The 71568-nt window shown below is 44.4% G+C and overlaps 2 protein-coding genes across 2 annotated transcripts; both read right to left on the reverse strand.

Moving 5' to 3' along the window:
* Positions 1 to 11522: 11522 nt before the first annotated feature.
* bcam (basal cell adhesion molecule (Lutheran blood group)) lies at positions 11523 to 47043 on the reverse strand. Its single transcript, XM_023833226.2, has 16 exons — positions 46822 to 47043; positions 23507 to 23634; positions 22913 to 23132; positions 20285 to 20355; positions 19884 to 19980; positions 19355 to 19537; positions 18527 to 18654; positions 18174 to 18321; positions 17933 to 18048; positions 17285 to 17426; positions 15825 to 15949; positions 15578 to 15719; positions 15463 to 15495; positions 14520 to 14661; positions 14295 to 14394; positions 11523 to 13776 (listed from the first exon to the last, which is right to left on the reverse strand). Exons 1-16 carry the CDS (start codon positions 46886 to 46888, stop codon positions 13774 to 13776), a joined length of 1845 nt encoding a protein of 614 aa, XP_023688994.2. The 5' UTR covers positions 46889 to 47043; the 3' UTR covers positions 11523 to 13773.
* Positions 47044 to 62626: 15583 nt separating this feature from the next.
* Positions 62627 to 65488, reverse strand: rps19 (ribosomal protein S19). The gene is made up of 6 exons (XM_023833198.2): positions 65405 to 65488; positions 64394 to 64464; positions 64138 to 64238; positions 63323 to 63506; positions 62782 to 62836; positions 62627 to 62680 (listed from the first exon to the last, which is right to left on the reverse strand). The coding sequence occupies exons 2-6, from the start codon at positions 64462 to 64464 to the stop codon at positions 62654 to 62656; spliced, it is 438 nt and encodes a 145-aa protein (XP_023688966.1). The 5' UTR covers positions 65405 to 65488; the 3' UTR covers positions 62627 to 62653.
* Between the last annotated feature and the right edge of the window lie 6080 nt (positions 65489 to 71568).

Consider the following 71568-nt stretch of genomic DNA (forward strand, 5'->3'; position numbering starts at 1 on the left):
AGACTCCCAGTGATCGGAGCATATTCACCAATAAGCTTTCATCTATTCTCCACTTAGACAAAGCTCACATCCACATTCTTATCTGTAGCTATAACATAACTTCCACATACTTCCAGTAAATCACGGCATGAATGGGCATCTACTGTATAGGTTGTATTTATCCTCATTTCAAAGGGAAAATTAATGCATATGTTGTCAAAACTCCCGTAAAACGATTATCGCTGTGGTTCAGTTAGTATGATAGATTAAACTTTTAATTGCAAATAAAATTAATTTACATTGATATTTTGACATCGATTCTTTTGGCAATTTTATGTGGGAACCTGATTTTTCACACTGTAGATATTACAGTTTTTTGATTGCTTTGGAGCATTTCTCAAATGAAAATTAACCTTTGCAAAACAACAAGTGTATTCTCACACTATAATGTCACTTCGCACACCAGAATGTCATTTTTCATTGCTTCACACAACTTTCCAAAGATTTTAGTACATGTATGCAAATAGTTTGATACGATTATCATAGTTTGGCACAATTTTCAGTTGCTTTAGTTGTGTTGCTCAAAATAGGTTAGGTAGTTTACAACTGTAATAATTTAACACCCAAAACTATATATGTAAGTGATCATCATGTTAGTCACCACCTACAAAACAGTTAACCAAGTTTTCAAAATTATTTAAAAATAAATTCCATAAATTGCAGTGACATGGCATTGTTGTGTTTTTGGTTGCCACAGTACATGATTTTGTTGTCAATATGTTGTTCTTGAATTGCTGTTTTGCTGTTTTTGTGTTATATAGTGCTGTTACTTTTTTGTTTGCTATTGTATTGTGTCTTGAGATCTCAAGAAGTTACATATGCATGCAAGTGCTTTCTCTTGCCATTGAACTTTACATACTGTAATGTAGAGCCTTGAATGCTGAAACTGGTGACTTTGACATGAACAAGTATCTGTTTGTTTTGCTCAGTGACAAAGAGATGGTTACTGGCTGTTGCAGCTAAACCATAGTGTTATGCTATATGCATGAACTGTTTTGAGAAAAGCTCTTATGGTATTGAGAATGTTAAGTATGTTTCATGAAATACACCAAATCTATTAAGAAAAACTGTAACACCTTATCCAGTTCCTTGGAGAACCTTACCCAGCTTCTTTGAGGGCCTTACCCAGCATCTTTGAGGACCTTACCCAGCTTCTTTGAGGACCTTACCCAGCTCCTACGGGGACCTTACCCAGCCCCTACGAGGACCTTACCCAGCTTTTTTGAGGACCTTACCCAGCTCCTACGAGAACCTCACCCAGCTTCTTTGAGGACCTTACCCAGCTCCTATGGGGACCTTACCCAGCTCCTACGAGGACCTTACCCAGCTTTTTTGAGGACCTTACCCAGCTCCTACGAGAACCTCACCCAGCTTCTTTGAGGACCTTACCCAGCTCCTATGGGGACCTTATCCAGCTTCTTTGAGGACCTTACCCAGCTCCTACGAGGACCTTACCCAGCTCCTACAAGGACTTTACCCAGCTCCTACAAGGACTTTACCCAGCTTTTTTGAGGACCTTACCAAGCTCCTTTGGGGGTGTTTCCCAGGTCCTACGAGGACCTTACCCAGCTCCTTCGAGAATGTTACCCAGCTTCTTTGAGGACCTTTATCAGTTCCTTCAAGGACCTTATTCAGCTCCTTTGAGGACCTTACCTAGCTCCTTCAAGTTTCTTTTATTTTGTTTTTTGCACTTGGACCACTTCATATGTAACATAAAACAAAGTATAACACGTCTTCAAATCGCATTGCATTCTTCTGCCTTACCACATCTTGTTGCCTGTTGCTCCTCCCTCTCCTCCCTCTCCTCCCTCTCCTCCCTCTGATCTCTATTTTGACTTTGCCTCAACATCCACCTGAATAGTGGCCCACCCACAGACTGAGCATAGCACTCATTCTTTCCCATCTTCCTTGGCCATCCTCTCTGCCCAGTACACAAACCTCCCACCAGGCAATGAGTTGTATCCAGGGTGCCCAGCATTCCCTGACTCCCCAGCATGTCTGAGGCACACACATATTGCACCACCTGCCACATGACTCAATTCCTGCTCCTTCTCCCTGGGTCTCACTGCCAGTGCAGGACACCTCCTCCCATCTCCTCTGCTCCTCTGTCCACCCTTGAGATTGCAGACCCGTGCTCCTTACTCACTGCCAGTGTACATTCCCCGCATTCTCCCCGCTGGGCTTATCTGCTCACAGAGGAAGACATGGCAGCAGGTAAGAGAGAATTAACAGGATAAAAGGCAAAGGGGGAAAAATAACAACAATTCCAGGAAAAATGCATTAGCACGTTCCGTGAAACCAGGCCAGAAAGAGAGTGACAGATTCGGAAGCAGCTGATTGTCGCTGAGCTGTGCCTGTAGACTGAGAAGATAGGAGACAGACGGAGAGAGAGGGAAGGAGGAAGACAAAAGGCAGAACCACACACTGCACTACAGAGCCTTCAGCCCTCATCTTTGCTGACAGGAGCCAGGCCCGCACCCCTCCGCGCAGCCATTAATGGACGCTAACGATGAGGAAACAGTCGCTTTAAAACCCCACCCGGAACAGCCGCAGGGGTGACAGATCCCAGCTCATTAAGGCTAATCCAAACAAAGAGCTTTAACGATTCAATCTCACCAGTTAGAGGCGAAGATAAACAAAGTAGGGGATTAGGAGAATGACTATAAATCTAGCTAATTAAATAAACGTTTCTTTATGCTGTGGATGAGCACACTTTCCCCCTTGCACTCTGCACTGCTGTATTCACGGTACCCCATCTGTTGGGGGGGGGGGGGGGCACAAAAGTTGGTCTCTCATGAAGAGGCTTTTAACAAGGGCCATCAGATTGGTACCTGAGACTGAGAGCTTGCAGGCTGCAGACATAATTACTGTAAAACGCACAGCATAGCCCAGAACTCTACTCAGTTTTTCACGGGTTACCCTGTCATGTTGGCTTGTCCTTCGAAAGAACATGCTAGACAGCAATTATCCCAACTGACTCGGCCAGGACCAGAGGGATGAATGGGAACAAACCCGGAGTCTGTTGTCTTGTGGAAACAGAAAACCCACATAGCACCTAACAGCGACTTGAGGCGCTCAGGAACAGTTTGGCCAAAATGGGGCAGTCCACCAGTGACTTGATCTATTTTAATGGTTGGCTGACATATCTCCCCTGAACATGTGCAGCATCCTCACAACCCATGTAAGGTTAACACCAACCAGGTCTCAAAATCTTATCGGCTCCGCCTCAGGCTCATAGCTTTCATGGTGTATGTGTGCATGCATACAGTACATACGCCGTAGGCATCAAAATGCCAAAGCACTGAGAAAATTGAGATTATAGAAACGTGCCTTGATCACCTCTAGCTCCTGAAATCAGTATGACCTCAGTGTGAAAGACACGCCCATGGAACACCAAAAACAAAAGAAAGAAAGTGATGTAGTTTTCAGGTTAATTCTACGCACAGAAAGTGTGTCAAAGCTATATAAATATCTACCTACAAATTAAGCCAGCTGGTCAGTGCTGGCAGAAATTTTACTAGGGCTGCATTTCCAAATGTATATTAGCTGCAAGTCTAAAGATCTATTAATATTTCTGCACTCTGGAACATGTACATCTCCCCTTGAGCGGGCAACACTCATTACCTTCGATACAGACAAGCAGAGCTCTGATCTTGTTCCCAAAAGGCATACTAAGCCACATTTTTAAGTTTCACTAAAAAATCGAATATAAAATGATGTATAAATTATGTATATAGGCCAGATCAAGATGAGGAGGATATGCATGAAATATATGCAATTGTGTATTTTGTAATTTTTTTCTTGTGAAAAAAGCAATAACCACTGGAATTAATGACCAAAAACAACATGAATCAAAAGTGTCCCACAATGCACTGTCAAGATGAATTGTTAAATGCTCAAATAAACTTATTTTCTCAGAGACTTGTGGCTAGTGCTTTTTTCACATGGTAAATAATCTTCAGCTTTGTTTCTGTGACTGTAAAGAAACCCAGAACAAGATTCTGAATAACTAATAGATAAAATCTGGATGATTTACGAGCAATTTTGAACTTAATTCTACCAAAGGCCTGAAACCTGTGCAGAAGTTTAAATCCTTAACGCAGAAGCTCCTGCTGGATGCTTGGGGGTCAGAACATCACAGAGAGTGACTTACAAGTATCTGTTAACTTTAAGAAACTGAAGGAATGTTAAGGTAGGGGATCCATTCAGATAGCTCCCCAGTGTGACAGAGTTGCACTTTCTGTAGGCGTCCTACCCAGCTTCTGGGCTGAGCTAAATGATGTCAATAAATCTGAGGTGGTCATCGGATCATGGCAAGCCACAGTGATTTATCACTTGAGGCCTGGCTTTTCGCCCATGGACATGCAAGCTCACATCACAGAGTTGCATCGACCACGTCAGTGAAAGCTCCTTGGTCCGCATTGTCGAAAAGGGGTCCAAGGATACACGTAGAAATTATATCAGTGTCAGTCACCCAGGAGTTTTCCTGCCGTTGTTAGCTAATGATACAGGCATGTGACCTCATTAGTGAAGTGGCTAGCTTACAGTATAGTAATTAGCTAGCAAAACCATTCCTGATCTATTAACCAGAATGCACATGTGTGTTTTCATCATAGATAATAAATGATTTGCCATTCATTTGCCATTCTATCTGCTCTTCAGCTAGCTAGTTTTTCTTTTTAGAATATACTTTATTCATTTAGAAACAGTATACAGTATATGATTTTTTAGATTTTCACATACACCACTTTATTTTCCGTGAGAGACATAGACTTGAGGTCAGAGCACAGCATCACCTAGCATGGAGCAGTTTGCAGCAAGTTATGGTTTAAGGACCTTGCTCAATGGCCCAGTGGTGTTACAGTTACTCTCATGACCTTCTGTACTTAGCCATACATCATCCCAGCCAGTGGAGAAAAACTTTTAAAACTTCAGAAGATGCACAATTTCTTATTCTCCCATCAGAGGACTGGGAAGGCATTTGACTGTTATCTGGAGAATGTAGGAGTGAGGTACTGGGGGCCAAAGACCCATATAAACCATGCAAGTAGCAACACGCCTCTTGAAAAGTTGAACATTCTTTAAAATTCACTCAACAAATAAATACTTGCTTGGGACAATAAAGACAGGGCAAAATGGTAGAGTGTACCTCCATAAATAACCAGTGAACTGCCGACACTGTGACGTATGTAGCTATTGAGCACAGTGCTGAAAATCTGAGAGTTAATGTATTGGAGAATTGTACTTCTAACACTGTCATAACGCTGCATTAAATTACTGTTGCTAGTTTGACTTATCTCTGAATTCCACGGTCCACCAAAAACCATAAACATCCCCAGTGTCTCACCAAAGGACACACTAGCTCAAAGTGTGTGGGTCATTAAGGAGCAAGAGTCAGTAATGATAAAAGGGTTTGGTGCAATGTCCCATTAATATTCAGTTATCAAGGATCAGATATGTTATCAATTTATATTTGCCCTGAGAACAAAGAGCGAAGACAACAAAATATATACATGAACACCACATAAAAAGGAAAAGAAACACATTACAATTCCAAATGCAAGTACTGAGGTGAGCCTGATAAGACTGGATTCCAACAGTATGTGTGTCAGCTGTAAAAGAGGACTAACACTCAACACTTCAATATATGAGGCTTCTGAACAACGCGAGGCAGCTAACAGAACCCTAGACGGTCGGTGCCTGAATCACAGCTGCTTCAGTCACAAGTGGGCTAGATGGCAACCTGACAGGGAGGCTGCTGTAAAACCACAAAAGCAGAGCCTGAAAAATGAACATCCACTCAGTGCCTTTGTGACCCAGTCTCGAAGAACTGTACATTCAGAACATCAAAAAACTGAAATTTATGACATGGCTGCGGTTCAAAAACCATTTGTATCTAAGATACTGTACATAACCTTGTATAAGAGGACCTCAAGCAACAGAAATGGTAGCATGGTCTGATGAGCTGATGGGTCCTTCCTCATTCTGGACAGAAGTACGTGTAGAAAAGACAAAAAAATGCCTTGAAAATATTGATAGGGCAAACCATCTCTTTGGAGTCACTAGGTCCGTTGACTGCTCTGCATGGGCATTTACAGAACATTTGATTCAGTGAACCTAAGTTGTGCAACATTAATATTAGTTTTTGCACATATACTCATCACCCTGATCTATCCACAATCCGTGGACCGTCACCTGTTTCCCCTGACTTGTCCCTCCTGCTGGCAGACAGGAAATGACTATATTACTGTGCTCCATCCACAAGACATTTGTTGTTGGCAGGTAATTAAAATAAAAACATTATGAGATAATGTTAGACATTTTCAACACCATCTGTGGGAGACTCACCCGCGACTGAGGTTTCAGCCTTGATGCAACTTGCCGTAACGCAAAAGGTTCTTCTGGCTTTGGTGGCTTTTAAAAGACGCTTCACTATATCCACATCATGAATGAGGTAGCCAGGAAGGCTTGGAGTTACACTGGTTTGTAAAATGGGCCCTTGGCATCTACAGGAAACCTACCTCACAGTGCGAAGGAGAGACCCAGCCCATAAACATCCAGCAAGAATAAAAGATGAAGCATTATATTTTTGTGATTTTGTGCGACCAGCAGAATAATTATATCACTGTTGGGGCCTTGAATAAGACTATTGATCCTCCACCTCACCCCTACGTCACTAATGTGAATGCCTCTGCTAAGTTAAGTGAAATAACTCAAGACTGAGCTGAATTGTTTTTTCATGTATAAACAGAACTTTCATTTAAACCACATTTTCCCAGGTCAGTCCATTCACAGGCAATCCCTACTGTCTTCTCAGGATGCCCATGGACTTGGAAGGTCTCGGCTTAGGATGAAGAGCAGGGGGCATTAAGCTTGACACCAGCAGAAAAGACCCACATCTGCTCTTTGTCTCTGCTCTGAGTCAGAATATAAACAGTTATCAAGATCTTTCCTATAGCTGTTTTCTGTGGGGACCAGCATTTCTACTATACATACAAGGGATGGACAAAGAAACTGAAACACCTGGTCAACAGTGTGACCAGGACAGCAAGTGGTGTATTGAGAGCCATGGTATCCAGGGTAGTGTTGGCATCACCACGAAGGACGGACCACATCCAACAGGAGTAACTGTGGAGGCAAAAGAAGTTATCTGAAAGGGACATCCAGGTATGAACCTGGATTGTGTCCAAAATGCATCAAACCATAGCTGCCAAATTCACTGCCGAATTAAACGCTCACCTTGATTCTCCTGTTTCCACCAAAACTGTTCGTTGGGAACTCAATATTCATGGTCGGCTGCTATAGCCAAACCTTTGGTCACTCGTGGCAATGCCAAACATCAGTTTTAGTGGTGCCAGCAGCACAAATATTCGGCTGTGGACAATGTGAAACATGTATTGTTCTCTGATGAATCCACCTTCACTGTCTTTTTCACATCCAGGAGAGTTACGATGTGGAGAAGCCCCAAATAAGCTTACAACCCATATTGTTGCGTACCCAGAGTAAAGCATGGTGCAGTATCATGGCGTTCCCGAGGCCCACTACTTGTTCTAGATTGGCATGTCACTGCCAAGGACATCTGAACCATTCTGGAGCACCATGTTCACCCAGTGGCTCAATCATTATACCCTGAAGGTGATGCCATGTATCAGGATGATAATACATCAATACACACAGCAAGGCTGGTGAGAGAGTGGTCTGATGAACATGAAAATGAAGTTGAACATCTCCCATGGTCTACACAGTCACCAGATCTGAATATTATTCAGCTACTTTGGGGTGTTTTTGAGAAGCAAGTCAGGAAATGTTTTCATCCATCAGCATCACCTAGAGACTTGGCTACTGTTCTGCCAAAGGAATGGCTCAAAATCCCTCTGGCCACTGTACAGGACTTGTATCTATCATTCCCAAGATGTACTGATGCTGTATTGACTGGCTAGAGCCTATCCCAGGGAATTTGGGTGCAAGGCAAGGAACTACACAAGATTGGGTGCCAACCACTTGCAGGGCACACACATATGTGCACCTACAGGTAATTTGATAACTCCAATTCAACTCAGCATGTTTTTGGACTGTGGGAGGAAATCATAGTACCTGAAGGAAACCTCACGAAGACATGTTAACATTGTTAACATGATATGCTGCATATGTTAACATTCTTTATAAAACGTTGCAACTTCTTAAGAGACATGTTGAGCTCTGATTAGTTGGCAGATTTCCTCGCATTCAATGTAACCAGTCGTCACTGATGTGGTGCATTGTGGTGTATATACTTAGCCAAAAATCACTTCCATGCAGTATTTGCCGAAATGTGGATAAAGTGCACACTAAGAATGCTACATTTGGCTTACTCCAGGGATGGGACACCCTTTAATAATTATGCTAAGTGTATGAACACAAACACCAAGTGTGGTAGCATGTAAATGCGAACCAAGTGGAACAATTAGGACAGAGCCTTTGTTTCTAAATAGCCCACAGTTCTTGACTGTCTGAATATGTGCTCACTGTAATAGCAGGCTGTGCAGATGCCCTGTGCTTAGCGCTCTGTGCTTCTTAGGATAAGCTCCAGTGTCACTACAAGTCTGAATTAAATAAGCAGTGTTGTACTCATCTTTCAGCTGGCAAAAATGAGACCTAGTCCCACACAAATACATATGCAACGTGAAGTATCAATGAATCCTATTACCTAAAAGATCTAGATAAACGAGGCATAAAATAGGTTAGCTGCTGACAAACATGTATCTCATTTAGTTAATGACCCCCCCCCCACCGCCTTTTCAATCTGAAGCATATTAAAATAGGGAGTCATGAAATTTAATTGGCAGGTGACTCGTAAAAACAGCTGCGCTCCCAGTCGCCGCTACATTAGGTGGTTAACAGAGCGGCCCTCATTAAAGACAACATAATAGGCTTTTCTCTTAGGGGGGAGGGGGGTGACTGGATTTTGAAAGCTGAGATATAGTTATCTATGCCAGTGCTAGTACACAGTCTCATGGAATGGAAAACAGAGCCTATCATGTAGCATAGCTGAATATTTCTTAGGTACAGTATGCTCTGTCTATGGTAGATTGTGGTGAAAATCTGCTCATGTGATATGCGAAGAGCGGCACCTGTATGAGGCCCCCCGGAACTCAACAATAGCCTGCAGCTTCTGATCAAGCTCCCTGGGAATGCGGTGCAGCTGTTACCAGCCGTTTGGGGAGCCCCATCCGTTCCCCTTATCTCTCTGGCCTGAACTCACTCCAGCCCATCCACTCCATTCTCACACTCCTAATTGGCTGACTGGGACAAGCCAGCTGGGGAGTCATCAACACACCAGGACTGATTAAGGTGGACCCAGGCCTTGCCAGTCTCAAAAAACTGGTTTAATTTTTTCCACTAATTGAATGCTTTTTTTATAGACAGAAATAACTCAGTAAATATGCGCTGATAAAATGTGCTAAACCATTTAGCTGATATTACTGCCCCATATGGGGGGGGGGGGACCATGGATAAATGACACACAGGCTAACTGATTCAAACAGAAATGCCAAGATTAAATGACTTACGGTGAAACAAAGGCAAAGCTTTTATTCCAATAATGCAGCTCAACCTTCATATGCTTGAAGGCATGGATGGGTTCAGTGAAAAACACTGCCAGGTCATTCAACGTTCATGTTTATCCCTGTGTCTCACTCTCATACGTCGTCCATGTTTCCCATCCATCTTCTAACGGCTTATCTTGGTCAGGATTTGTTTGATCATTACAACAATTCCTTGCTATTCAAACTCTCAAACTTCTTTGCAACCCTCTTTGCAAAGTTTATTTAAGCTAAATATAAAGAGAATTATAAATAGGACATGAGTAAGACATCTGTCACCCAGCATCCGCAATGTGGAGCGGAAATGAATGAAGCCATAGTTATTTTTAATAGCAGGTAGAGGGGTTTTAAGGAATCACTGGAATGCATCACAGTAAAAATAATATGTTATTAGATGGAAGAATGATTATGGCATTTATTGACAGGCTTTTAGGTTTCAGGTCAACTGCTGAGTCATACTAAGAATGTTCTTGCAGAAGAATGGTCTTGCACAACCAAATTTAGAGCATCCATTTTAAAACAGTGGCTATCAGGAAATATTTTAAATATAAAATAACACAATGCAGATTACGCAAGCCAGATAACTCAACTCAACGAGATTTCTCCAGCACATTTCACATTTTTAAGAATCTTGTTCTATAGCTATATATAATGGGAATTCGCAGATATTTGTGTACTTCTCCTAAGCTTAGTTGTTGATGTTGATATTGCTGTGGGGAAAGTACTATATTTGGGTGCCATGCTGATTCTACACTTCAGCTAGGATTGCGCTGTAGCTGTAGAATATTCAGCAGTCAACCCCACCGTACTATGTCAGCTCGACCTGGCTAACGCCCAGCATGACTGCACTGTCCTTCCGGTTCCCAAAGCACTATGCATTAATTAGCTACCCATAATGGAGGCCAGTGCAGTTAGGAAGCCCTCTTTCATAACAACTCATGTACATGTCTCACTTTCTTCCTCAGGCAACGAGATCCCCTTTCAAAGTCAGAGTGAAGTAGCTGCCATTGTCAGTAATGCTGCGGTCAAAGCAAGCGGGTTATGTATCTTATGTATATTCTGTAGCTTTGAAAAGACAACAGCTACTTAGGAGTCACTTAGGAGTCATGATTCCTGGCATAAGCACACAAACCCACAGCTATATTGAGGGAAATAAAACCATGAGAGACACAGACATGCAAACACAAAGGCATCACACCTGCTGCCCAGGAGTGGCCATCGCACATTCATCTCCTCTCTGGCCTTTCAGTTTCCTCTCGGAGGTCAGAATGCAAATCAAAGCCCACACTGCCTGGCTAATCAAGGATGGCTTTTAATATCGTAATGGGCTTTTGGAGGAAAGCCTGCAGAATTACATAATCACTGATGGGACTTGATAGATATAAAGTGGAGTCTATAGTTAATGGTAAAAGCTACAGGACCATTAGAAAGCTAAAAGCACTGACTTTGAGGTTTTGAGGATTTGTTTACAAGCACCTCGGAAACTTTTGTGCTGTGAAGATGTTTGCTTTCCGATGAAGTGATGATGATGATGGTGATGATGGTCATGATTATGATAATGATGGCCTTCGCATTAATCAACACCCATGTCTGCACTGCACATTTAATCTTACGTTAAACAGTTATACTAAACAGTGACTGAGAATCTCTCATCCTACTTATAAACCAATTCCAAATCACCTTGACCAGAGACATACTTGAATGACAAAAGTGAAGCATTAACTCAGCCTGTGGATCATATTAAACAAGTGTGCAGTTACTGACCTGTGAATATAGTGTGGTGCCTAAATGAGAAGAGTGTGACCACGTCACTGCTGCAGACATAGCTACAGTGGAGGGATTTTATCAACAAAATGGTCTGGAATTACAGCCAAGCGAAATATTTAGTGAATAAAGCAAAAATAAGAACAGGAAGCAAACATATATTTCAAAACAAGTCAATTGATAACTCTTTTTAAAGCATGTCAAAAAACTACAGAGATTTGGGAGGGTTCTATGTCATTTTGGTGGGTTTCTGACGCTGCAGGAAAATGTCTACAGACTATAAAAAGACACAACAATCTACAGAGCTCACAGGTTCATACCACAAAATATACAATATACAAGAGCAAAAGCACACACACCAGGTTTCATTAAACAAGAGCAGAGTCCTAAAGAAAAATAATAATAAAAATAATATTATATATAAAACATATATTTATATATACTGCTGTGAGGGTAGAAACAACTAGGAAACAAATCAGTAGTTCAACAGCAGTAAAATAGTACCATTAAAAAAATGAAGATACATTTCATATCACATTTTTAACCATCAAATAGGCAAACAGGCAAGCATTCGTTGTTTTACATACCAAATCACAGGTTTACCTGCAATCACAGACCTCGTTAACAGTCATTAAGCCATACGTTTTGAAATCCATGATGAGCTGAGATCAGATATACATATAAAAAGTAGTTGTATGTGAAATTTCTCAGCTCCAGCAAAAAAAAACATCTCTATGAAAGTGGGATACTCATTAATTCCAGTGTAATACAAAGTCATTGGCACTGTTCTCTGTGCTACAGCTGTAAAAAATAAGGCAATCTAATTGTCCTCACACACACACACACACACACGCACACACACACATATATATATATATATATATATATATATATATATATATATATATATATATATATATAATTCAAAGCACTGACACTTAAATTCATTGAAAACTATTTACCATAATCCACATAAAGTTATAATCCAAAGGCATCCCCTGCTCCTACATTTCCCATCCTGTCCCTTTCATGACACACGTGATGTGATACATCAGTTGACACTCCATGTTCTGCTCTATAAAAGGAGAGGACAGCTTCATCGTACTGGACGCATTGCAAGATTATCAGGGAAAAATGGTTATTTAATGCCAGCTCACTGAATTTCATTTTCGCCATATTGACTCACAGGCACAGTTTGCCACTAAATGAATACAAACGGCCCATGGAATAATATATTTTGAATTGTGGATGTTTTTCTTTGCAAGATAAAAAGTGCAGAATGGAGTACATTTGCGTGATTATTAAAGGTCTGATAATATAGACTTGGGTTCAAAAATTTCTTCTGACTTCTACTTTCTCATTTTGTTTTAAGAGTACTAGCAAAACACATATTTTGGGCAAATAAGGGTTGACTGTGACTGCAAAGCTTTTTATATTTGTCTGCTTAACGTTTCTCACGGTCATCGCAAGCAGTCAAGCTCTCTCAGGACACTGTGCGGTCAGGGGTGGGGGAAAACCCAATCTGCAAAAGTCTACACAACTGAAAAATCCCAAAATGGGAATGAGAAAAGAGTAAAGTTGGCAGTGATTTTAAAACACACAAATATTAAGCAGGATTTTCCCATTTGGTGTGGTTAAAGCCTCAAGATGAAGAAAATATAAAGCAAATTAAAAAAAAGATTAGCAAAACCTTTTTTCAAAAGCAGAAACAGGGATGGGCAAATGATACCAGTTAACATTGGCGATACCCAGATTTTAAAACCCAGACTTGAACCACAGATGGGTTCTGGTCATCTGCTTTGTAACAGCACTCCACAGTGAAGTACGGCTAAACTGATCTGGCTGGAAAAACAATGTTTATGGCATGACAGAAGGGGAGTGTGGGTTTCAGCCAGTGCATGTATGAGCAGGCAATGCTGAGAGGGTACCACCCCACCCCACCCCCAATCTTATAGCATGAAAAACAAGCAGAATGACCGCACATGCAATTCAAAGAGCATACACACTGCACAGATAAACATGAACATCACAATGCAGATATACATGCTAGCTTACAGCACAGACACAAGCACATAGCCCAGATACCCAGTAACCAATCAGTGTGTTGCATCTGGATGCAGAAACTTGACGTACTGTGTCTGGCCAAACTGTACTACATTAACCTGCCTTGAAGGCCAGGATCTATTTCCCAGTTTACAGAGAAGCTGTGGTGCAGTAGAATAACCTGGAACTCTCTGTCCTCCATGACATCACAAGTTTCCTTTACGCCCCGGAAGTCTCGCTCAGTTTTGTGTCTGGGTTTTAAAAAAATAAAAAAAATTCGATCACCATTTTGACCCCATCCTCACTGGTCTCTCCACCCATCCTTATCTGTCCATCCTTCAGTTCATCACTAGAAACAAAACAAAAAGAAGCAAATTAATATTTGTACACAACAGCTATTCCTGGTTTAGCTTCTGTATTGGCCATTATCGGCTGGAAGCTAATATCTCTACCCCTAACCGCATGGTTAAACAGACATGATTACCAGTATATGGCTATATGATAGAAGCCACTTATTGCAATCATTTTTGGAAATTCAGATGTTGGACTATAAAGGAAGTAACAGCAGTGTTCCGTGACTGAAAAACATCCTTAGTGACAGTTTCTCAGTCTCCCCACAATAAGTGTCCAGCTTCCAGCTGGGCAGTTAATTATGAGGCCTGTTTCAGCTGGTTATTGAATTGGGTTTTATAATTCAATTCCGTTCATTCGATTCATACAATCAAGCCTCAATAACGGCTAATGAATTAGCGGCACAGCTGAAATTAAAACTAGGATAAACTGTGCGCCAGAGGGGACACCCCAGCACCAAGCTGCAGACATATCTCCGAAACTGTCCCACAGCCACCCCCCCCAACCCCCGCACACCTGCTCTGTAGCTGGATGCTTGCTGAGCAGCTCAGTATCCTCCTTGGCTTTCTCGGACTTCATCTCCACCACAATGTCATTTTTTATATCCCCAGAAGCACTGCAACAGAGGAATTCAACACAGCCAATGAACAGGGCAAGGGCACGAGGCCAGGCGAAGACCCAGACAGAGTGACCAATCAGAGCGGCTCCAATGGCCACCCATCCTCGGTGTCTATCACTTACACTTCTTTCTTATCCTCTTTCCCACAGGGCAACTTTCCGTTCTTCTGCAGGCAATACAACAGAGTGACCAGCAGGAGGAGTAGCAGCACGCACACTACAACTGCCACCACGACACCAGCGGCGCCGCCCTGCTGCTTGTCAGCTGTGGCACCAGAGAAGGAGGGGAAGCATGGAGGGAGGTGAGTGGAAAATGGTGGATTGGGTGGGTGGGGGTGGATAGAACCCTGCTTAACTACATCAATACTGAAAAGATAATGAGTCCAGGGAAGGACACAGATAGAGAAAGACAGTGGCAGCTATCTATGAACAAACACACACACATACACACAGCCTGAGAAACGCATAATGGACGAGGTAGTTCACACAGACTGATGCTCACAGGCACAGGCGCGGCTGCCTTCTTACAGACCTGATTTAAGCATGGGATTCCCTTTGAGCAGCATATGAAGAAAAAAGATGAGGCTGAGTCTCACAGCACAACAGGAACAAATAGTCTACGACTAAGCAAGGCCACACCACTGCCTCGAGACACAACAACACACAACGTTGGCAACACAGTAGGCAAAGCAGCAGACCCACGGCACAACATGGCAAGACAGTGGAGTGTCAGAGAAAACCGTGCGAAGAGAAGAGGAGGAAAGGACACCACAGGAGAATAAGAGATGACATTCTCAGAGAAGAAAGAGAGAAGGACATAGAACAGAACCGAAAACTTTATTGCCCCAGGAAGGAAAACTGAGGTGTCCACAAAATATTGGACAACAATGACAAATATAGTTTCTACAGTCCCTAAACAATATATAATTTACAGAGTGCTCAGTAACAGTACACAATGTACAATGTACAATATACAAATACAGTGCTCAATTACAGTATATACAATATACAATGTACACTGCTGAGAGGGACCCAAGGAGGTTAGAAAAGACAGATGAATGTCTACCTCTGCCCGCACCACCGTTGTCTGTGGAAGATTCTGGAACACAAAGAGAAAATCCGATTAAATATGATTGACAGTAGATCACGATTAAAAATTAGGATAATTGAAGCACCCAAACCTTTGCTAATGACAACCATGAACTGCTGGGTATCCTTTCCATGCTCATTCGTGGCCTCACATGTGACCCCGCCATTAAGCACGGTTTCCGTAGCTTCAAGCGTTAACGTGCTAATGACCTTGTTCTCCTGGACCATAACCGCCTGTCGGATGGAGAGGAGCTTTTCAGCACACCAGGATTAAGAGAGCACACTCAGGCTGGTCGTAAGATGCACTCTGGAGAAAGGATGTAAGTTGGAGCCACAAACCTGTTTGCCTGAAGGAGTCCAGGAGAACTGAGGGTCAGGATATCCATAGGCAGAGCAGGAAAGTGTCACAGTGTCACCCATGTTATGTACTTTGGCCTCGGGAGCAGGAGCAATCTCTGGCTTTCCTGAGAGAGAAACAGAGAGCAGGGTTATGGTGGGGTTAGAAAGGAACAGAATGTGGGGTTCAAGTGGGTTATTAGGGAACATAAAGTTGGGTTCAGGTGGGGTTAGTAAGATAGAAAGCGGGTTTCCAGTGGAATTAGTAAGGAACAGAAAGCGGGCTTCAGGTGGAGTTAGCAAGGAACAGAAAGCAGAGTTCAAGTGGGGTTAGGAAGGGTCCATAAGGAATAGAATGTGGGGTTAGGAAGGAACAGAAAGTGGGGTTTGGGTGAGATTAGAAAGAAACTGAATCCGGGGTTCAGGTGGGTTATTAAGGAACAGAAAGCGAGGTTCCAGTGGGGTTAGTAAGGAACAGAAAGTGGGATTCAGGTGTGGTTAACAAGGAACAGAAAGTAGGTTTCAGGCGGCGTTAGTAAGGAACAGAAAGGATGGTTCAGGTGAGGTTAGTTAGACAAAAAGCGGGGTTCCAGTGGGGTTAGTAAGGAACAGAAATTTGGGAATCAGGTGGGGTTAGTAAGACAGATAGCGGGGTTCCCGTGGAGTTAGCAAGGAACAGGAAGTGGGGTTTGGGTGGGGCTAGCAAGGATCAGAAATCGGGGTTTAGGTGGAATTAGTAAGGAACAGAAAGTGAGGTTCAGGTGGGGTTAGTAAGACAGAAAGCAAGTGTGTCTCAGGGTTTCAAAGCTTGTGTTTCCTGTCAGACAGCACAAAACACTAAAGGAAATCCCAGCTGCGGTCCTGACTTAAAAGCCCAAATCTTGTGCTTTTTTTCTGTGTGCTGTGACTCCTAAGTTCAAAGCTTCAGATGACAGAATCAGGCACTGACATCTTCCCTCCAGATGAGGGGCTATAAGCAATAGTGACTAAATGACTAAATGAAAACTACTCATTCTACAAAACAAGGTTCATTGCCCAGCACATCACTATGTTATTTAATTTCACCCACAATCGATGAGAATTACTTTTGTGAAATGTGGGAACAATGATCCAGGATAGTCCCCATCCAAGTTTGGTCAAGAGATGGATTAGGGAGAGAGCGGAATAGTGTTTTGCTAGGAATGGGTCATAATGTATAAATTCAAAACCAAAAAAAAAAAATTAATTCCCAACTCTTTGAGGCCCAACATAGATCTAGTTTCACTCCACAGAAACACAAAAGCAAGTCTTCATTTAAGATTTAAAATGTGATTTTATTAAAATGAGTCCATTCCACCAATATGCTCAAACCAGCCTATTTAATTAAGGCTTCAGGTGGATCAGAAGCCCTCAGGAATCATGGTCTGCGAGAGCCAGGATGTAATATGTAAGCATGCAGCACTGGGGACAGGAGGCTGGCTTACCCGAAACCCGGAGCGTGACATTGCCTCTAGCGTAGAGCCCGGGGACAGTGAACACGCTGCTCTCACAGATGTAGAGTCCCGCGTCTGCGTACGATGCCGAGTTTATCATCAGCATGCCGCTGTTGGATAGTGTTGCTGTCCCCTATTTTGAGTCACATTAAGAAGCAGAGCCAGGGAGAGAGTCAGGTCTCCTAGCAAGGAAGTGAGGTGGATCTGCACAGGTAAGTGCTTTTCCTGGTCAGGGTCAACCTGCAGTCTGTCCCAGGCAGCACAGTACACTAATCTGGGGAACACCCTAGATAGAATGCAAGCTGATTCACAGCTAACTGCTATTCAGAAAAAGAACTTAACTGCAAATATCTAGTTGTTTGTTTTAATTAGTTTTTAATCTGCCTTACAAAGAGTCAAAGAGAACGGCCTCCAACACAAATACAGTGTGTGTACAAGTGTATGCGTCCCCAAGTAATTATGGGCACTGTCACAAAATATTGCAAGTTGATTAAACTGCATGCTCAGTGTGTAACACAAAGAAAAAACACATGAGTGCAGTCATTGGGCACGCCAGGAAGCAGTGAGCCAGCTCAACAACATGGCCGAATATCTGGCTTCCAAGAAATTCTGTGATGATGGAACCCGGAGGAGTCTCACCTTCTTCCACTCCAACGTGTGAACATCAGAGCCCTTGGTCTTACACTCTAGCTGGATGCTCTCCCCAAGAGGCACGACATGGGATCCAGCAGGAGTGATCTTCACTGGATCCAGATCTACAGAATGGGGGAAGAATGAGGCATGGTGGTGCTTATTTTAAGTTTATTTTAGTCCTTAAGTACAGAAATGATTGCCATAAATATGATGCTGATGGTAATGCTAGCCAAGGGTTAACACTTACAGTGAACGATAAGTTTGAGCTCTTTGGTGAGCTCAATATCCTTCGCATCAAAGTCCAGAGCTTCACATCTATAAGTCCCGTTGTCTGCCCGTGTTACAGAATGCAGGGTCAGCATTCCATCAGTAGCATGCTTGGGAGTTTCTTTTCCCTAAGAAATCATGGACAGAGAGCAGAACGTCACGTTAGAAATGTATGGTTTTCCTGCACCCATTGTTTCACATTTCACATTTGTTCCCCTATGCCCCACTGTCAGCTACAAGCTGTATTCTTACTGTTACCCTCTAACTATAGCAGGAAATCAGATGGATCTTCCAGGAAGTCAGAGGAAGACAGAGCTGCCTCTCCACCCTCACCTTATTAATAAAGGTGAAATCGTATGTCGGTTCAGGGTTGCCATCAGCCACACACTTCATCGTCACGTTGTCACCCTCCTTCACTGGCACAGAATTCATGAGGCTGAAGGTTACTTCCTCTGTGGGATCTGATCAATGAGAAATAAAAATGACATGAAGACGGACAGAGAGGCCCAGTGGCAATTTTAATCACTGTTGTTTTCCTCAGGGCAAAATATCAGATATCATATTTTACCCAGTAATGTTGTTTGAGAGACTTTGAACAAAGATAGACGATCACTGGAGGTTGGACAAATGCACTCGATTTGTTACTGTGATTTCATTTCATGACTGGTGTCGAGATAAAGTGAGATTTCTCTGCAAGACAATTATTTTGACAGAAAGCAAACCAAACAAATAGTAGCTCCAGCATCAAGATTAATCTTTATGTCAGGGTTTCCCTAAATCTGGTCCTGAAAAGCCAGTTTGCAACACAGTTAGCAGATTTCCCTGCTCAGACACAGCTACTAAACCTGCTGATTAGTCAAGTTAGATGTGTCTAAGCAGGGAAATCTGTATACTGTTTTGGATTCTGGCCCTCCAGCACCGTAATTGGGGAACCCTGTTTTATGTTGGGGTGTTTTTATGTAGGAGAAGTGGGAAAAGATTTACTATGTGCTAGAAGGTGCCACAGAATACAAGCAGTGGGAGGCCAATAAAAGCAGAATCATAGACATTTTGTATCAGTAGGATGGGGCTCATTCAGTTCGACCCGACTGTACTGTAAGCTTAAGCTGTTAGCTATGTTACTGGGGGCTTCAGAGAGTCGATGAGAGCCACGTGACTCACAGAGGAGGTTGAGGGTGAAGGACTCAGAATTCTGCTGGTCGATCGTGTCATTGGGCATGCTGTACTCCACAGTGCAACGGAACTTGGCATTCTTGTCCTTCTTTTTAGGGCGCAGGTAGAGGGTGCTGGACACAGTGAAGAGGCCTGAGGCCTCCTTCACCACGCTGGAGACCATGTATGTAGCTGAGAGGAGGGCAAAGGGAAGGAGGGACAAGGAGAGACTGTGGTGATCACCAGTAGGGCTCAACACCATGGCAAATTCCAGCTGACATTTTTTTTAAATGCCACACACATGATATGTAAAACATAGCCAGCATAGTTTTTTTTCCTCAGTTAAAACATTTTGCTATGGACACGTTTATCTGTGTATGAACATGTTGACAGTCTCTGATCATCAGCATTACTGTCATCAATCATCATCGTCACCATCACTGTTATCATCATCACCATTACCGTCACCATCTATATTGTCATCATCACCATGGTGTTACACATCTGAGAATATTATTAATAACAAAGCTGTGCTCACGCTCATTGTGGTCTTTGACTTCTGGGAGAGGATTGGAGTTCTTGTACCAGATGAGGCGGGGAGCTGGGAAGCCATTCCGGCTGGTACACTGGCCAACCTGATACACAAAGGGAGCCAAAGTGAGGCGGGGCAAATAGAACAGCATTATGGGAAGTGTATTCCTGCAGGGTCCTTAAAGCTATTATCCAATCGACAAAAACAACAGGCAGGTTATACTATTTGCAAAAAAATTAAAATACATGAAAAATACAACTTTAATACAGTCAGAGTTGTTTAGACCAAGATGGCAACTCCTTACACTGATGTTCCCTCAGACCTACAGCCTTCATTTGTAAAAGAGCAAACTGGCCTGTAGCACAGGGCAAAACCGCGGCCGGCTAGAGAATGTAAAGCAGGCTCACCTGAGGGCTGGGGGTCTGGTCCACAGGAATGGGCTGGCTGGATCCTGCTAACACAGGCTTCTCCGGTGCAACTGGATGGAAGAAACAGGGAGTAGGACGGAGGATGAAAAAGTCTGCAGTGGATCGGGGCTGAGGGGCACCCCTGGAAGCTCTTTGGTTTACTTGACACCTTCCAGTGCTACAACTTGTGTTGACCGCTCCCATCCCCTATTTTCAACATAATCCCAACGTAAGTTTTTATAGCTTCTATGATCAGGGCACCTTACGCATTCAGTCCAAAACAGTAATGCTATTTGTTTTTGAGCCATTACTATAGAATTTATTTGTTATCTATTATTTATTGATACTGTCTATTAATGTCTAAATATCTTTTTACTGTCTAAATGTGTGTATTCAGCTACTATAAACTTGCAATTTCCTTCAATATTAATAAAGTATCTATCTGTCTGTCTGTCTGTCTGTCTGATAGTGTCAGTTACTGAGATGCTGAGACAATTGCAAATAACCTCACACATTGCAGACGTATTGCTACTTTAATATGCACTGTGTACATCTTCAAAATTCACACAGACAATTACTACTGTAAATATATTTATGATTGTTACCCTGCCAAGTCTGGTATGAGCGGCAGCGATAAGAGGCAAAGAGCACAAAGTAAACAATTCACATAGCAGTGTACTCCGTTTCTTCCTGCCACTCAAATGCCAGGTCACCGTATCCCTGCTCTCAGCTGTCCCCCCCTGCACCCCCCACATCAAAAAATAAACACCCTCCATTAAATAACATTCAGTATCTATGCCCTGTTGAAAACCCTTTCACTGTCCCTCAGTTAACGTCACTTTCCAGCTCTGTCCTAGTTTGACTGGCCCTACAAGGCCACCGCTTTGTTCAAAAGCTGGAGAAATTCCTTATATATTATTAACTCTGACACTAAACAGTAGCAAAAAAGGGTAACCAGGCTGGGAGAATAAGGCATTCTGGGAAGTTTAGCAATAAGGGGATATGTGCTTACAATGACTGATGAGCAGTAATGTTCTGTTGGGTGTTTCAAATTGCTAATATAAACACTCTCCAAATCCTATTGTTTTAAATAGGATCCACTATTTCACAGTGAGTCTGTTTCTTTAACACCTAAAGGCAGACCGGGAGGAATTCAGCTTCAGCACAGTCACACCAAGGGGACAGGCACACAATGGGACAGCCAGGGTGATGCACACACCAGCAGATGCCCGCTGGGTAGAGGGGTGACTGTCTCACAATTGTGACCTGGGGGCTGTGAAAATTAACCTTTGGATTAATCAAAATGACCCTTTGCAGGGCAATGGTCAAAAGACTAATTGATGCATAGTAAACATGACAGCTGGGAATAGAGCAATACTCAATCCTGACCAATGAAATCTGATACGAGGATAATTAAATAGGAAAAAGTAAAAAAAAAAACACATTTAAAAATAATGGCAATGGCAAGAGTAATCCATAGTGGTGTTTTAAACCTACGTTTTCATGGCACATATAAATAAATAATAAATATTTTATTCAAAGAGCAATGAACACTGATGTTCGCAGAGCAGTGATAGAAAAACACTGAACAATAAACAATAAAACTGAACACTGTATACCGAATTTTGGCACGGCAGGGCTCTCACACAAAAACAATGAACACTGTACTCTGAACACTGACAGGGCGAGGCACTCACAGAAAAACAATAAACATAGGACATCATAAACATAGAGCCATCACTCCATCACAAGGAGGATCACTCATAAAAAAAACAATGCTCACTATTCACTAATCACTAATGATTACAGTCACTGAAAAACAATGAACAATGTACACTGACAGGACAAAGCACTCACAGAAAAACAATAAACAGTGTATACTGACAGGACTTGGCATTCACAGAAAAACAATGAACATTGGACACAGACAGGGCGGGGTTCTCACAGAACAACAATGAACACTGAACACTGACAGGACGGAGCACTCACAGAAAAACAATGAACACTGAACACTGACAGGACAAAGCACTCACAGAAAAACAATAAACAGTGTACACTGACAGGACTTGGCATTCACAGAAAAACAATGAACATTGGACACAGACAGGGCGGGGTTCTCACAGAACAACAATGAACACTGAACACTGACAGGACGGAGCACTCACAGAAAAACAATGAACACTGAACACTGACAGGACAAAGCACTCACAGAAAAACAATAAACAGTGTACACTGACAGGACTTGGCATTCACAGAAAAACAATGAACATTGGACACAGACAGGGCGGGGTTCTCACAGAACAACAATGAACACTGAACACTGACAGGATGGAGCACTCACAGAAAAACAATGAACACTGAACACTGACAGGACGGAGCACTCACAGAAAAACAATGAACACTGAACACAGACAGGACAGGGCACTCACAGAAAAACAATGACCACTGGACACAAACAGGGCGAGGCTCTCACAGAAAAACAATGAACACTGAAAAAGCGGGGCACTCACAGAAAAACAATGAACACTGAAAAGGCGGGACACTCACAGAAAAACAATGAACACTGACAGGGTGTAGCACAACAACAATGAACACTAAACACTGACGATTACATGGCGGTGCACTCACAGAAGACACTGAGCTTGGTAGTTGCTTCTCCGGTCCCAGAAATGCCTGCTGTCACCTGGCAGTGAAAGCGCCTTTCGTCTTCCACCCTCACTGGAGAGATCAACAGTGAGTTGTTCTGCCCCATGGACACCCGGCCCGAGAGCTGGTTGCCCTCATCAATGCCCTCAGTCGTGCCTGACACAGTCCTGAAGGCCACCCGCTTTCGTGATCCACCCTCCTCCTAAGAAAACACAGGAAGAAAACTTTAAATTAATTATTCATGTCCAACTACTGTTTTTAAATTTTCCTTCTAAGAATCATTCCCAACTGCACTGGAAATTGGTGAACATTATAGAACAGGATAGAAGGATTTTAGCAATCTAATTTGTGTTTTGCTGCAGGGGATTTGTGATATTCGAACATAGCAGGAACATTACAGAAACGACACTGAAGCAGCTGGTATTAGAACAGGAACTCATGGAAAATGTGAGAGTGAAAGAAAGTAAGGAAGTTATTTAAACATTTATATAAAAAAATACTAAGGGGGATAACAGGGCATGTGGAACACAGCTACTCAGGTAGCCAAGGACACGCTGGCTCTGGTAGGTAACTCACAATGAACCATTCAATGAAGGTGTTGCCAAGGGTCACCGGCGAGCTGAAGGAGCAGGGCAGGATGGCTGTCTCTCCCTTGATGGCGTCCACTTTGGGGGTCACTGTAACCATCACTGCGCACCAGCAGTCTGGAGAGGGACAGGGGGAGCAAGAGGGTGAGTGGTGTCTTGCGGGATCTTAGAGGTCAAGACAGGCATGACGGAGAGCGTGTGAATGAAAGACAGAATGTGGGAGAGAGAAGTGGCCAAGGCTTCTAGGGTCATAAAGAAATCTACGCTACCCTAAAGTAGCATCAACAAATTAAGGTGTTAAGGAGGCCCCAGAGACCTGAAGCACATGGTCCATTGCATTATGCGTACAGTGTTTAGAGCAGGCAGTAGGCGGCTTGGTTTTTAAAGGCTCAGACTGAAAAACTGAGTACAGTTCTCGCATTTGTGCTCTCGCACTCCTGGGGTACTTATCCTAAAAACTAAATAGGCAAAGTGGACTATATTTGGGCAGCTTTTCTGGGTAGAGTCACCTGCAGATCGACTGCAATTTGAGCTGTAGACAGCCTGGGAGAGAAACCTGTATCAGAGCAATTTGTTGAAAACAAGATCTCTCTTCCCACACTCCAGCTCTTGCTGTGAAATCCTGTCCCTGGGGGCCACAAACGAGGAATGTGAGGTGCTGCTGTCCTAGTGCCTGTATCTCTCCTCAGACACACCTTTCCTCTTTCAATTATGTCTCCTTCTGGACAACGGAAAGGTATGGGACCTCTCTGGCTCCCACCACACACACCCCTCGCCGCCAAAGCAGCCCGCTCCCAACTGCCATGGCGCCACCCCTTGTGTTACAAGTCCTCAGAGCGGCTCGGATTCAGGGGCAAGGAGACAGGTCAAGGAGACTGGGCAAGAAGACGTGGCAAGGAGATGGGGTGAGGAGACAGGGTGAGGAGATGGGGTGAAGAAACAGGGCAAGGAAACGGGGAGAGAGGAGACAGGGCGAGGTTGAGTCCCCTGTGAAGTATTGACGACTGACTAAGCACTTACATAAGCAGAGGCTTTGATCAGTTTGGGGAGATCAAGCAAGCTGGATCAGAGCGACTGCTAAGGGGATGTCTCTTATGCACGGGGGCGACTGCTCTGTGTTAGACCACAGATTTGTTCACACGGGGGGGGGGTACATTTACTAAGCAGATAGTTGTGGTCAGGGCTAAATCGGGACCTGCTTCCTGGGGCGTTTTGCCTGCAGATCTCAGGGATTGCTGGCAGTGTGTGGAACTTTCTGGTCAGCTAATAAAGTGAATTTTATTGGACTGCTTCAATAAACCAGTGAAGAAAAGCACTCCGTGAAAAATACTCAGTGAAAAATAACGTTTCAGCAGCTTCAATTGAAAAGTTACTGTTTTATACTGAAAAGGTTGTTCCTGTCTGATCTCCACTTTAACAGACCAAAAGCCACCTCCTGTCGTCACCCTCGCGTGAATGGGAAGGGCAAACAGGGCCGTGCTGGGGGATATATCAGAGCCTGGGTTATGTATACATGCTCTGCCACGTGGGTATGTGACATTCCTTGGGTCGCTCTAGTGACGGGCCCTGCACCGTTTCCCAACAGCAACCGCGAGGTGTAGACTCAGCTTCTGGACTTCGCTGTGACATTAGGGAGGTTTTGAAGAGATGCTAAGTTTGGATGGGTAATGAGGGCTGAGAGGAACCCGAAGCCCCTGAGAAAAAAGTGAGGCACTACTGATACCAGACCCTGAGCTAAATGCTGTGAGTTCCCCTGAAAGGCACACAAAGTTAATGGATGCCAATGAGAGCTGCACACAATTCGGACGCAGCGACGTCTCTGCGGCGGCCATCCTCTCCCACCACTCCCAAATTCACCCCAGGAGCAGCTGTGCAGACAGAGAGGGGCAATTAGGTGATAATTAGTGCCCCCTCCGTCCAGTCTCATCCCACAGCGGGGGAGATGGGGAGCTTTCGTTAACCAACGAAGGGTGGATAATCGGATTTCTATGAAGAAAGGGAGAGAGCGGGGGCGGGGGGAAGGGCGAGGGACAGATGGGGATGAGACGGTCTCACTGTGACCCGCAGACGCTCTGACAGACTCTCATACTGTGTGCAGAGTGACACGCTTTCATGTGCAACCACACGTGCACTTTTCACAGGCGGAGTGAGACGTGCGATGGTGTGCACTCACACTCACACACGGCGTTTTCAAAAATCAAACGGATCTACCTCAATCCATACTGCAGCTTCTCACTCCCCATAAACCAACAGAACCTCTGAGAAACTAAAGAAGGCTTAAATTCAATACCATTAAGGCTGAAATTGCCTTTATTATTAATAGCTATTATCTTGTTTGCTATCCTTTAATGTTTCCCAAACAATAGCATACCCTCAGCCCTGTCAGGATAAACAGAGGCTTACTCCTGCCTCACTGACAGACGCCTTCCATTGTTAAAGCAGGACTCCAGCATTCACTGGTATTAGACACAAGGCTGCCATAGCCCCCCCCCCCAAAAAAAAAATAAAAATACCCCACCTAATACACCGTGGAGTCTCATTCTTCAGACAACCCGGAATTCTATCAAAAAGGAAACATTGTCTAGGAAACAAGCTGAAAATGCATGACTCCTCTACATAAGTGGAAATGAATTAATACAAATTAATTAACTCAAATCACACTACTTAATAAATAAATTTGACAAACCACATAACTAGTGCAGATTGAGGGCTTCCGAAGAGCCGTAAATCAGCATGGTTCTTCGACAGAGTAGGGGAGTCTATGCCGGAAGATCTGAGTCTACAAGCACATGAAGTGGATCATATAATTCTTATAACAGTGTTGTTATAATTCTTGTTGTTTGATGAGTGTTATGTTTCTTATGGTTGTTTGTATTCTGTATTCCCCTATACTTCATCTTTTTTCCATCCCGCCTACATTATTAGTGTTATTATTTCTGTATACCTTTTTTTTTTTTTTTTTCTTTTCTCTCTCCCCCTCTCCCCATGGTGATTGATGTCTGTTATTGTTACGCTGTTGTTTTTGTACCCCCCCTGTTTTTCTCCTTTTCCACGGTACTGGTGAGTTCGGAGCGGCCACAATCTTTACTCTTGAATGTAATGTAAAATAAAGTTGTCCTCCGAAGAGGGGGGGTGGTGGTGGGCAATAAAAAAAAAAAAAAAAAAAAAAAAAAAAAAAAGAAGTGGATCAGCAGGTTTCCTTAAGGTGCTGACAAAATAAACAAGGACCCATGAGGGAAAACTCAGGGGAACACACGGAACCCCAAGGTGAGGAAGGCAGGGAGTGCAGAGGGGGAGGAATAGGACATACGGAGGTCAAGGTTGCGGAAGGCAGGGAGTGCAGATGGTGAGGAACAGGATACACGGAGGCCAAGGGTGCGGATTTGGGGGTGTGAAGGGCACGGAGCAGGGCACGGAGAGTTCGGGAGTGCGGAGGGTGGGGAGTGAAGTGCACAGAGGCCAGCGGTAGGGAGTGAGGTACGCGGACACAGAGAGCGGGACCTGAGGAGGCCGGAGGTGCAGAAGGTGGGGAACGAGGCACACAAAGGCTGGAGATACCAGACACGTTGAGGCTGAGGGTACGGATGGTAGGTAGTGAGGCATGCGAACTGATGGAGCAGGATACATGGAGGCTGAAGGTGCAGAGGGTGAGGAGTGAGGCACACAGAGTCAGGGAGAGGGACACATAGAGGCCGGGGGTGCAGAGGGTAGGGGGTGAGGCACACAGAGGCAGGGAGAGGCACACAAAGAGGCCGGGGGTGCAGAGGGTAGGGAGTGAGGCACACAGAGGCAGGGAGAGTGACACAAAGAGGCCGGTGGTGCAGAGGGTGGGGAGTGAGGCACACAGAGGCAGGGAGAGGGACACATGGACACGTCACGTTCAGCCACAGAGGCCCCCCTGCTGCACGGTGGCGCTGCGAGTCTCAGAGATGGCATGATGGCCACCTGTCTGTCAGCACCCCGTGATCAGCAGCTGACAGGTGCTGTACAGCCCAACAGCTGCAGTAGAGCACACTCCCGTGACGGAGAGAGCCCCAGAGACAGAGAAAGAAAGGAGCGGCCCGTGAGGAGTTTATTCCAGGCCCCCGCTGGTATCTTTATATGCAGCCTTTCTACAGTCATCTATCAGCGTGTCTGCGTTTATTTAACTCTGCTATTTTTGCAGCATCCGCTACATTCGCTTCTTGCCAACAAGGGGGGTCAAGTTGGGCAGAGGACAGGAGAGCAGCAGCCGGACAGAGAAAGAGCTGGGAGCAGAGATGAGCCTGGGGGTGGGGTGGGGCGGGGGGAGAGAGACTGGCGTGAGGGGCAGGAGCAGATGCAGGCAGCCCAGGCGGGGGTGAGGGTGGTTTAAGTTTGGACTGTTTACGTCTCGATTTCAGCAGTGTGCCTACACAGTGGGAAACCACCATTATAAAAATCATTTAAAAAAATTACCTACTGCTGTGGAATCTTGGAATGAATCATATCAGTCATAAGATCAGTCCCATGTGCAGAAATGCAGTCATGTGCCCAAAGATGTAGGAAGAATTGTGAAACGCTGACATTTTATCTGAAAAGTCATTTACGTTGTTAAGAGCATGGCTTGTTAAAGGGCGGGAGGGGCATTCACGGACAGGCTAGCGGCTCAGTGGACCCAAACATTTTGGCAGTAGCGGCTGGCGTTCACCCCCATCAGTCGAGAAGTGATTGCTTACTGAAGCACATCTGCCATGCAGCTGACGCATGTCATAGCCGACAGCTTGTATATAGGCTGCCACTTTAACGTTTACACATTTATTTAATTTAGTTGTATTTTATATGAAGCATTTATCTTTGAAATCATACACTCCCAATAAACTGCACTTTGAAGCAAGCAACGTCCATTAATACAAATTCCAATCTTTTCCAAATAGACATTCTTCTTGAAAAGCTCTCATTCCATCATATTTCACTGCTCTTTAAATACGGCTTTTGCAATAATACTATATGTGCAATAACATGGCAAAGCTCACGCTCAAATGACCCGGTCAGCAGACACGCAGCAACCAGCAGCCGTCAAGTGTGAAGTTCAGTCACCCCCCTCCACTTTGTTCCACAAACATTCCTAATTCGAGAATCCAGTTCACTTGGCTACAAAATCAGAGGTCAAACCCATTCAACTGTGGATCCTGCCTGTATACGTCGTCATATGAAAGGAGAAACGCGAGGAGAAAATACTGACAAGGCAACTGGCAGAAAAAGAGGCAAAGGCTATGGAATGCTACCAGCAAGCAAACAACCTACCACACACTGTAATAAGTAATAAAAATAAGTATTAAAAATCAGGAAATGGACTGAGGCTATGTTATAACCGATACACTCCCTGAATCGACGCACCAGAGAGCTACATGTTATTACACCGAAGGTTTAAAAGTCTTTTAGGATTGAATGACTAGCTAAATAAATTATTGGAGCATTATGGGTGTAATGCATCATCGTGAGAAATACCGAGTACCCAACTTGCTGACAGTTTACTTATCTACTCATTTCACTAAAACATAGGATGCTCCAATTAAATGATTTCAAACAGGCTGTTCTATTGATTCAGCCCGACTGAGAGTCTCTTCCACAGACTCTTCTAGAAGAAAATAAATGACTTTTTGTTCCATCCTGAGCAGCTAGCTTGCAACTACAGTTACACAACCTAAAGCCCTGCTTAAAACTCCTGAAACCGCTGCCAAAGAGCATAGGGAATCTGCTTTATCACATTCAACGTCGGATCTGTCTATAGGCCACTATTTTAATCAGACACCACATTTATTTTGAATGCTGGGCCTGGAGGGGTTATGGAAAAAGTCATATCTGAAAGAGAAAATGAAAAAAGAAGACTCCAATTGGGGAACATCACCAAAGAGATAGAGATGAGAAATGTGTGAATATTTGATGTTTGGGGACAGCGCTCTGGCTCTCCCTGTGGCTCCCTAATGGTGCCCAGTCCCCCCACCATCCTGCCACCCTGCCATCCTGCCATCTCGCTACCTCTGCCATCCCATCGCTGATCAGAAATGAGCTTAACAATGAAACAGAGACAGCAGAAAGTGCCAGGTGGGGATAGGGAGGAAAAAGAGACAGCAATTATGACATGTGACTGTGTCTCAGGCTGTGAATACCCCCCAACTCTCACAAAATAACAAACAGTGAGGGGAGCCAGTCAAAAGCAGAGAAACCAGAAGAAGGAATTCAGTACAGAGAGATGACGTCACACCTTCGCCGACCTCGTCCAAACAGGTGACGAACATTCCGGTTCCTAATCGTGCACATCTGTGTTACGGGTCACATAGCTGAGCTGCTGGGACTCCCACCTCATTGCAAAGTCTAGTCTGTCTCCCCAAGTCACGGTCTACATGTTTGTTTGGGTTTCGGGTATGACCCTTGGCTTGATTCCCCCCATCATTTCTTTGTTTTCACCTAATCTACCTCTGCAGGGCACTTGACTGAGATCTGGGAATAGCAATTTGGCTTTCAGAATTAAAATCCGCAACTGGATCCTGACTTGCAAATTTCCCGTCTCCGTGACAACACTAAGGTTAAATGACAAGATGAAACGAGAGAGAGAGGGAGAGAGAGAGAGAGAGAATGAGAGAGAGAGACAGAGAGAGAGAGAGAGAAAGCTTGGGACTCTACTCAATTCCTATCTGCCTTTCTTTCATTTACTTTGGCAGAGCAGTGCTCATAACTGGAGAAAATGACAAGCACAGCATAGTGAGGCAATCTTCTCAGAGATGGCCCTAATGTCAGTCCCATAATAGAGATTTTAAATCAGCCATTAGATGTGCATTAACAGGCAGGTGAGGGAGACAGGCAACTGGAACAGAGACTTGCTGCATGGGACACTCAGGACGGCCGCTTTCTGCCCACTTACACATGGGGTACTCACACGTCTCAGACGAGACATGGGGGCATCTGTTGTGCTACTTGAGCTGCCTTGTTGGGGGGGGGGGGTAATGTGAGCAAGGGCGGGAAGAGCAGCAAATGGCTGAGTCACAAGATTAATGGCGGAGCCGTGTCACAGCGACATAAAGACTGCGGCTAATCTCGCTAAAAGGGTTACAGCATGGAGCGCTGCTACTGTCACTTTCCCTCCCTGTGCCCACGCATGCTCGCTTCTGGCCTCACCCTACCCTCCCTGAAGATGTTTTGTTCCGTATGAAATTGACTTGCGTCCAGTAAAAATGCTACAGGCTGAACGATATCAGAAACTCAGAAACAGCGAGCGGACTTGTCCCTCAAGTCAGTGATAACGCCGAAATGTCTGCCGAACCCTGTTCAGGGGAGCACTGAAGTGAATTTATATATTCCACCGCTTTCCTTTTTTTTCTGCTTTTCAATTTATTCATGTATCAGGAAAGGGCATCGGCTGTCCCTCGAGCCATATGAAAAGGCTCTCTACAGCTGCCTACAGCTGAGTTTTTGCGCACTACAAGCAGAATCTGCATTCCTCAGAGTTTGGCAACTTCCAAAACACGGGTCCATCTGTTTTATTCTGGTCGAAAAAAATGTGTCCGTTATGCAAATACATTTTTTGCATAGATTCGGCCTCGCTGGACATTCCCTGGATCCTCCCCACCCAAACTGTTTATCTCAGCCAAAGGCCCCTGATGCCCTTCCTCTCCCCAGCTCCCTCTTTACCCCTTTGTACTTTGCTGTCCTTTCCTGTCCTGTCCATTCCTGCTGTTTTCTGTCCTTTCCAGTCAATTTCAGTCCTTTTCTGTCTGATCCAGTCCTCTCCTGTATGTTCCTGTCCTTTCCAGTCCTTTTCAGTCCATTTCTGTCCGTTCCTGCTCTTTCCTGTCCATTCCAGTCCTTTCCTGTCTGCTCCTGCTCTTTCTTGTCTGCTTCTGTCCTTGCTTGCTGTGACCCTATTTAATCAGTAGGACCCATTGACACTCCAGTTGCGGCCAGGCTGTGGGTCCTCAATCTGCTGAGTGCCTAAAGAGCGAGCAGGCACAATAACTGCCCAAGGAGGGGCGACCTGATTCTCAGATGACGAGGTGCTTTTTTGGTACAACAAAGGGGGCTGTTGGCCATGGACACTTGATGAAAGGCCAAGTCGGCTTTTAATGAGAGTCCCAGATGACATGTTATTAAGGCCCCACCCCTTCGCAAACACGATTCCAGATTTCAAACACATCCCAACGCTTTTCATGACAGGTTCCCTGCGGGGCACAAGGCAACCTGAATCTGCCTGAGCACAGTGACCCCTCTGACAAGAATCTGAAAATGTGGCCCCACCACTGACTGCTAATTGTTGGTTTTAGTAGCCAACACGCATCAGAAGAAGTGCAACCCAACCCCTCATTGAAGCCCAAGCCACCAATAAGGCACTACTGAAGCAGACCAATGGGATTGAAAAAGGAAATAGACACTTCAATAATCCTTCTGTGATTGTATCCCTCCTTCACTGACATATTTTTTACAGATTTCACAACCAGCTACAGGCAATAAATAACTGCGAGTAACATACCATTCTAAAACAGAATGACATTTCCATTCTGACTTAAACAAAGTAGTTAATAACTGTAACACTGTAGCTTCTAATTATTGTTACATTATAATAATTTTTACAAAGTAGAAATTATTAAAGTAGCCTCCATTTCAGTTATCTGTCAGTTAAAATACTAAATCTTTAGTTAAGGTATGTTTTAAGGGTCTGCACGTCAGACACAGCGACTCATCAGAGAGGTGAATTCTGTTTGACTTTTAATCGGATCAGAGTTACCTGTGAAGCCCGACAGTGTGAGACAGAGTTTCTTTGGCTGCAAAAGGAGGGAGAAGGGAAAAGAAAGGGCGCCGTCTGAGGGGAGGGGCCAGCAGGGCAGTGACTGTGCATGGACGAGTGCACGCTTTAGAAGCACCCGGCAACCTCTACTGCGCTCACAATCTGCCGCTCTCAGCAGCCAGCCTGCCCTGCCATATAGCCATAAGCCCGGCCACCCACCCCTCCCACCTTTACCACTCTCAATGCAAAACACAAGACGCTCGCATTATTATCACAGAGGGCAAGTCTGCGCCAGATAAACCTGCTGGAACATCAATGCTAAGAGCATGGAGTGTTTCTGAAGAATTCCTGCTAACTTCCCCCATCTGTCACTGAAGAAAATCTAGTTTCACTTCTCCAGGCAGTCCTATTACATCCAATCATCTTTGTGACCCAGTGCTGCGCAGAGTGCCTCTTCCGGGGCTGCTGTCTGCTGCCCAGCCCCCCATCTATGTCTGTCTACCCCTCTGAGGTTTTATCTTTCACATTTTGAGACAGAGCTGAAGATGTCGGACCTCAGCACTCGTCATACCGAAACAGGGAAAAGTCCCGGTTCAAAAGCCGTCTGTCTGGATTTCCACCCGCAGTCAGTCCCGCTGATGCCGTCTGTTGCTCCCCTCCAACTTGCGCCTTTAGCCCATTACGGAAGATTAACTCGCAACGCTTGGACGCAGCTCAGAGAATGTGCCAGAAAGAGTCACATACTGCTGTAAGAACCGGCATGTCCTGACTCTCACCTAAATGCACACACACTCACAGATAAACAAGTGTCAAGTGAGAGCATCATCATTTCTCAGCAAGTGAAAATCTACAGCTTTACTGCATAAATACACATTAAAACACAAAAACTGACCATCAAACTTTTACAGCCATTAGAAACTAACCCTGTATTACTTGTTCCACTGTAAAATCTTGCCACAGGTCTGGCTATCACCTCTTCACATCAAGATCAAATCAATAGATGGCAAAGAGACGGCGGGAAGGCTTCACCCTTAGAGCCAACCTCATCAAGGGAATACGTGCTAGCGGTGAATGCTAGGCGCTACACATCAGTAAACTTCAGGTATTCTGGCTAAACAACACTGACCAAGTCACGAGTCTTAACAGCTGAGAAAAATGCTGGGGTATATTTATCATTCATCTGAGTCAACCAAGCAATGACTAGGACACCCAGTGACTGCGTGGTCCTGTCTACTAGTCATCCCTCTGCTCCTGTATCTCATTTGCTTGTAGTTACAAGTCGTAACAATATTATCTTAGATGTTTTAACAGAAATGAAAGGGGTCTTAGCTCCTTGCTATTGCCCAGGACATATTTCATTTGCAAATGACACAAATGCACATTCCTCGCTAACGGGAGTATGCTGGGTTGTGTGCTCGTACGTGTGTTCGGTACGTGCCATACGACACACCAGCTTTGTGCAGTTTCTATCTCACACAGATGTGACTGCTGCTCATTGACTATTTATGCAAAGACAGAGGACATGCAAGCACTACAGTCTAATGTACCCCTCCCCCCCCCCAGCCTAATTATTTCTATAATAATACACCTGTCCCTCTCTTTCATTTTGTACCCACAGGGAAGAGGGAGGGGTGAAAGAGGGACTAGAAAGAGGGTCAGAAAAAGCGCCTACATATTCATGAAAATCACCCCCCTCCCCAACCACACTTTTCCTGTTTCCACAGGGGATTGTCGAAGGGAAAGTGGAATGTTACCACGGTGACAGACCAGCAGCAATCGTCATAGCTGGACAGACAGATTACTGTGAAAGAAGGGAGAAACTGAGAGGGACAGAAACAGAGGAAGGAGAGAGGTTTGGCTGAAGTCAGGTCAATGCTGTGCAAATGGGAACAGCAGGATTCCTTTCCCAGTCATATCACTATTGATTGCATTTTTAGCAATTCAGCTGCGCTGAAGAAGTTAATTTACACCCCATTTTAGAGACAACAAAACAAAAGAATTCCAAGAACACTGACTCTACTAAACCAGTACCGTTAAAAATATTTCTATAAGTGCCTGAACATTGTAATCACAGTGGCCTTCATTGTATTATCTGTGATAGCAACCTCTTCGAAGCTAGACAAATATTGCCAGAGGGAAAAAGACCTTGAAGCAGAATGACAGATATTAAATATTATTAAGCGGTTCTGTAAGTTTCTGTTATCTATACGGCTACTCTAGGACAAAAGCACTGGTTAAAAAAAAACAAGGTTGCAAATAACACACTAAGAAAAGCTTGTTTTCTGGCAAATCATCCGACGAACGTAACTGGAAAAAAACAGGAGCATCTCCAAAAGTGCTGTTCTTCATTAGTACCGCCCAACAGCCTCAAGGTGAAGCGAGTTTGATGGCAATTGCGAAAACAATCCTGCGTGTCTGAATCAGTGCCCCACCACCCCCAGACGGCAATCAGCTTTGCGGATGAAGGCCAGTGTAAGTGGGAATTTCAGAAATCCGAGAAAGACATAATACAAGTCTCAACCTGCACTGCCCAAGAGTAGGAAAGATGTGGGATAGCAGGAATGACAATGGACACCGTTGGAAAAAATGGGAAACACACAGTAGGGTAACCTTGTAAAAACTACAATTCCCAATGGGGAAACAGACATGTAAGTATGACATGGCTATCATTTAGGGTTGGATAAAATCTAAGTATTGCTGGATAAATAAATTACATTCAATGTTCAAAACAATGTCTGTGGTTTACATGCCATAATGGCTCACCAAATCTAGTACTGAAATACAGCCAATGAAATTCGTGATGCATTTCACAGTCCGCCTGTCAGTCTCGTGGACAAATGTCATTTATGGGGATAGAAGAAGTGCACATTGACGCTAAGTGCATCATGGACTCATTATTGTGTATTTATCCCTGCTCTCGTTCCCTATAATTCCAGTAATCTACAGGAGGAGAGGTAGGGTTGGGCAAGCCTTGAACAATGGTATCAGAGGTTCCTCGTAATCCTGCCCAGTCACCTCCTCAATGGTCCCCTAGCAAACAGGCATCCAGTTATTCTCCAGGGTAACAGACCTTCCTCCGATGGATGAATTGTGCCAGCAGCGATTTTCGGAAATGCTCCTTTCTCTCACACAACACAACCCGAAATTCTTCTGCGAAAACAATGCAATATTTAGCAATAACTATACACTAAAACAATCATAACCTACACAGAGATTAACATCCACAGACCTACGGACATTTTGAGCACACTGTCAACCTGTCTTTTCATGAAAACATTCATGTAATGCTTATCACTTATGTTACTTTTATTCCTCAGATAGTTACAGAATGGGCTCAGTAACATTAATGTATCTTCCTTCTCTTGTATTACATATTTTTCTTTCTCCCCTTCACCTATTTTTTACCTAAGCATAAAAATAAGAAAAGGATAGATTTTATCACACCGGATCAAGGTGATTTGATGGCTCTGGAGCAGATGGTGAACCAGGCTACTGAGATAAAGGTTTTTTTGCTATTTGACAGTGCCAGTGTCAGAAGGTCTTATGGGCCAAGGACCACCCCCTGAGAGACACCACCATCTCTGCCCAAATAATGGATGTCGACTCATGGAACATAGACAACATGTGCACACTGATAGATGGGGGTCCCCTAAGGCAGAAGTGCATCTTCAAGAACGCAGGAAAGATACAAGAAGGAAGCAATGGTTCGAGAGGCAGAAACGTTCAAAGATGGATGGATAGATTCAAGAAGGGCAGAAAGGTTCAAAATGGGTGGAAAGGTTCAAGAAAGGAAGAAAGGTTTATGATGGGCTGTAACGGTCCAGTAGAGATATATGCAGAGTTAAGAGGGGTGGAATTGTTCAAGAAGGACCAATAAATGAAGCTAAGTGACCATAACAAGGAAGCAACTGGACTGAAACACATGCCTTCATCAAAGCAGAAAGGAGTATCGCAGAAAAATGTTTGTGACTGACGGTGACTTTGATCATGACTTAAGATATTTTCTTGGTTGTCATTGTTTTGTATGACATCCAAAGTAAATTCTTTGTATGTAAATGTACCTGGCAGTAAACAAACAATTCTGATTCTGATGCTTCTTAGAAGGTGAGTATGGATCCAAAAGATGGAAAGCACAAGAAACCAGAAAAAGGTAGGTGACAATGAAAAGTACAGTCTAAGAAGGTTTCTGTTTCATTGAACAGGAGCAATAAACTATGTTTAAATTAGGAGTTGACAGCCCTGTTAGCTGAAGGAAGCAGGAATGAGAGAACCATTGAGAAACAAGAGAGAAACAGCCCTGATTTTGAAAAGTTACAAAAAGCTTTGTAGCCCCTTGGAAAGCAGTTGAAACACTAAGCAGAAGGAGACAAGCAACAGGAGAGGAGGCTAAGGCTGTATTGTTAGGCTCGCTTCCTGTAGCCAAAGAGAAAGCAGAAAAGCAGATAGATAGAAGAGGAAAGGTATAATGAAAGAGGAGACTGGGGAGCTGAAGAGGAGCAGCCTGTCAGTGACTAGGAAGGACAGTGGAGGCTGCAGCAAGACACTTCATGGAGTTTTAATGAGGAGACCACACACACACACACACACACAGAATCAGCCACGGTCTGGAGGTGCCACCTGATCATGCTGAAGCCCATGAAGAACATGCTCCACTCATAAAAACCCGACAAAAAAGACCCAGAGCACAGCACAGCCAACACCCCCTCCCCCCCACCCAACACGACACTGCAGGGCAGACATTTCAGGGAAGGGGAGACAGTTCAGAAAAGTTATGCTTGGGAGAGGTGGGGAGCTCACTACCTGCCCAGACAGGTACACATGAGAAGGGGGTGGGGGGGTGGCAGCAGAGCTGATAAGTTATGACTAGACATCAAGGTTTGTGGGGGGCAGGGGGGATAAAACATGAGCCACCCCCATATATAGGAGGGTAAGGATGTAGGGGCAGGTTTTTTTTCCAAGTTGCATCCATATTAATTTATATCAGCCTTGCAAATTCAATGCTAGAGCTTAAGCTTACAGGTTAATTATGCTATGCGAAATATGCCTTTGGCTACACTCCACCAATCCCACTAATGCAGAGTGACTTGGATGGGATGTACTGGAAATGTGAGAGAGGACAGAGAGGCATATGGGGGAAGAGAGAGCAAACAAGGGGTACAGGGACTGAAAATCGGCCGTAACCCAATCCGCAGAGCTACCAGGCCAGCTGTCTGTCTCTCTCTTTCTCTCTCTCTCCCTCCCACCATCACTTCAACACTGCAAAGCCAACTGTTTATGCTGGCATTCCCGGCAGGGCAGGGGGGAGTGGGGGGGTGAACGAAGCAGAAAGAACAACAGCAGGGGAGCGACATACGGGCAGCTGCAGAGCACGCAGAGAAGCCCTACCCCCCATGAGGAGGGCACTACTTGGCCGTCTCCACGGCGTCGTGGTTTACATCGCGTGGCCGTGTGTTGCGCTGATCCTCGGCCACTGAGAGCGCTGATGTGCTCTGCCCACCATCTCACACCCATCCAGCCTGCGGGTTTGACACGCGCTCAAACTGTTCGCCCAACTGGCCGGCACTGCCCTTCTGCCAAGCTGGCACTCAAGCGGGATGGAAGGAGGTGGCACATGAGAGGGAGGGAATAAGGTGGCACTCTAGCGGGATGGAAGAAAGCAGCATGTGAATGGGAAAGAAGAAGGTGGCACGCGAACGGGAGGGAAGAAGGTGATACGGGAGTGGGAAACAAGAAGGTGGCACACGAAGGGGGATGGAAGAAGGCGATATGCGAATGGAAAAGAAGAAGGTGGCACAGGAACGGAAAGGAAGGTGATATGGGAGTGGGATGGAAGAAGGTGGCATGCAAAGGGGATGGAAGAAGGAGATAAGCGAACGGGAGGAAAAAAGGTGAGATGCGAACGGGAGGGAAGAAGGTAATACGCGAGTGGGATGGAAGAAGGCGGTACTCTAGAGGGATGGACGAAGGCAGTACGCAAACGGGATGGACTAAGGCGGCACACGAACGCGATGGAAGAAGGAGATACGCGAACGGGATGGAAGAAGGTGGCACATAAGCGGGATGGAAGAAGATGCAGCAAGGGCTAACCGGATGGAGGAGGGAGCCTGGATGCCCGCTTTGGCTACATCGGGAAGCGCATCCCGCCAAATGAGCTGAGTTTGACTTTGACAGAGATCATCCCTCCTGTCGACTCTGCCAAACAGTGGCCAGAGATCTGGGAGACAGACTGACTAACAGATGCCCTCCGCGTCAGACACCCCCCATCCCCAACCCTGGCACACAATGGGCTGATCCTGGCCCGTCGCAGGCGCCCCATTGGTGCAGAGAGTCTCCCTATTGTGTCACATGACTGTAAAGCTACAGTCAGCAGTGGCTCGAGGCTTCCCCCACTTTTGGGGTAATGAATGCTTGAACACGACACCCTCACGCACCACTGCTGGCTCGGTTAGGGCTGGCTCAGCTGACGGAGATTTCCAGACACACACAGCACAGCCCGTAAACCTGGCAATTCAAAGCAGCCTTCAGCTCCCCACCCTGACCCTAGTTAAACATCAACGACTCCTTCTGTGCTTCAATCCCCCTCTCTGTCCTTCCATCTGTCTCGCCCTTAGCTCCTCCTGTCCACATTTCCCCCGTCCTGCTCACTCTCCCCCTCCCCAACTCTCCCCCTCTCTCCCTTCTTCCCCCACAGTTCCCCCTCTTGCTCTCTACCCTCCCCACTCATCCTCGCTGTGTCTAATCACCCTGCATTAATACCTGCATTCCAACAGCCAGAGGAATGTCTTAACAATGCAGCTCTGTTCTAAAAGCACACAGGTACTAAACAAAGCACAGAACCTTCCAGAAAGGTGGGCGGGGGCGTAAGAGGAATGAGAAGTTATGGGGGAATGAAAGGGAGGTTAAAAAAAACACAGGCCATCAAACCGTTACATCCAGCCAGACTCTGTACCAACATGTAAAAAAGACTCTGGAGTAAACAATGTTTTTTAATATAGATATATTATTATTACTATTAGAGATGAAAGATCTATATCCAGAAACTGACCGGAGGGGAACCCTGAACATGAAGATGTTAAAGGAATGAAAATTGGACAGAGAGGAAACTGTGAGAAATGGGGATGAGGGGAAAAAAGACAGGTGGAGCATGGCAGCATGAGGGAACAGGAGGAACAGGGGGGAGAGGAGGAGGCTGGTGGGACGATGAGAGGCAGACAGGCTGTAGATGGAGATTCGGGAGCGATGGCAGCGCGGCTGATGGTGGAAATACTCCAACCCCATTCACTAAACCACAGTATCAAATACAGCCCACCTGGCAAAAAAAATAGGGATGCCGAAATGTGAACTGTGCCATTTGGATAGAGGAGATTTTAAAAAGCAGCATCCACAATAGAAAAACACTTCCCGTCCCCTCCCCTTCCATGCCCTCCTTTGTGAGCAGAGCGAGTAATGAGGCCACCTGCACGCCCTCCCTATTAACCCGCACCACGGAAGGCCCCGCACTCCCCAACCGCAGTACTCGGGGCATGAAGGCTCACAGTCTGTTCAGTGAACAGGAGGGACTCCACACACATCACCAAGAGCAATGGGGGGGGGCATTTCGGCCAGGCCACCCGTCAGCCAGCTGGGACCAGACGGCACTTAGGAAGACCAACATGACCATAATGGTTGTGTCTTCGCTTCAAAGCACCAAGGCATATGCTGACCAGATTTAGCCTCAATACGCACGTCACATTCATAGGAATTCCTCATAAATTACTCTGAACAGAGATCAGTGGACAATGTGACTCTACGCCACGTTCAGATATTAACACCTTTTATTTCCTGTGGGACAGGGCTCTATCAAACATCTCTTCTTCTCTCATTAACCAGGGAATCTAATCAGCCCTGTTTTGGTTTCCTTGGGGATGGATGAGCCCTTCCTGTGACGAAACCACCAGTGCCCCCCCCCCCCCCCCCCCCCCATCAATTTGAATAAACAGTCAGTGCAGCAATTAAATTAAGTTACAAATGATGGAAACCTTGGTGGCTGGATACTGCTTCTGTAGCCACCATTTATCAAGTACTTGGCTCAGCAGATCACATGACAGCACACAGCCAATCATACATTAGCGAGTGTGATGCAGCGATAGCTGCTCCATTTCTTTATTAAACCAACATGAATTATGTTATCTGGATAACAGAAGCTTTCTGTGCTTTTAAAAATCTCTGATATTCAAGGGACTCAAAGTAGCAGGTGACAGTAAGAGCATGGCCAATAAAGCTAATGTTAAATGCATGAACTGCAGTGTCGAGCCTCAAACGGCCAGACTGAAGTGCACAGCCTCAAACAGGGAAACTGTAGTGCTGAGACTATAACAGGCAAACTGCATTGTGGAGCCTCAAACAGCCAAACTGCAGTGCATTGCCTGTAACAGTCAAACTGTAGTGCTGAGCCTAAAATAGCCGAATTGCAGTGCTGAGCCTGCAATGGCCAAACTGTAGTGCTGATCCTTAAATGGATAAACTGCAGTGCAGATCCTCAAATGGACAAACTGCAGTGTTGAGCCTCAAATAGCCAAATTGCAGTGCAGAGCCTGTAATGGCCAAACTGTAGCGATGATCCTTAATTGGACAAACTGTAGTGCTGATCCTTAAATGGACAAACTGCAGTTCTGATCCTCAAATGGACAAACTGCAGTGCTGATACTATAACAGTCAAATTGCAGTGCTGAGCCTCAAAGAGCCGTATAACGATACCTGGTGTTTCAACAGCCTTGGGGAAGACATTTGGTTGGCATACAATGTTAACTAGATTAAAGTATTCATAAAATCCTTTTTTGCTGAAATTGAAAATAAAATATATAAACCTACACATTGTAGAAAGAATCAGTTACTCTTAGGATCTGGGGGCATAATTACAATCAATGGTATAAAAATAAATCAGAGGTGTAATTGGATGCAGGGTGTCTGCTAATGGGCACACTGGTTCCTCCCCTGAGATCCTAAACCCCCCTGCTGCTTCCTGCCTGTGTGTGACATCGTTAGTATTTAAGAATGTAAGGTCAGTGCAATAACTAATCATGTCAGCTTCGCAGGAAGTGAGGGACAGGTGATGGATGTCAGGGGGGTTAGCCAAATTACATTTATGAGAAAATGTTCTATTCTTCTGCATTGGGTGTCATCATTCCCTAGCATCCAAAGTCAAGTTCAAACAGGCTTTTATGCATATGGGAACAAAATGATGCTCGCATGGAAAACTACTAAGGTAAAAAAAAAAAACCCATAAACTTCAGCTGTAATAACAGTCTTTGTCACCCTTAGGCAAACTCATGACAGGGCCCGGAGGTGACATCCAACACGGCATAACTCCCCCAAACTCATTCAGGGATCCTTCTCCATTTTTTTGCTGAGATGTGTGCTTCTAAGTGTTTACATGCAATGGGGTACCAGTCAGAGAGGAACCGGACAAGAACAGCAACAGACGCAGGGTTTGACGTCCCTTCAGACCAGAAGGACCCACATACCCAGACATTGCACGTAAAAATCTTCAGCAGTTACCAACAATAAAAATAAAATATTGTTTTTTCCAGATTCCTGTACCACTTCATTCCATGACCCTCCTCCTATTACTATACAAAGAATGACATGATTAAAGCCCTTATTAAAATATTAATTTATGCGTAGCCAAATCTCAGCATAACAAATAGCACCTCCTCGATCTGCCTTCCTCCTTTTCTCTGTACTGTTCTGTTTACAGTAAATGCTTTTATCGCACTTGACCTTGATAAAATGTAGGCCCAGCCACAACTCACCACCCCACTCCCCATGCACCAACTGCACCCCCCCCCCCCCCAGCCAGAGGACAATGGTTGCCACCCTAGCTCCATTCACATGCCTCAGGCAGACAATGATGGACACTCAACCCCCCCCATCCACCCACCCACCCATCGCCCAACCACGCTCTTCCCACCTACTAGCCCCCAGCCCTGGTAACACTAATGACAGGACAGACGTGGAGGAAAAACTTGGGGAATCAGCCGTCACCCTCCCCATCTCTGCCTTATGCTTGCGGTGTTGATGTGTTCAGATATGGGACCGGAGATACAGGATGACCCTCTTTTTTGGCAGATACCCTGTTTATGTTACTGGGAACCCATCAGCAATCTCCACAAATAAGCAAAGACAGTTTTGTGGTCATGGAACAAATGGTACTCCCTCCACGCATCCCTCACCTGCGTCCCCCTCCGAACCACCCAACCCCCCCTCCCACAGAGTGCTCAGGCGTGTGCAAAGGATGAACAAAGCAGAAGGAGGAAAAAAACCTCAGCACACAGGCACAGACTTCAATAAGAGCCAAAAGCTACCAATTAAACAGCACCGCACTGGGACAAAGGGAGGGGGGATGTGCGGGGTGCAAAGGTCCCGGGCCGCTCCCGTGTCTGCTCTTTAATTGCAGTTTGGGGTTTGCCTTGAAAGGCTCACCCAAATGCCGATTACACATCAAGACCCGTTTCTGGTAAAAAAAAAAAAGACACCTTATATCAAACCAGGACAAGGTGCATGAAACAGCAGTCAGGTGTGTTTAATTAGTCAAGCTGCTCCAAGAAAACATTCAAGTTCAGGCTTTATTCTTCATTATTACTCCTCTTAAATGAAATACAACACGGAGCTCTTCCCCGAATCCTCTCTAAACATTGTACTTAGAAGCAGTTCAAGTAAATTGAACCTCCTTATCCACTCCTCCACTCCTTATCTGTAGTGCATTCCTAATGTAGACCCCTCTACCTGAGTAAATCAGCTTCTTTCTAAAAAAATAGCTATAGGTCTGGAAAAAAAAAAGCAAAAAAACATCTTCTTTCCTCACACATCACCCTGCAGGAGCGAAGCACAGTGCTCAAAGAATACTGAACCTAAGAGACCATGAAAATACATGCTTCGCAGTGCTGTAAACTCGCAGATAAGGGACTCGAATCCAGCCTCCAGGGGTTGAGGGTTGGGGGGAGGCACTCAGACTGTAGCACCAAACAGTTGAGCACAGAGCCTGGACCTTTCTGCTTGACTTAATGACTCTTCTCAACTGTAGTTTATCAAATAAGGTCTAAATGCCTGAAACAGCCAGTTACTGCGCCCTAAGTATACCACTCACTATTCCTCTATATACCACTCAGCATAGGCTTTGGACCCCCCACGACCCTGAATTGGGCAAGCAGTTACAGAAAATGATGGATGGATAGCATACCTGACTACTGAATACCACTAAGCTTACCTGAGTATAGCACTCAGCATACCTCAATATACTACAGAACATACCTGAGTATACCACTCACTGTACCTCAATGTACTACTTTGCATAGCTGAGTATACCACTCAGAATAATAGATGCAAGTAAAGCACAGAGCATTACCATTTCGATAATTAATCACTGAGTCATTGAATGGTTCAAGACTACAAATCAGTCAGATGAAAGAGCTCCCTAGTTCAATCACTAGCAAAGTCATGGATTCTGTCCAGAAGGTACATTACTCTGAAAGCACATGGGCAGGCTCAAGTTTATCAGCGACAAGACTATGTAAACGCAAGGCTTAAGGATTATAAGCTGGCCTTATGGTGCCTAGCCAGAAGAAAGCAGCTTTTAGGGAGGAGTCTTCTTGTAGCAATACCCATCGTTTGCTATGGAGGGCAGAAATGGCCCTACATGAGCAGTCCTGGCTGAGTGTGGAGCGTTGATAAGACGGGACGGGACCTGTCCTCGGGGATCTCATTCTTTCCTAGCAGAGACGTGACCATTAAAATGAAGCGTGGTGCAGGCAGCACTGATGCCTGTCCCAGTGAATCAACAAATGCTTGATCTAACAGCTTTGGAGAAAGAAAAAAAAAGTCTTCGTATCTGATCTCAGCTGAAGTTTTTTTTTCCACCTCCTCTGAATGGTGCTCAGCTTAATCCTCAGAAGGCTGCGTCCACAGCCTCAAGACACTGGGAGGAAAAGAGCCAAACTTTTATCTTTGCCTTCAGTCCAAAGTAATGAAACTGTGGCCCTAATTACACAGAGCTGCAGGGGTGAGTGTTTGATGCTGCCGGAGAAGATATTAAACCGAGGAAGTGGACATTGGCATTAAAACACCTCAGACACAAAGATCACAACCCCTCTGTTTCCGTTATGCACCTTCAGCTCCACTCAGATGTCGCTACAATTTTTTCCAGTGCCATCTGCTTTGCTACTGCGATCTTCAGACATGGTTGTGAACAAACTAAGAGGGTTATTGTCTTGGAACATTAAGGTAATAAGAGGGGTGGCCCATCCACCATTGGGGGGGGGGGGGGGCATTTAATTTATTGGGCCTAAGTCTCATGTAAGAGCTGCATTAGGGATTTGTAACACTCTCCTCTTCGCTCCACTTACTTCTTTATAAACATATTTGTGGTGGCAGTTAGGTATGTCTTTAGATTAATCGTGTTATTTCCCTTGAGCTGTGCACCACAAGCTGAACCGCTTACATCCATGAAACACTTGCTCTTATTAGACTTTGAATTGTACTCAAAATGGGTCCACAATGTACTTCCATATTTGGTGTATGTCTATGTTTAACTAATCCCTCTTCTCTGATCTCTTTAATCCCACAGGGCATGCATAAATTTGCCAATGTCATACCATTATCATAGGTTATGTCGATCGTCGATTATTCAAAAAATGGACATCTCGTAGACCAATATAGACTGACAGTCTATAAAACTCAAAAAGAAAAGTAGAAAATAGAAATAAATTTTGGTTTCTAGTAATTTTCATTTAAGTTAGTTTTGCAGTTACTTTGTGTTTAGTTTTCATGTCTCAGTCTATTGGTTGTGTTCAATTTTGATCAACGAAAAGCTTTTGGTGCCGTTTTAGTTTCAGTATTTGGTGACGATAATAATCCCGGTCCTGTGTGCGTGGAAGTCTTACTGTTGATCGGGTACCTTATCTCTCAAAATTTTCAACGATGCGTTGGGAAAGAGATGTGCTGCAGGAGGGCTACTCAAGAATCCAACTAATTTATCTCTTATTAGCTGAGCTGCCCAGGAGGTTGGGCTGAATCTGGGAAGAGAAAACAGTGGAGACTTCGCAGCTAGACTGAGAATATGTGCGGTTTGGTTTTATTTTCTTTTGTGTGTGTGTGTGTGTGTGTGTGTGTGTGTGTGTGTGTTAGTTCACAATTAAAGTCAGCTTCTTGTGCCAAGAAAAACGCGGAATTGCCAGTACATATGGTTAGTCTTTAGTTTATGTTTACTTTAAAAATATACAATTAACAGACACAAATTATACAAAGTGAGAGGTATTAAAAGGATAAAGTATATGTAACACATGACGCTGATAGTTTTTACTAGGAAAAATAGTGCACATTTTTCTAAATAACAGACATACTGAGTACACACAGAGGTGAGCTAAAGGGATTGGTGATTTAATCAAAACGCAAGGAGATATTTTGACGGGCGTAATATAGCCTACATAGAAAACTTTAATATGTTTGCCAGACATTAGAAGGGTTGGTTTCAAACGGGACGGTGGACAAACAGGTACGACCAATCCTCCACAGGGCACAAGCGCACTTAGGCTGTTCGGGAACCGGCATACGGGTCTTCATAAGTGTTATAACACCAGATTCACAGCACCACAGAAAAGTCAACCCACAGCACATCACGGCCTTATCAAGTGCGTAGGAACCGGGGGACGGGTGGACGTGGTGTCCCCCTCGATATCAAACTCTCTCCTGCGCCATTGGGCCAGTCATCGATTACAGTTCATGCACCATGCAGCTTTGTACACTAGAAATACATTACATTATAAGACAATTAGAAACTACTCAGAGCTACTTGATTTTCTCGGGCGCACCGAGACTGGTGTGGGACTTCCTGTGCGTTCTATATCAAGAGATGTTAACTCAAGTGAGTCAAAACTCACTTTATAAGTGTATTCAGTCCGCAAGAAGGCGGAAAAAACATCCATTTGCACAATTAAGGTGCCCTCGCCGATCAAAGCAATCACAAATACTAATCTCCTAGCAGGCAGATGAAACCTGACACTAAACTGAGTATGAAGCATACTGAGGCTCAGATCAGCCTGGGAAAATGTGCGTTTATTCTGGAACCGCTGTCACATAATGACATTTTAAATGGCCGCGGTGCCTAGTTTTCACTTTTGTCCACTTGACGCCAGGACGTCCAGTCTTGCATTAGTTTTATGCACATGACACCCACCAACTAAAATGACCTACTCAATGTGATTACTGAAAACGAAGAAATGTTGCCACACAGACAAATCAACCGCAATAATACCGCTTATGTGAAATATGCACGAAAGTAAACATTACTCATACAGACTCCGTAATCGGTAATATAAAACAAGATATGGATTATTAGTACAGTTTTAGTACTTAGTATTTTAGGAAAAAAAGCATTTTTAAAAAGGATTTTAACGCAAACAGGGCAAAACCAATACCGGTAAAACAAAAAAAGAAATAGCCTACAAGTGAACATATTAAGTATAAAATGAAATGTTTTTAACACACACTCGATTATTAAAATAATAATAAAAACATATCCAAAGTCCTACCTTTTAAAGACCAAAGTAGCAAGGTGTATACGAACGACGTCCGTCCCAGTACTACCATCCCTTCCATATCGTTTATAATATTTGATATGATTTGCACTGTTTACTGTGGCTGAAGTTCGTCTCCTCGGCCGCTAACAAATCTGTCGGCTTTCCCTCTCTAGTTTCTCTCCCTCCCCTTCGTTATCTCTCTCTCTCTCTCGCCGGAGAAATCTGAAGCTGGTCTCCGTGTCTTGCTTGATATATCCGCACAAAAGGTGACCCCCCCTCCGCCCCCTTCCATTCCGCTCCCCCACCATGCACTCTTAAGGTAAAAAAAACCCTCATAGCCAGCTTTTAAGAAACAAATTTTGAGATCGATTCGTGTTTAATTGCAAATAATACAAACATTTACCTCATTTTATTATTAAAATAAAAGATAGTGAAACTTCTTTTTGTCAACGTATGATGTTATATCTTCAAATTCAAAAGTACGTACACTATACAATGCAATCGATAAAACTAATTTCACATTTACACTCTGTAGTAAGCAGCCGCTTTTGTTGAAAACGATTTACAAGAGAGGTAGATAATACATCACAAGCAATTAAGATTCAGCTCTTGAAATTAAAACATCGATACCAAAGTAACTATTGGATTGTGGCGCAATATTTTATAGTGCAGTTTATCGTGTATATGCAGTGGTATACTTGGAGTTTTTCTTAAGTCCTTTATGCAGATTTTTGTACAATTATGTTAATCGGCATATACATTGCTTTACAAGGTGGTTGTCTCAGCATTAGGCCAATTGGTTCTTGTACTGATAGAGTACACCACTCACAAACGATACTATAGGCACACGCATTCCTGGGATATTTAAACATTTGTTATATTTACAGTGCGGTATATATAAGGCGTGTATTTCATCAAAGTACAGCTCACACGTGAATCACTCGGGCGATTTGATGTAATCGATTTTATGCCGATCGTGCGTTTTAAACATAGTATATGATTTAGCACTATGTCACCGTCTGCAACAACTATTCCCGGTCATGACAACACAGCCCAAAAGGTCCAGCGGAACGGTACATTATGTCAATAATACGCACCATGAAGATCATCGGCGGGAAACAACCGCCACTTTAAATATCACTAAGTCGTTGGCGACAGGGTGGCTTTATGGATGAAAAAAACTAAGAGCAGGGTGAGATATTGATAGGATGAGAGTAGGGGCAGATCAAAGGGAAAGAGGAGGATTTAAATTCGCCTTTACGGTTAAATGGAAAGCCTGCAAGGGGGTCGGAGAGAGTTTGATATTGGGGGGTGTGAGAGAAAAATTGAACAAAGGGTATATTTTTCATAACCAGCTTTTAGAATAACTGCTTTTGGAATGCATTTTTTATATTGTTGCAAGAATGCCTGGGTGACAGACATCTGACACCCATGACATAGGTTAAAAGGAGAATTGAGGATTGAGCTAAGTGTTGCTGTCATGTTTTGGAACATATATATAGTACTTGTTAAAATCCACAAGAAATAATGCAAGCTTAGGGACAAAGGTATGAGCGTCTAGCGCACTTAGCAGAAATGGCAGGAACACCACAAAAACAGAGGTCACCCCCACATGCCCCGACCTGCAGCATGCAGATTATATGAAGTACAGTGGTACTTCAGAACTTGAACTTAATACATTCAGAACTCGGGTTCGAATCCTAAAAAGTTCGAGTTCTGATCGAATTTTCCCCATAAGAAATAATGGAAAACCAATTAATTGGTTCCCGGCCCCAAAAAATTACACCTAAATATGTTTTTTAGCATTTAAACACAAAATGAACAGGATAAAACAAGAAGAGCATTTTTTTTTCTTAATGGCTTCCAAAAGAATGTACCCCAACACTACCCCTGTCCTTCCCCGATCGTCCGCTCCTTCCGTATGCCACGCCCCCTCGTTAACCTCGTGTGGAATCCCCGTGTGATCAGTTGTTTCTGGTTGTTGCCATTAGTCCTCTGTATTTAGTCCGCATTTCAGTTTGTTTTCCCATTCCGGTCATAATTGTAACGTCATTGTGTTGTTCTGCCTGTTCGCAATTAAACCCCGTGTTTCCCGATGGCTTGAGTCTTGTCCCTGCTTCCCCAGTCCCAGGCAACACATCGGTGGTGGATACACAGTAGAGATGTTTTAAAAAGCGGGGAGGACAGTTCAGTAGCAGTGCCTCACCCGTCACTTCTCACGGACTGGGTAGATGACATGAAACAATGGCCCGATGTTAGCTACATCGACATTATTAATTACCTCGTATTTTCCGAAGGCGTTGATAGCGAGCAATTGCGTAATTACAAGAGCATCGAGGTGTATAATTACCTGCACAGCAACAAAATTGATAAAGTACTGCTCAACAACAAGGCGACTTTATTTTTCTTAAAGCAGCTGTAGAGCCGAGCCAGAGCGTTAATCAAGCTAAACACTTAGCATGGGTAATGCTAAGGGAAAGTGGAGTAGTGGAGACAGTCGGCTGTTCCTGTATCGCCGGATTAGGGAAATCATGCGGCTGCTATTCTGTGGAAGGTAGGCCTATATCACTTATCTGGATATCAGGGGCCTGTTTCACAAAGCAGGGTTTCTTGCTTAGTCGGATAACTTGTTGGATTAAAGGTAGTCAGGGCTAAATGTAAGTGTACAAAGATAAAATGCATCTAGCTCAGACTACCTTAAATCCAACAAGTTATCCAGCTAAGCAAGAAATCCTGCTTTGTGAAACCGGCCCCAGAATGTTTAAATCACTGAAACAGAAACACTGGACTGGCCAAAGGCTGTGATTGGGGAGTCACACCGCTGCCATCTAGCTAAGTACTATGTGGAGTACTGTTTACTGTTTACATGTGAAAGCCACTCGTTAAAGCTTTGTGTGGGCTGTATGCTGTACAATCACACAAAGATTAAAATAATATATAAAAAATAAAAGTCGGTACATTAAGGGCAAATTTACAAGATAAGAAAAAAATACAGTTATAAAAGAATGCAGTTAAAAAATATTAACTGTATTATTACAGTTTTTCCGATCCTCCTTCCGCGGCATAGAGTGCAGTGCGTAGGGCGCTGGGCACGGGCAGGCCTTTTGAAGTTGTTGATGCTCAAGGCAAAATGTTTCTAACGCGTTTTTCAGTTTTTTTTAATTATTGTGGCAGCCGACAACAGCACACGTTGAACCCGAACTGGTTGGTTCGACTTTTAAGAAAGTTCTAATGAGTTTGAGAACTGAGGTATACCACTGTATATACATGCTTGCAAGATGCGTGCCCTACCCTAACCGGTTTTATCTGGTTCTGAGGAGGGGGTGCGAAGTCATGTTAACCAGAAATTTCTTTGAGCATTACCACTGAGATATCATCGAAATGGTTGTTCCCTGACCTCAGCAATAAAATGACATCATACTCTAAAGCACCGACTAAGTGTCATAAATTTATACCACAGGGGACACAATTTAATCATGTAAATGCAAAGGTAACTTTTTTGTGGGGGTGGGGGGGGCAGGCAAATGATGAAATATAAAATATCGCCATATAAAATAAAAGTATCGCCACCCCAATTGCATTCACTTGGACAGATACTGGGGTCTCATATGTCCAGCTAGCTTTGTTAGCTGGGAATGGCAGCTATAGGGGTACATTTAGACAGCCCAGCTGCCTCACTCTTTGCCAAACACAGAGGGCACGATGGCTCACTGAGCAGCACTACTGCCCCAGACCTCCATGGCTGGGGGGCTTGAGTGTGGTGTTTGTGTCATCTCTCTGTGTCAAGTGGGATTCCTCGTACAGTTAGGCTAAGTGGTGTCACTAACCTTACGCTTCTTACCTGGGGTCATCCCCAGCCCCCTACTGCCTGGGGTAGGCTCCAGACTCCGCTGTGACCCTGGTCGGGAAATAGATGGACGCTCAGTGCACATTTCATTTCAGCAAATATAATTCACTGAATTACACTTTCTGCCACAGCATTGCAATTTGAAATAAAAAAGAATGTGTAAAATAATGATTATTGTGAGCATTTTTTTTTTCATATGAAGCACTTCTTTTGGTTTCATTCAGAAACGTTCATCAAGAACCTTCTCGGCTTCCTCCTGTCTGAAAGCATCCATCCCAAACTGACCCCTCACTCCTTTCTCTTTTCCCTGTCACATCATCTGCTTACCTTCCGAATTTCACTTGCTTCTATGGTCACCCCTCCCCACGTTAATCCTCTCTTTTGTTTTTCCACAAAATTCATTGGGGGGAAATTGCAAAAGCATACTTCTAGAGCAAACAAAGGCGCCTACCCTGCTACGCACGCACCAGCTCCTGGTGCCATAATCAGATCACAGTTTCTCAGCTGCTGCTTTTTTGAACAATCTGTATGTTTTTTGTTTTGTTTGTGCATTTGGCAAGCCACCTCACACTCCTGCTGTTGGACAGGGTGGGTGGGGCTTCCTCTCTTTTGTGCTGGTGGAGAACCCCGCCCGGCCGTCAGGAGCGCCAGGGGTTTGATCTGAGGTCACGGTCATGAGCCATTTGTGGTAAGTGAACACGGCATGGGGGTAACACACTCATACAGCAAAAAGCATCGAGGCCATTATGAATCCTTTCACCCTTTGTTGGAAAGGGTCACCGCTTGATGTCCCCTTTTATTTCACCACAATAACCCCCCCCCCAACAACCATACCCGACAGGATGAGATGAAGAGAGGGGCTTGTTGAGGAGCCTCACATTGGGCTTATCTGTTTGGTGCTTAGTCACAGATTGCTGGATTAGTGCTGAAATCCTACAATAAATAACGCAAAGCAAAAGGGGAGGGGGTTCTGAAATATTGAAGTAACCAGAATAATTGGAAGCAGAATACCACAGGCTTTTATTAATGCTTTATCTCTCACAGCTACTTAACAAATCTGCTTTACAATATGGAAATATCACTGCATAAAAAATGTAAATATTCTCGCTGCTTTACTTGGTATAAAATGTTAATTTTTCACCGTCGTTCTCCTTCTGTCTCCTGTGGAAATCACCTCCTACCTTCCTCAGGGTTAAGGGCGTGAGACACCAGCTCTTCTATGAATAATGACTTGCTAAATTGGAAGACCTGTGATAGTTAAATATGAACCCATTCATGTTTGTTTTTTTTTAACAAAACAGCTATAGTAATCATCTACTATAATTCTATAATTGAGCAGCTGATACCAGCACCAAATTCAACAAGATTACATATACATTATATATTGATTTTGCTTTGAGACATCATAGTCAGCCTTTCCTTGGTTCCATCTGCATATGCAAGCTCTTTATTCTAATGTGTTTTTCACTCATACTGACTTACCTGCCTGGGTGCCTGTCCTTCTGTCCCTGACACGAATATCCGTCTATTTTCGGGCACCCCTCCCCCCACCCAACATCAACGTGGTCCCTTGGTGTGCCCCCTACTGGCAAAATCCCCCTGGGAATGGACAAGCCACCCACAGGCTGCACGGCTAATTTGGGGATGACAAGGAGACCCACATGGTACAGGGATCAGAGTGTGGGACGGCAGGAAGACCTACGCGGCACAGGGATTGGAGTGAGGGATGGCGGGGAGACAAACATAGAACAGGGATTGGAGTGAAGGGACTGTAGGGAGACCAAGACTGGCATCTGGGCTGAATGAGGGCAGAACGCCCCTACAGCTCACACTCACATAGCCGATTTCTGCCAGGAGGGGCCCTTGTGGACTTTGCCCTGTCCCAGGAGACCAATGCCCCCTGTCTTACACAAACAAAGCCCCACCCCTTCTTATGCTTCCTATCAATCACACACACGACTGCCTGCCACTCTAATCCCCCTTTTCTTTCTCTTCTCTCCTCCTCCCCCTCCCCATCTTTTCCCTGGCCCACCTGTCCCCTTCCCTTCTGTTTCCAGCCACTCCTCCCTGCCTCTCTCTCTTTCTCTCTCTCTCTCCCCCTAATTGTGTCTCTTATCTCTCTATCCCGGCAACACCCCCCCCCCTTTTTTTCTGGAAAAGAAGACAATTATAGCTTTACAGTGGGCTGCCAAATGTGCCCCCACGAACACACACACACACACACACACACACACACACACACACACAATGGCAGATCACTGGAAGCAGACCCTGTTGGTGTCTGAAGTGAGATGGAGTTGTCAGAGCTATGCGGCAGGTCGAGTCTCTTGGCACACCCTCCTGCTTATTTATTGCCCTCCTCATAGAACGGTGGCCCCAGTTTTCTAGCATCTTCTTGGCTGAGGTACTCAGAGGCTGCAGATTTTACAGGCAGTGAGGCTCGATTTTAAGTGTTTCCTTCAATCCGTATAACGCGTGTTGCATCTGAGCGGGGAATAATCAATAGGAAGATAATGGGCGTCCCCAGGATATCCCAGCTAAGTGTGGGACCTAATGGGAGCCCATAATGGGCTTCACCTGATTGAATGAACATGTCCAGCCCTAAGAACCCGCAGTGGTGATGGGTTACCCTTCAGCTTGGGCCTCGTCCTCTCACTCTCGAGCGGTAGTGTGGCACATGGCCTGCCAACAAGTGTCCTATTCAGCAAATCATAATTAATGACTCGCTTGTCCTCTTTCTTTCCACAGGGAGACGTCATTCTTCTAATGCCACTGGCACCACCTACGGGGATGATGTAATGCCACAAGTCTCAGTGTTTCCCGATCATGGTGAGTCAGAAGGATTCTACTCCACAGCCCTTTGGTCATTTCTGGTCATTGCCAGCTTTTGATGACGGATTATTTTGTCACAGATTAGTAAGAAATAGATGATATCATAAGAGCTGTAAGGAACACACAACGGACAAGCAGTTTGCATAGTGTATGCATAAAATTTAAAAAACCATCCTTTTTTGTCTGTTTATTTCAGTTCTCTGTACCTCCCCAATAGGCAGGAGAAAATCTGGGGAGCGATGGAAGCACCGGAGGAAGGTGAGTGCCGTCATCCAGGGAGGAGAAAATAATGCAGGTGTGGAGGCTGAGTACAAATGAATTCAAAGGGGAGAGGAAGGGTGCTGACAGGCCCAGCGGCACGGGGGGCTGGGTGGGCGAGGCGGGCGAGGCGGTGACAGGCCTTTGCCAAGACTTCACAGGAAGGCAAGCTGTGGTGTGACAGGCCAATCGCAGCTGGCATGCGTGTGGCCTGCGCTTGCGCAGTGTTTCAGCGCCGGTGAAAATGCTGACGGGTGACAAAGTCGGCACGCTGCACAGGCGGGCAGCACCTGGTGTGCCCCCTGCTGACCAAACACGAGCCTAAACAGGAAAATGTGCACAGGTTCTAGGCTACTGGAAGTGAGACTCAGCTCATGTGGCATGTTCAGAGGGGTCTGAACATGCCACTCCTTTGGCCTTTAAAGCTTCTCCTGCATAACCATCTATGGTGACAGTTCTCTTTGAGGCCCTCTCTCATGGTCACTGTGAGGCTGTCAGGTCCTCTCTCTCGCAGTCGCTGGCAGGCCTGCTCTTGTGGTAGCTGTGAAGCTATCAGGCCTGCACTCATGGTCACCCTCATGTCCTATCTTGCAGTCATAGTGAGGCTGTCAGGCCCTCTCCCTCGCGGTCGCTTGCAGACCTATTCTCGTGGTTGCTGTAAAGTTTTCCGGCCTTCTCTCATGGTCACCCTCATGTCCTATCTTGCAGTCACAGTGAGGCTGTCAGGCCCTCTCTTGCGGTTGCTGTGTGGCTTTCAGGCCCTCTCTCGCGGTCACCCTCAGGCTTCCAGGCCCTCTCTTGCGGTCGCTGTGTGGCTTTCAGGCCCTCTCACGTTGGCTGGCAGACCCTCTCTCACAGTCGCTGCGAGGCTGTAAGGCCCTCTCTTGTGGTCGCCGTCAGGCCCTCTCTCGTGGTCACCCTCAAGCCCGATCTCATGGTCGCTATAAGGCTGTCAGGCCCTTTCTCACAGTCACTGTGAAGCTGTCAGGCCTTCTCTCACGGTCACTGTCCCTCTTCTGCTTACCTCTGCAATCTCTCTCTCTCTCTCTCTGTCTCTTCCCTCATATCTCCTCCATGCTTGCAGGCTCCTTCATCTCAAAGCAGAGTGCCCCAGCTATAGCTATGGCTGAGGGATTGAAATGCAAGTGGAGGGGGGAAGGAAGGAAAGATCATTTCCTCCGCCTCCCCCATTAAGCCACCTGCCTGCCTCTCCACATGCACACGGGACTCCAGGGCCCAACAGACGCCACCGAGAGGCCCTGTGTGTGGCCCCTACAGGCCCTGGCAAAAGTCTACAGGAAGCTGACATTGCGCCTTATGCCAGAGAAGCACTTAACATAAGTTGGTTCAATAAAATGTCTAGCTGTATAAGCATGTAAAAATCACAATTTACTTTTGCTTCATGATTAGTTTGAATCACACCTGATATGAGACAAAAGGAGCCGGCCGGTGCACATGCAGCCTACATTCACCTACAAACTGAGACAGGACTTGTTGCTTTCAGCCTTATTGTCCACAAGTCGAGAAGCAGCCATCACTACCAGCAGCGAGCGGGATAGCCCGGGGGTGTCGGCTGGCCTGGCAGTGGAGGAGGAGGGCACTTTAGTGTGCCACCGGTCAGGGAAATCATGCTGCTTTTAGCTGCAGCTGATCGGAAACATCACTCTCGCGCATATGCAGAGAAGGAACGTACAGATCTATTGAAACAAACTCAGAGAAATTCCAGTCATGCCAACCCCTTGGACTCAGATGTAATGGGGACAGAAGAGCTGATTATCCAGCCTCTGTATAAACTGCGTTACGCCAATTAGCCAGATGGACGGCATAGAGTCAGCCCGTTTACAGGAAGCGCTTCAGATGAATGCGAGGTTGAAAATAAGATCAGCCGAACTCAATCAATAGATCATGATTCATCTGGTTCTTTTCAGGACTGCAGGCAAGGACAATGGACACGAGTGCCACTCGCAGCCTTCTGTAATGCTTATGGAAGGCCGGCATCCGCGGAAAGGCAATTGGTATTCATGAAGCTCATATGTAAATTATGGGGCCCAAATAGGGGAATGTGAAAGAGATGTAATAATCTGATTTCGGGGGGGGGGGGGGGGGCTATTAAATAGTTATGAATCTTGCAGAGTGTAAAGTTGCGGACTGCATGAAAGCCTATAAGTCTTTGGGTTTGTCTATCTCTGATGATGGCCCAAAGTATTTAAAAATCCATCTATTCACCCATCCATCCGTCCACCTGCCCATCCATCCATCCATCCATCCTCCTTTACGGCTTTTTCATTATAGGGCAGTCACGAGCTTGGATCAGCTCCCAGGAAGCATAGGTCACAAGGCAGGCAACAGGGGGCTCTGTGGACATGATGCCACTCCAGGGCAATTTAGAGACACTAAAAGACCAACTGGATGTTTTTGGATGGTGGGAGGAAGGACAGCACGAAGACTGCCAGGCCTGAGGGTGTGAGGCTGCAATGCTATCCACTACACCACCCGATTAAAACAATACGAATTACAGAAACTAAACTCTTCAGGGTGAACATGGAAGGTAAATTCATGTACAAAGATACATATGGTGTCCAAATGTATTCATATTTTCACGCCCCCAGGGCATGCATAAATCACACGTATGACAATTGACACTGATATATTACAACCAAAGAAAATGAAGTATATTGTAGACATATGAGACATATATTAAGTGTCTTATGAACCTTATGAGCAAAAGGTTTTGACTGTGCATGACCTGAAACAGGCATGTCTCACACCCATTAACAAAGGCTGGACTGATTAATCAATCACAGTGACTTAGGCCAGAAGTCAAGTGAAGCTGCAGGGAAATTATACAGATTAAGCAGGACACTCGTCAGCTGGGAGGCACCGCATTCGAGTCCCCGCAGGGCAACTTCAGGCCGTGCAACCCCGCCTGGACAATGCCATCCTTGGATGTGACATCATGTAGACCTGGGGTGCCCTGGCAGGCACTAGGACCTGCCTGCCACCAAGGGCAGAACGCCACCGGCCTGTCACTTAAGCGATGACCTTAAGGTTAAGAGAGTGCACATGCCACATGTGCATTGAATGGGATGGGCGTGAGGTCGAGAGAGAGAGAGAGAGAGAGAGAGAGAGAAGGGAAGGTGAGGAGGAGATGCAAAGGAACCAAAGAACGGGCAATGGAATCGAAATCCTTACAGAGGCTCAAGGGCAAGGAGTGTCAGAGACAGGCAGTGAAATTTAGCTGGAATATTCCTTATGGCAGACTGGTTGGTTAAATTTCCCTCCCACCCCTAGATCGAGTAGTGTTGTTTTTTGGGAAGGGGGGACAGGGAGCCCAACCCATACATCACACTGCCGGAAAGTGAGCACTGTGAACAAACACAGCAAGCTCCAGCAGGTTTCTGCTGTTATCACGGCTGGCACGGCCCTGTGACAGCTCCGAGGCTGTGGCTCTCCGCGCCGGGCCGCTTCTCTTAATTGCTGTCACTGGGGAGCCAAGTGCCGATTGTTTAATTACCCTTAATGCAGCAGGGCTATGCTTCTGATTAACCGTGCCCATATACGTGCAATGCAGCCCTGTCATTTCCCCCACACTGAAAGCACAAAAGAGAAATAAACAAACATAATCATTCCTGCCGGATCTGTGGGAGGGAATCCCTGCAGAATGAGGGAGAGAGGAGCGCAACATGTCTAATGAGGGCCATGATATGGGGGTCTGAGAATGTGGCAGAGATTACAGAGGGGGGCAGGGCATGATCTCACAGCACCGTGAAGCAGACGGGGAGGGCAGCATGACAGAGATCCCACTTTGCTGCGGGAGCACAGAGGGTGGCCATGTGACGGGCAGACAGACGGCCTGTTTTTGTTTTCGCGAGCGTAACATAATCCCGCTGAAGACAGGTGATGAAACTGTAAGCAGTATTTTCGGATGAGCAAAGGTAAACAACGCAAAGCGGGATGAGCCACATGTGCAGAGAGGTGTCACATGTGCGGCAACAAAAAACACATAGAGTATTCCGGATCTCTCTCTGTCGGTAGTGTTTTGCCAAGTCCTTTCAGTGTCCCTCTCCTGCAGGGAGCCACACTGGCACCAGTCAAGCCGAGCAGCTTCCCATATCGCCGCATCTGCCGCCTCACATCCAGCCCTGAAGTCCCGCTGTCACACAGCGACAGGTGTGCCACGCCCCACACTCTGCCGGCCAACATCCCCACAGCCGCTGTCCACAGCCTCCCTCTCTCTCCCTTCCCTGCATCTGTTCCCTACTCTTTCATCCCTTCTTCATTTGCTGCCAGGCCTGTTGGAGTGCAATTTCTGCATGCTTGTTAAGTAAAGAACAGGCACGCACAGAGAAGAAAGAAAGGAAAAAAACAGGCTGCCTCACACAGACACGCTAGTCACTGGCCCTGCCTCTCAACAGCACCTGTCCTGAAGACAAACACTCAGGGCCCGACAGATGCGGAGACACACACACACACACACACAAACACACACACACACACACTTGCAGCCACCCACCCTGCCAACAAAACCACTGTAATGGTTTCATTACCACCATTGATTTTCACCTAGCGGCCCCCCCTCAACCATCACACTTAAAGAAAAAGTACTTCTCTAAGACCTAAATGGTGAACAGTCAGTAGATCAAATACACACACACTTCATAGGCACATTGTATTTCTTCAGCGAGAGTGTGATTGGGGCGATGAGAGGCATTGTTAGCTAGATGTGAGAGGCTTTCAGCCAAACAGGACTTGAGAGAAACTATTCTACCAAAGGAATTCATATCATATCTACACCAGGTTGTATTATGTTGCGATGCTGCTGGCTAAAGTAGCCTGAGACTCCTTCTGCCATCTTGTACAGAGCAAAGGGAGGGGGGCACATAATCCCCTTTGGGACACAGGCTCTCAGCGAGAAGATTATTAGCAGCGCAGCTTTATAGCTGGTCAAAAATCATTACAATGTGTATAGATACACTGTCTTACGGCTAGCGCTCACGCTGCTGTGAAGCGGAGCGATTCTGGGGGTTCCATAAGCTGCCCACACAGGAAACAAGTAGGTGCTGTAGCACAGTAGCGATAAGGACGGGGGAGCTGTCTTTACGGTAGTGAGCGAACAAATAGGGAGCTCACAGCAGGCATTCCAAGCATTTTTCTCAATGCCTCAAGGACATGTTTGCCTTTCTCCCTCTCTCCCAAATTACAGACAGGGGACGGTGAGAGAGGCCCACAGATGGGCAGCAGGGGGGGGCAGGTGTTTCGAAACAGCTGCCTCTTGCTCTTGCCTCAACACTGACAGGTAGGTACACGATTTTCTGTATGAGATGGGGGGCAGGGTATGGGGTATTTACGCACTTCACTCACAAAGAAATCAGGAGACAGATGGACAAAGAAACAAACCTTTGTAGGTGCAGAAATGGGAACAGGCAACCATGAGATAGCATCATGAAAATGTGAAGAGAAACAATTCCTAACCTGAAAGAAATGCTTAACTTACAGTCAGAGTAAACAGTCACAGAATCCAAGACATAGCTGAATAAAATCACTGAAATACATAATCAATTTCATTTTTCATCCTGAATCAACAACAGCTTATCAAAGAAGGATTGTAATGCAGTGAGCCGATGGCATATCCGGACTGCCAGCCCATGCCGGTAAACTCACACAACTTCAAAGTAAGCAGCTCAACATGCGACGCAACTCAACATGCGACGAAACGCCACCCTCGGCATGGCCCAGCATTTAGTCAAGCGTACAAGGAAACCAGCCTCTTCAGAACATATTCATTAAAAATCTAACAGCATTTACCCCCAGAACATTTCAGGATCCCACTCACGCAAGAATGAGCACTTTTACTTTCCTGTCAAGCCCTGGAACCAGGATCAGTGTGTTGAGTTTGCTTGGCCTGTCTTTGCGCAGGTTTCCTCCAAAAACACAAGGTTGAGTGAAGTTGGTGTCTCTAAATTGGCCATAATGAGATCCTGTCCCAGTGCAATTAACAGGCGTCCCACCTAGGGTGTCCCACATCTCAAGCCCTGTGCCGTTTGCGACTGGCTCCAAACACCATAAACCTGGACTGGACTGGAAAGAATAGATTCTTGATAGGCACATTCAAAACACGTGAGGCATTTTTAATATTGCTTTGGGTCAAATCTGCCAAACGAGTATAAGCATGGTAAATATTAATAGTAAAGACCATCGATAATTTTAATCCCATTTTGTCATTACCGCAAAAATACATTTTAGGCTTTAGCTCCACCTGCTGTTACGAAGAAGAATTGAAGCTGGAACCCACATCGCCACTCTGCGGTCCCATAATACTATTGTTATTACTCTAGGGATGCAATCGCGACAATGTGCCAACGCCTATAACCGACAACGAGTAATGACGTACCAGCGATATCATTAACGAGCAAAACAAACTAAACAAATTTTTAACTAACAAAATTAAAGAGATATCATTTACGCTGCTTCACAGGTTTTACCCAGCTAATCACTACTTACAGAAGCTTAAAAAAGACATTAATGTTAACTGCACCTTTTGTGGGGATCAAAAAGAAATGCTTGTGCAGTTGTTTTGGATGTGTCCTCATACTAAGTTACTTTGGAGTAAACTGTCCAGATATATTGCAGACCTTATTTACCCTGATTTTGCATTGAAATGGAAAAATGTTTTGTTTGGTTTTGTTAACCATGACAAGAACATCACCTTTGCGTTTTATTTAATAAACCTGATTATTATTTTAACCAAGTTTTACATTCACAAATCAAAATTCCAGAATATAAAACCTTTTTTTATTGACCTGTCGATTAATGTAAAACATATTACATCTCCTCCATTTCCTGCTCACTGAATAAGAAGGCTTTCAGAACACACATTTTTCTGCTTTACAATGCATTTATGTGATTTTTTTCTTTTTATTTTATTTCATTTTATTTTATTTGTCTTCTACCCTGGCGTAACTACTGACTTGTATACACAAGACATTTATACTTGATTTATACTTTGTTCTTTCATATTCAATAAAAAAATTAAAAATAAATAAAACAAACAAAACAAAGTTAATAACGAAATCCAAAGCATTCCGCACCTCAAACTGCTCTACTGAACCATCAGGGGGAGGTACGAAATCTAAACAACTTAAAAATAAGAAAGATAACAAAATCGCCTCCAGCAGCAACATCCTGTAGCAACCAAACGTGCAGCAAACACAAGCACGGACAGACCGCATGTCACGTGCGGTGCAGGGAAAGTAACCGGAGCTTTTACCCAAGATCAACCAGGCACGATTACTTCCATGTATGACGCGCTGCCTGCCTTCTGGTTGCCAGGCGATTGGAGGGAGCGTTGGCACCAGCTTGTCATCTCCCCCCTGCTCCCCGTTTGTGTCTCAAATTTTACTGTATTTGACTCTCCCTGCCGGCCCCTGGAGGATGGGCTCCCCCTTTGAGTCTGGTCCCTCCCAAGGTTTCTTCCTTCTCGGGAGTTTTTCCTTGCCACTGTCGCCTATGGCTTACTCACTGCGGGCTTTGGGTGGGGATGCTGTAAGCCGATCCATCGTTTTCCAGAGCGACTAAAAAAAGATTATCAGCACTGTAAGATCAGCTGTCCCCCGGCAAGTCTTAGAGCTGTTTAGCCCATCGTGTTTACAGTTTAGTTCAGGTTTTCACTTTTCGGAAAAAATACATACAAATGGCTCGGCATGGTGCTGCGGGAGGAGGGGTTCAATAACATTTGTCGCAATATTTTCATGCTGTAATATCACTTAAGGCTGTATGAGCTCTAAAAACTAACAAGTATCATAACTTACAGAAACTGCTCACTGGTACTTGGTCTAAACTTGTATAGGCGCATCCCTGTATTATTCCACAACTGAAGATGTGGAAAATCAGTCATGAAGTCAATACTACATGAAAGCACTGTATTCACTGAAAACATGCAGTAGACAACTGATTTTGAAAAAAGTGCTTTGTGGAGGGACACAGGCCTCATAAGCCACATGACACGAGTGAGTCTCAAAGCAGTCAATGTATCGCTCCTTACCAGTGGCCTGTACTACGAAGAGGGGTTACTGGCTTACCAGGGTAACTTGTTGGATTTAAGGTACCAGTTTAAATGGACTTCATATTCGTTCACTTACATTTTGCCCAGACCACCTTATATCCAACAAGTTACCCCGATAAGCCAGTAACCCTGCTTCAAAGTACAGGCCCCAGATGTCTGACCAAGTTAGTAACTAGCACACAGTAAGGCCAGACAATATGATTTCAGTACTTCATTTGCACCACTCACTTATAACCAGAATGTAAATATCTACCTGTGCAACTGATAAACGAATTCTATAGCAAATCCGTGGGGGTTTCTCCAAATAACTTTAATGCACCCAGTCTCAAACACTCCACTTCAGAAATGTCTGAAATACAAGCATCTGCACACATTCTGAAGTACTTCACCAGACACCATATATCACCCGTGTTTGCGCTCGGCCCTTTTCACACTTCCTGTGTAATTCTCTTCACATCTAATACATACACTGACCAGACAGCATGACAGCCTACTGGTCATCCACACCACCATGGCCGAAAGAACACAAATCCCTCACACGACACGCAACGACTCCGCCAAATGATGCAGATCCAGACAACAGTTTTGATGTAAATAGCTGTCGTTCAGCAGTAACAACACGAAAGACTAACCAGCCCATCCTGCAACATATTAAACTGCAACTATGCTAATGCTATTCAACACCAACATTGGCTTTTGGTACCATGTATCACACTATATTCTGAAAACTCATTAAGCAGCTATTTTCCAAAATTATCAAGAAAGGTAAACCCTTGAGGCAGAGAAACAGCTTTGGAATAAAACGACAAGTCAGGCAATTGGTTTCAAATTATTTATTATATCATTCAAGATTTCTTGTTTGCAGCTGCAACCTAGAAAGGGGCGAAGGAAGAGATTAAAATACCATAAACAAAAATCATTAAAGAAATTGATATTCACTGAAGATAGACTGTGGGACCCGACATTAACTCACCTGACCAGCAATCCTATCCAGGTCTCTCTGGCCCTGGGGAGTCAGTCTACGGCCACTGGGGAAAGAACAAACTCTTCAGTCTAGAAACTCCACACGGAACAAGGCATATCAACGACTACAGAAAATTAACGTGTCCTGTCGACAGTGCAAAAGCTTTAGGCTAGTCTGTATAGACATACAGAAAGCGTCAGAGGTCCTGAAATAACCAGGATGTTCCAGAACATCACATATACAACATGCAATCTAGAGACAGGCCTGGGATCAAGTTCAAGTCCACCAGACCTGCAGCAAAGACAAGACTACCAAGAAATCCCTGGCTCATATACCTGAATGTGCCAAACTCACTGACAACCATGATGTCACAAGTCACTCCCCTTCAATGTTGTCAAGGAAGCGCTAGGAGACACTACACAACTCGACAGCTGAAAATAAATCTAAAGACATCTGACAAGCTGGAGGTTCAATTCAAGCTTGAAAACAGGCAAGAATATGGCCACATCATCAACAACATTCTTCCTGGGGGCGTAAAGGTGCCGCTCACCCATTTGGGTCCTTCTCCACCATCTTCAGCCCCTCAAGGGACTGTAGCACCTTACGAGCGACGTTCTTGGAGCCGCGGCTGAAGTGTGCGGGGCAGACACCATTCCTCTGACGGCCACCGTAGATCTTGGTCATGGAGCCAACACCAACGCCACCACGCAGATACAAGTGACGTGCCGTGGAAGCTAAAAGGAGGGTCACACTGAAAAGACATCTACACAGCACATGTACCAATGCACCCAGAGAGATCAAAGTACCGGTGAAGAAGCTGAACACCCAATTTCAGAGAACTCATCATCACAAAGCCAGGACAAGATTTCAAAACACATGGAAAAAGTGGAGATTACATTTAACAATGATTTTATCCAAAGTAAAGTGAAGATCAGAGAGCAGGGTCAGCCAGTGTCCTTGGAGCATTTGGGCTTAAGGGCTTTTCCTCAAGGACGGAGACACCACTCAGCCAGCCACAGTATTTGAACTGACGACCTTCCATTCACAGGCAAAATCCTAACCTGCATAGTAACACATCCCCCTAAACCAGAGACAAATTTTTGTTCGAGCCCATTTTGACAATCTACATGTCCAAAATGGAATCGGAAAACAGACCGGCTGCAGGTGTGTGGCTTTGCAGGTTAAGCCTCTGTGCCTGTGATCGGAAAGGTCCCGGTTCAAATCCCAAGGTGAGCAGAGTGATGTCACTCCTGAGCCAACCAGCTCCAGGGACCATCTTGACCGTACTCTCAGTGTGGATAAAGACATAATACAAACAATGTAAAATTTCACAAATCCCGCTATTCTACCTCAGCAATATCTTACCAGCTCTGGTGTAGAACCAGTTCTCATCACAGGGGGCCAGCTCTTTGTGCTTAGCCAGCTTCACAGTGTCCACCCATTCTGGGACCTTCAGCTTCCCAGACCTGAGAGAAGAGGGAGAGACCATTAACCACTGCACTGGCTAACAGGCTCACCCAAGAGTAAAATATTAACATCAAATAATGGAAAGTTTGTGAGTATACACAAAATCAGACATTCTGGAATAAACAATAGCACAAGAAACTAGTGAGGCACACACTTTTTAAGGAAGGCTGACAGCGCACGGACAAACTCCTGCTGGTTGACGTCTTTCACTGTGACACCAGGCATCTGTGAAGGCAGGACAGAAAGTGACCAAAACACCTAAAACCTGGAAGTGTCACTTATTCTAAACACGTCACGCTGTGACCCAAGACTTCAGACTGTAAAATCTGTTGATAGTGGACTACTTTTCAATGGAGAAACTCCACATACATCATGACACTCTTCCTTTTACTTTGACTCCAATCACAACCTACAGTATGTTGCAGGACAACAAAACTGAGAAAAATCAGGAATCACAGGAGCAATTATACTCCCGTTGAACATAAATATACAGCAATGAGCTCAGGGACTCGAAAAAATCCAATAATCTAAGGGGGGAATAGAAATTTACAACTGCAATATTAAATTTCTGGGAAACACTACGCCTTAACGGCAGATAATCAAAAGTATATTAAAAGGGAAAAAAAACTACACCACTTCGTAATCCTCTAACATTAGTATTTTAAAATATATCCGTAAAGCCATCATTCTTAACTTAATAATGCCATCGTGCCGTCTTGCAACCAGCGGCACACTGTTTTTCAGGCCAAGCAAGGTCTTGCGCTGTTAGCTAAAAAGCTAACAGCAAGCCACTCTTCAGCCTCTACTTAATCAATAAATCGGCAAATTGATAGTCAAAAATTGTTTTACGGGTGACTGATGAAACCCATAACCTGTTCAAATGTGACTAGAATTCCAAGACGGTCCAGAGGCCGTTTCGGAGAAGCACGTTTGAGACGCCTGACCGAGCGCCGAATGGGGGCTGCCATTACGGCAAGCGCTGGCTAGCGGCAAAGCTCCCCATCCTCCGTACAAACTACATGAATATAAGGAGCCATAAACATCTAACATGTAAGTCGTCGCATTGCAAGACTCTTATGCACTAAAAATGAAACATTACGGCCAGAAAGCGCACATTTTAAGACAAGATTAGCAATATTTATGAAGACATAGAGCGTCACTATACCTTGCTCGTGGACAGCTAAAGGAAAGAGAGATACAGGGTTTCCAGCCTGTATTCAAAAGGGCCCTTCGTGTTAATTCTCGCGAGAGTTGGACTTCTTCCGCAATACGGATTAACCACGTGTACCGGCTCCAAGCCGAAGTTTCTTTCTAACATGGTCATGATAGCTCACTGGTTTTATTTAGCTATTGGTTGAAATGATTTTTTCATTTGAATTTTTTAAATAAAGTCATATTAAACGGAATGTGTTGATGACCCGTTTTGTTTGGTTTTGTCTTTTAAATTTAGTAACATGCTGGTTGTTTTTTTATTCAACCAATACATGATGGTTTGTAGCCCATAATCAGTTATAGAAAAGAAATTATTTTATTAGCAGGGGTGTCTGTAAGTCATATGTGTTTTGTGGTTAATTTTGGCTCCAGTTTAATTTATAGCAGGTAGTCAAGTAACTTATTATGCTTTGTGTTTTGAACAGAGTGATGTCAGTTCAGTCCAAATAAGACCTCAACTGCAGTCCTGATGTCTGCTGAACCTTCTGCATTTAAACCTGGGCTATACACAATTTTACTTCATAAACTGGGACTTTACTATTTTGGACTTCCTTTGCTGGCCCCTGGAGAATGGGCTCCCCCTTTGAGTCTGGTTCCTCCCAAAGTTTCTTCCTTCTAGGGAGTTTTTCTTGCCACTGTCGCCTCTGGATTGCTCACTGGGAACTTTGGCCAGGATAATTTAAAGCTCTTTGAGACACTGTAATGTTGTGAAAATGCACTATATAAATTAAATTGAATTGAAATCCAACGAAAATGAGCATATACGGTGGGCCTGGAGAGTAACTTTTGAAAAACGCTGCTTTATTACTTCAGATATGAAAATAAATGTAACCAATAGGGTGCATCAAACCCCCATTGATTTTCAAAATGTTTTTGGCTGTATAATAATTATGTTCTACCGGATGAAAAAATAATTTGGGCAAAATTTCGTTAATTTTGATTAACATCTACCGGGTCCACATCTAGATTGAAAATATGACAAATAATGATAAACGCAAGAAAAACGAAGGTACTTCAGAAGTTCACAAATATATTTTAAATGCACAAATTAAATTATTAAATTATTGTGATACATGTCTGATGTCTGATATAGTTGGTACAGGTGTATAGGGCATAGGCCTACTGTTACAGAGCAATACTTCCAGCAGCAATATAATAGCAATATACTTCTGGGCAAGTATAATAGTATGTCTATCTTAAGAACTGATAGTGAACATCAAGAAGACTGATATATCGATGGCACCTGGGAAAAACCGCGTAAGTGCACTATAGTATGGCGCAATCCGCGTAAGTGAAAAATGGGCGGGAACGAAACTAAAGCAACTAAACAAAACCACATCCATTTCATATCATGCAATTTTCGCGTAAGGGACATCAGTCTGTGCTGTGATTTGGAAGTGAGTAGCTTGTGAACATGGAAGAGGCTCAGATTTTAGCACCAGTATTTTCAGTATGTTCACAAGGGCTCTCAAATCTAGGTCACGTTTTACTTCCACCATTTAGAAAAAACGTTCCCCTGTAAAATTGACAAATTGTTGGATACGCGGTTTTTCCCCGGTGCCATCGATATCCACTATTAACCACTTTAAATACTAAAACATGAAATCATTAATGCTTGCAGTATAACTATTCCAAAGTATGAATTATTGCCGTTATTTCAGAATTTCATGGCTGTTGTGGACCCGGTAGAACTTATCCAAATTTCAAATTATTTTGCACAGTGTGTTTTTAGTACAGATAGAACATTTTTTTTATATAGCCATGAAAATATTTTTCACTTGGGGGGTTTGATGCACCCTAGTAACCAAGTATTAACAAGCGTATCGAAATTGCTTATAGTTATAATTTCTTGAGAGTGTGTTCCATTTGGTGGTCTGTCCTTTGCCGCATACTTCCTGGGATCCCAGCTTACTTGGATAAGCAGTTATGGAGGATGTAGGGATGGATGAATAGCTCGCAAAATATGATTTTTCGTTCAAGAGGTACAATAGCCTATAAGTAATTGCATGGGCCACAGAAAGCATCGGAACAAAAGGGCATTAAGTCATGTCCACTTGTCTGTTTGATTTTGAGAAACCCGAATATAACCTTTTCTTTAAAAATGTATGTATAATTCTGGCCTTTAATGGTAATCTTTAGCATGTAGCATTAAACAATGTGTAGATAACTTTTACGTGATCACTGCATTTTGATGCTTCAAAAGTTACGAGTGCCCCCCCCACCCGCCTACCCCGATGGTTATTGAGTGGTTCACAATTGCATTTTGATTTGGTGAAAAAAGTGGAAGCCCAAGTGTAATAAAGTCACCTGAGGTCTTCCTAATAATATGGAACGTATTCTGCCAGAAAACGATAATAATAATAACAATAATAATGATAATAACAACAATAATAATAATATATTCTGCATCTTGTGCCAGTTCATTTAACTATGTGTTCAATTTTCAGTAAATGTCGAAATAAATCAAAAATAGACATATAGGTATACAATCGAAAGGTCAGGTCAGGTTTCAGAGCAAGGACTGGTACAGGTCATTGCTGCACCCACCAAATGATGAAAAACCTCAGCATCCCAGTTAGCGACCCCCCAGGCTGACATGTGGTCCAGACCTAACCTCTTTCTGCCACAGTCAGGTGTTACATGGGCGTCCCCTTGGCCTGGTCCAGCTGCTTGGGTCCTCAGCAATGAGGATCCTGCAAACCGAATTACCCTCAGGGAATTGCACCGCATGGCTGAAGTTCCATAACTGACACTCCCTCATTCGGGACTCCATGAGCAACCACTGATTTGACACAAAGTCGAACCAGCAGTACACCACACACCCCTTTCTAGTGACCACATGATCCCCCAATGCTCTCCCAATCCATCTACTGATTTAATAGAAAGAGAGACTCACCAGAGACAAGAATGTCACTGCCAAAGTGAACCTCTCAACATGGTTGACATTCTCCCTGCAGACAAAGAGGTCATTAAAGGCCTGGATCTGGTTTTTATCCCAGACACTTGCAAGCCAGACATGCAGAATCCTCGCTCAGTCTCATGAGAGCCCCGATCAGAACATTCATTGACTCTGCAAAGATCACAGCATCGTTGGTAAAGTCAAGATGAGTGAATTTTTCTTCACCAACAAATGCCCCACAGCCAAGGGACCCCATGACCTTGCTCAACACCCAGTCAATACAAGCACTGAACAGAGTAGAAGCAAGAACACATCCTTGACAAACCCTAGAATCAACTGAGAACAACACTGAGTTTCTGATTCCTCTCTGCACAGCACTGACAATACCAGTGTACAGGCTGGCCATGATGTCCAGCACGTCTCAGGATGTCCCACAGGGCACATAAAGAGTCAAACGCTTTATGAAAATCAACAAAGGCTGCAAAGAAACCTTGCCAATATTGGTGATTGCATTCATTGAGTACCCTCAGTGCCAGGATTCTGTTGATAGTATACTTCTTAGGCATTAAACCAGATGGCTCCAGTCACTGGTAGGCAAGTAAATGATTACGGACCCTGTTGAGGATGACCCTAGCAAGGACCTTACCCGGTACTGAGAGCAGTGTTATCACCTTGTAGTTGCTGCAATCCAGGTAATAATCCTTCCCTTTCCAGATAGGGACAAGAAGTCCCGTTTTCCAGTGAAATGGGATGATGCCCGCCTCCCAAATGGAAGCAAAGATTGCCTGCAATACAAACAACCCAATGGAAAATAAACTGTTATTACAAAGGCATTGTATTTGATTGGTCATGACAGTGTCAGTATTTATCCCAATGGAGATATGTCTGGTTTAACCTCATGAAGGTAAAGAATATACAAAATTTAAAACATTAAAAACACACAAGCAGCCTTTTCATAGTTTCACATAGGATAGATGTATTATTTTTGTACGAATATTTGTTATAATTTTGTATTTTTAAGAATTAATTAACTTGTGAAATGTTATCAACTACTTATATAATAGGCAAGTCTTCTTTTTAGTTTGCTAGATTGCTAAGATTAGCAATGTCAAATTAAAATGCATTAATTTTCAGGCCATTGCACGTTTGATATAAATATTCATGTTTACAAAACAATGTTTTGACATTTATTGAATAGAATATTTATTGTTGCAGAGAAGCTGCAGTGATCTAATCTAACATAATCTTTTATGAAACGGATGTTGTTCTAATTCGTAATTGTTAAAGCTTGCCTGTGGGTATTGATTACGATGGCTGTGCAAATACATGTAGTGACATTTCAGTTCAACAGAACTTTAAAGATGACTTAATTAATTCAAAAAGAATCAGAAACATTCAATCCAATTTAAATTGAATGATTCAAAGTAAAGCAAAGTAAAGTCTTCAAAAACCAATCTCTGGACAGCACGCTTAATTTCAGAAATTGTACAAACTGTTAAAAAATCTATGTGTCATACTTGGCTCTCATTCTCCATTTTTACTTTTTGCCCATGTCTCGCTCCCCATCATCCCCAGTGGAGCCTGTTGAAAATTTTGATGGGGATGACCATCAGGGGCCAGTTATATTTATGGGGGCGGCCACACTGTACCATGTCTCTTCTATGCTTCCACTTAGAAAATAAAATAATCCATATTTCATTTTTATTTTTTTGATTTGGGGTAGCGACAGGATATTTGTTAAGGGTGGCTATGGCTTCGTCTAACCACCCCTTAGATCTGCAGCAGGTTGTGCTTCAGTCTCCTCTGTGACACGTTTGCTTCAGATAAGAAGATGGAAAGCTGTGCACATGTGCCTTATACTGATTTATTGTGCTGACCCTGCCCTTTGCGTGGATCAGATGGAAAGGGCACCACTGCATGAACATTGACACTATTGAACTGTTTGTGCCAGCTGGCCTGAGAATTAAACATTTGTGGGTGGTGGTGGGGGCAGGGGGGGCGGGGAGGAGGTCGTGTCAGGTCTGACGTTCGAGAGAAATATACATCATGCATGGAGAGGAATAGACAGATACAGAAAGGAATTCACAGATGCAAAGAGGAATGCACAGATGCACAGAGGAATGCACAAATTCAGGGAGGATTATACAGATGCAGAGAGTAATACACAGATGCAGGGAGGAATACACAGATCCAGAGAACATAAGAAATTTACAACATAAGAAATTTACAAACGAGAGGAGGCCATTCGGCCCATCAAGCTCGTTTGGGAATGCACAGAAGCAAAGAGGAATACACAGATGGAGAGAGGAATACAGAGATGCAGAGAAGATTGTACAAATCCAGAGAAGAATACAGAGATGCAGAGAGAAATACACAGATGCAAAGCTAGAGAGGGAAACGCAGCCTTTCATCCCCAGAGATTTCCCACCTTTGAAGATCTTCTCTGCCTAGTAGAATGTTTATCCTTTATCTCTCAACCCTACTAACCTCCCCCTTCTTCTCCATTTGAAGTATAAGTTTTAAGTGCCTTTGTTCTGTTTTTCTTTTTCCTCAGAACTGCAGTTTCAATAATGTTTGTTACTTTTTAAAGAAATCTCAGCAATATGTGTTGTTACTTGCTATTATAGTAATAAACTGGAATTGCATGCTGCATGCTTGGGTGTGAAGGTGGTCTCGCACTTCTGGGGCTGGGGTTCGGATCTTGCTCCTGGTTGTATGTTCTTTGAGCTTGCATGTTCTCCCTGTATTCTGGGGCTGAGGTTCGGATCTCGCTCCTGGTTCTTTGTGTTTTTACCTTGCATAAGGAGTCCTTCAGTTTTCTCCCACAGTCGATGGGCATGAACCTGATGTCTCTAAACTTCCCATGGCATGGAAGTGTATGTTTAAGGGTGTCTCCTACAGATGACTGGCATCTCATCATAGGTTTACCTACCATGTACCCTGTGCTTCCTGGGGTAGTCTGTGACCCTGTACTAGCTAAGTGGATATGGATGGATGGATGGATGGATGGATGGCTGGATTGATGGATATACTATACGCCATGAAACATCTTTTCTTTGCTATGCTGCCCCTGAGTTCATTGAGCTCCTGCACCTTCTGTACACAACAGCTATGAAGCTAAAGCTAAACATTGCTATGTACAGTAATATCAAGGCACTTCTACTGACCCCTACCTGCACTCTCTTTCTTGATTCATGCAGCACATGTGGCTGTACTTC

Source organism: Paramormyrops kingsleyae, chromosome 9 (assembly GCF_048594095.1).
Source record: "Paramormyrops kingsleyae isolate MSU_618 chromosome 9, PKINGS_0.4, whole genome shotgun sequence".
In the NCBI taxonomy this organism is placed as follows: Eukaryota; Metazoa; Chordata; class Actinopteri; order Osteoglossiformes; family Mormyridae; genus Paramormyrops; species Paramormyrops kingsleyae.

Coding starts and splice junctions, on each gene's coding strand:
- bcam (XM_023833226.2), bottom strand. CDS start 46,888: ATGGAAGGGATGGTAGTACTGGGACGGACGTCGTTCGTATACACCTTG. Junction 19,538..19,883: donor AGTCAAAGACCACAATGAGC/GTGAGCACAGCT, acceptor CCCTCCTCTCAG/CTACATACATGGTCTCCAGC. Junction 15,720..15,824: donor GGACTCCTTCAGGCAAACAG/GTTTGTGGCTCC, acceptor TCCATCCGACAG/GCGGTTATGGTCCAGGAGAA.
- rps19 (XM_023833198.2), bottom strand. CDS start 64,464: ATGCCTGGTGTCACAGTGAAAGACGTCAACCAGCAGGAGTTTGTCCGT. Junction 63,507..64,137: donor CTGGTTCTACACCAGAGCTG/GTAAGATATTGC, acceptor CCCTCCTTTTAG/CTTCCACGGCACGTCACTTG. Junction 62,681..62,781: donor TGGATAGGATTGCTGGTCAG/GTGAGTTAATGT, acceptor GCCCCTTTCTAG/GTTGCAGCTGCAAACAAGAA.